This window comes from Tachysurus fulvidraco, chromosome 9, assembly GCF_022655615.1.
Source record: "Tachysurus fulvidraco isolate hzauxx_2018 chromosome 9, HZAU_PFXX_2.0, whole genome shotgun sequence".
NCBI classification, from domain to species: Eukaryota; Metazoa; Chordata; class Actinopteri; order Siluriformes; family Bagridae; genus Tachysurus; species Tachysurus fulvidraco.
In genome coordinates this window covers 28,714,643-28,786,731 of record NC_062526.1, presented here as the reverse complement: position 1 = coordinate 28,786,731, position 72,089 = coordinate 28,714,643, and the positions used below count along the sequence as shown (strand labels likewise).

Below are 72,089 nucleotides of genomic sequence, written 5' to 3'. Positions count from 1 at the left end.
TGAACACATTAGTATTATAGCAGCAGTTACATGAGGTATTGTAAAGTATTGTGCAAAACAGCAATCGATTGAAATGTGAGACAACATGTGAGACAGCATGCGCAAAGGTTTGTTGCAAGGCTTCCCGGTTGTCTTGAGTTACACCAAGGCATCAAGTGTTATTACAAGGCAGAATCCAGCAACGTTCACAAATACAGTGACTTTATTGTTGCAAGTTGGCATTCGCTGTATTAAGAAGTCTAGCGTTCTACGCTTCTTAACCGATCAGTTTTCTTGCTGCAAAAATGAAACATTTAGGATGGACAATGTTTGTATATAAAATTAACAAGACAATATCTTCTTGTATCTTCTATTCCAACATGGTGGCTCTTGGAGCCTGTGGCAGGGACTAAGGAACATTAGGCACTATAGAACACCTGCTTTTAGAATGGGGAATGCGGGAAGCTAAACACCTTTAACACTCGATTCGAGGCTGCAGCTAACCATGCTAGCAGTGCTAGAGGCACAAACAGCATGCACGCTGAGAGAGCTGGTATGGTAAACACGTTCACCATCTCGAAGCATGAGGTGAGGAGGGCATTCAAGAGAGTGAATGCTAGGAAGGCAGCAGGACCAGACGATATCACAGGTCGGGTTTTGAAAGCCTGATGGACCTCTCTCTCCATCTTCACTGTTTTTATGCACACCTTTTTTTGCACTGACACTTGTTTTTCTGGACTGTAACTGTCACTTTAACTCTGGACTTGCACGCCACAGTGGCACTTCATACACTATTTACACACCATACTGCACCTAGACACTTTAAGGGCATTTTATCTCTGGACTTTATCTCTGGACTTGCACATTTATATATTTAGGTGTTTCCAATGGAACTAATGCTTGTTGTCTCTTTGATACTCTTTTTTCAGACACATCCAGCTGATCCAGAACTTCAAATTGCTGACTGAGCCAACACTACACTCCTGGAGAGGACTGCTTCACCTCTGCACTGCCATGCCTCTCCTGCTGCCTAGGTTTGGATCCTGGACTTCTGCCAAAATGCCCCTACAGCCCCTTAAAAGAAGGAAATATTTATTTCCCTTCTTCTCTGACTTTTTTTGCTGCACTTATAATCTAAGAAGAAAATAAATACCACCCCAATGTTTGCTCTAATCTCATCTCTGTTCCTCTTCTTCCATGTCCCATCTCGGAAGCAGCTCCTGAGTCCTCTGTGGGGCAGGTGCTCCAGAATCTTATGTAGGCCAGCCTCCATCAGCATGGGGTGACCCAGGAGCTGGCCAACAGTGTCAAGAGAGCCACAGAAGAATTACTGGAGCTTCGGCGGGGCCCCCCCGCATCAATTCCCCTTCCTGATCCTGGCCACAACGCTCAGCACTGGTTCACTAAGCTCGGCACTGAAGACAACATGGAGGCATTCCTGGACACTTTTGAGCATACCGCAGACTGGGAGAGCTGGCTTAATTGGGACTGGGCTGACGCCCTAGTCCTGCTGCTCAGTGGAGACGCTCACTAGCATATTATGCGCTGGATGCAGAGATCACCTGAGATTATGAGGCAGTAAAAGAGAAAATTCTCGTCCACTTAGGTCGATCTCCCATGACTACATCTGAGATTTTCATAGATGGCAGCATGAGCCAACCAGCAAACCCAGTCGACAGATAGATGAACTGCTGCGTATTGCCAGGCGGTGGATGCAGTACGATCGACTCACCGCCAAGGAGGTCATGGAAAAAGTGACCATGGGCCGGTTCCTACGGGCACACCGGCTGAGGAACGGAAGGCGGTAGGGCTGAAGGGCCCGGAGAACCCCAAAGACTTCCTGGGCACCCTGCAACATGCCAAGGCCACCCTAGAAAATTACCATGGAGGTAAATGGCCACCCAGATTCGGGGAGTACGGTCACCCTGGCCCGGACGGCCATACTCCCCAACCCTGTAAGGTCAGTGCGGACTCTTGCAGTCTCGTGTGTCCATGGCAATGCCCGTTCGGTCCCTCCAGCTCAGGTTAAGATCCGTAGCAAAACAGGAGAGTGGCCTATTCTCATCAGCCTTAACCCAGATCTCCCTGGTCCCCTCTTGCTAGCCAGCCCCCCTTATTCACCTTCCGATTATTGGTGTCTTATTTGAAAGGCTTGGCATGGACGTCATCGGGCCACTACCGAAGTCTGCCAGGGGGCATGAATACATCCTGGTTATAGTGGATTACCACGGTACGCCATTCATGTCAAAATTAATTTAGACAAATTCCCTGAAGTGGATGCTAAGAAAGGTGGTAGACCAGGAAGTACAGAATTTGGACCTCCTCCTTCCTTACGTCCTGTTTGCTGTCCGGGAAACACTCCAGGCGTCCACAGGTTTCACCACATTCAAACTTCTGTTTGGACGGCGCCCTCGGGGCATGCTGGATGTGGCCCAGCAGGAGCAACCCTCCCCATTCCTTCCTTACATCCTGTTTGCTGTCCGGGAAACACCCCAGGCGTCCACAGGTTTCACCACGTTCAAACTCCTGTTTGGACAGCACCCTCCGGGCATGCTGGATGTGACCCGGGAGGAGCAACCCTCCCCATTCCACTCCGTCATCGACTTTGTCCAGGACATGCAGGCTCGATCGAGCGCTTCGGGCCCATCGTGAAGGAACACCTAGAAGAAGCCCAGCATGTGCAGCAAAGAACATACAATGGAACTTCGCCCTGGGGATCAAGCAATGCTACTCATTCCTAACGTGGCCTGTAAGTTTCAGGCGAAGTGGCAGGGCCTGTACATGGTCCTCGAGAAGGTGGGTCCTGTAAACTATCAGTTGCAACAGGCAGGTAAGTGCTCAGACACTAAATTATATCACATCAACATTTTGAAAAAATGGATTACCCTGCCGGCTGTGGAGGATATGCAAAGACCACCTTTATATTTATATTTAGACCACCGTATATTTATGACTGTGTACTTATGTGCCATTTATGACTGTGTACTTATGTGCCGTATATTTATGATGATAACGTGCACGTATATAAACACTTATAACACTTATAAATACGGGGTACTTTACCGCACCCCATGGGGCCCCCACCAACCCTACCCTATCTACGGCCAACGCGTTTTCTCCACCTGCCCGTTCAGTCCCGGCTGTGAGTTATATACACACCGGCGGTACGCCACAGGAATTTTCAATCCTTAATACCACAAATATAAATAAGTAAAAATGTATACACCAGAATTCACTCATGAGTTTTTTTCTGTCACACACACACACACCCCTCACTCTGTCTCTCGCTCGCTCTTTCCGTGTGTGTGTCTCTCACGACAGAATGCACCCATGAGATTTTTGTTCCGTCACACACACACACCTCTCCCTCTTTCTCCGTGTGCGTGCCTCTCACGACAGAACTCACTCATGAGATTATGCCTGTCACACACTCACACCTCTCTCACTGTCTAAGTGTGTGTGTGCCTCTCACAACAGAATCCGCCCATGAGATTTTACCCTGCCACTCACACAGTCACAAATCAAAACAAAAAACAACTTTATCTATTGCCCTTCTCATCCAGTTATTATACTGATTATACTGTATTTCACCCTTAAGAGTTCTTGACTTCAAGGGCAGCTGTCCGCCTCCCAGGGCCACCCCTCCCTTTTCAGGCCACAGATTCACTACACACAGACTTCGAATATAACAGGCGTCTGCTTACCTTATTATTATGGCCGGCCTCTGTGACCCTTCAGAGAGAGTGGTCCTGGTCCCGGACACAAGTCACGCTAGCCCCTTTGAAGTCCCATCTGGGGTGCCATTAGATATGTCCATGCCCCTCTGCTCTGGATGGCCAATGTGAAGGACACTAACGCCAGGGCAATTAGGTGGTTTCTCTTTTTACAACAGTTGTCGCATGTTGCCGCAAACACTGCTGCAAATTCACAGAGGAAAAAAACGCTCTTCAACCACTGCTTCAGTGGGAGAGCCCTACAGCTCTCGATCGCACATCTATAAATTCTACTGAGGATTTGGCTTTGCATGCCAATTTCAGACTCTGACATGATTACCTGACTAGATGTGTAGTGTTATGAGACCAGGTGAGATCCTAATTAGTATGAACACCCAGGAATCTGAAGCTGCTCACTCTCTCCCCCTCTGTCTCACTAATATACAGTGTAGAGGTCTCCTCTGTGGATCAACAATCATATACTTTGTTTTGATCACATTCAGGGAGAGATTTTTACTAGGTCAGCCACTTCCCCACTGTATGCTGGCTCGTCGCATTCTGTTATTAGTTCTCCTGTTATTAGTTGGTATCCTAAGTCTGTAACGTATGTCGCTCTGGATAAAGACATCTGCCAAATGCCGTAAATGTAGTCCAAAGATTGTTATGTCTTCAGCAAATTTAATAATGCTAATACACTTTGTTGATTTGTTGAATGCTGGGCTTTAATCAATAAACATCATTCAGACATGAAACTACAGTCTCACCTTCACAGAAACCTGGCTATTGGACACAGTCCATTCACAACAGGACCATACAGTCAAATCCTGAAAACATAAAGGTGGTGGCACGAGTGTTTTAATAACAATGGGTGCTCAGATGTTTAGACAGTCAGTAAACTCTGTTCAAGTGATTTGGAATTTTTTGGTATAATTTGCACATATTATACTACCCGTGAAGCCTATTTATATTCTGCTTTACTTATATTTTATCATAATATTCTGTCTTCTACTCAAGCAAAAAAAATCTTGTTTGTGTAAATATACAAAGCACTAAATAAAGATTAAAAATTCTGATTCAACCACAGTCAGACTTAGCTCATGTACTATTCTGTTAAAGCCCCTGTGATGTAAATTATCTGCTGATGGATCTTGGTTCGGGTTCAATTCCTGAACCAGTCAGTTATGCAGCCTGACTATTACAAAAATTACCTGACCTACCCTTGATTATGACAAAGGTAGAGGACTTTAAATAATGAGGTATTTTGTGTTTTTGAGGCCATGTGTGAATAAAAACAACATGCTACTGTTATACGAGAGTTAATAATTTCTGATTTTGATGAGCTTGCATAAATATTCAGTCCAATTAGCATTCTCGAAAGCTTTTTGTTCCATATGTCATGCAACTATTGATTAGAAGCAATTTGATACATTTCAGGTCTATGGGTTGCGCTTCTGGAACAAAGACAGGACTGAAAACATATACTGTAGCAAAATGAGAACATAGAATATTGTTAATGCACCTGGGAAGCAGAAACAATCATGAGCGACCTTTTAGGTAGGAAGCAAACCATTTCCATGCTTACCGCCAATTCCAAAATTCCAGAGGGTAGACATGAGAGTCTTGTGGTTCACCATGCAAACGCCACTGGAAGGTCGAGGAAAAGGACAAATTAAGCTTTACTGATCTAGCAGCATCTAGTTTCTTACAGACAGCCAAAAGTGCAGTGTATGTGGAATGTGCTGCTTTAAATACAGACTGTGGGGATCGCAGAGCTCCTGTGCTTGACATCACTTCCTGTGCTTAAATCATTTGCCGTGAATTTTTGTGCATGTCTCAATGTCGCAAAGTCAAAACTAACGCTAAGGCTTACCCACAGGAGAACCACTTCACATCTAACAGGTTTGTTCTTACTCACTGAGAAACCTGAAAGATTCCTTCTTAAGGCATGTGAAATTAGCTAGCCCTTTAGGGGTTCCAGCAGCACAGGTTAGGAGTTAGGGAGCCAGGGTGTTGAACATAGCAGGTAATCTTAGGGTCTTAGGCAAGCATAAGTACTCGAAGGTAGTTTTCCATGTAGGAGCTAACAATATACACCTTCCCCAGTCAGAGATTACTAAGACTAATATTGTATATCTGTGTAAATTAGTGCAGGTGATGTCCAATTCTGTAGTATGCTCTGGCCCCATCCCAATGGTGATTGGTAATGTATCTTACAGCAGGTAATGGTCTCTGAACTGCTGATGCTCCGAAAACAATGTGGGCTTCATAGATAATTGGAGCACTTTTGAGGGTAAGATTGGCCTGTTAGGATGGGACGGTGTCCATTCCACTTAGGAAGGTGGCACATCAGGCCTAGTTAATCAGTGACAATCCAGAGCCAGGGCCAGGGAGCAGACAAGCAGGCTAATCCTACTGTCTGTTAGCTGCACTGAGTCGTCACCCAGGGTTCACATTATAGAGACCGTGTCTGTGTCTATAAACACTCCGAAAATTTGTTTTAGTAACTATATTATCATAAAATTATCATAGTGCATGCAAAGCCAGCACCTTTGAACTGAAGCTAGAAGTGTCAAATATAAGATCTCTTGCATCTAAAGCTCTTATGGCTAATGAAATGATTACTGATCAGACGTGTAGTGTTCTGTGCTTAATAAACCAAGCTAGTTTTTCGTAATAAACAAATTGATTTTTGATTCTATGATTCAGTTTCTTCCCACAAGCCATCAGACTTCTCAACTCAACTGAAGTGAACTGTACTGAGCACAACATACACATGCACATCATCTGTATGGACTGCACAGACCTACACCAAATACACACCCTTCCAATATACATCCATCAACCTGTTTACATGATGTTTACATCCATCAAACTGTGTACATGCTGTTTTTACACTTCTTTTAACTTTTTTGCTCTTTGCACATACTGTCTAATCATTTCTGTCATTTTGCACATACCGTACATTATATCAGTTGTTTGCTGTTTTTGCACAAATTCTATAAATTATCTCAGGGACCTGCTGCTAAGAACCTGTGTTCATTCCAGTATTACTCCACTTAGTATTTACACTGGTCGGTCGGCGCTGTTTCTGTTTACTGTCTTTTGTATATTGTCTTTTTTGTATTGTCTGTATTGTAACTTTTCGTCTGCACTGTCATTTGTCCTGCACTGTTTGCACCAGGTTGCACAGTTGCACTTTATGTGGCTAGGACTACTTACTAAGTCCTTAGCCCTGTCTTTGTTTTATGTGGCACCACAATCCTGGAGAAATGTTATCTCATATCACTATGTACTGCAACAGCTACATATGGTTGAAATGACAATAAATGTTCTTGACTCTTGACTCTGCAGAAAATAAATTCTGATATCATCCACATTCTGAGTGTGTGTGCTGTTAAGTGGGTCAGACCGGGCCAGATTAGACAAAAGGTCACACTCATACCTGCCATTGTTTTGGTTTCATTTGATCTGATTAAGTGAAAAAGGTGCATTTTATAAAGTGGTCAAAATAAAGAAAAAAGAAGAAGAAAAAAATCTGGCTGCACAATAATCTGTGTCTCCTTGTCAAACGATCAAATAAAACCTTGTTAAATAGGCTCAGTGTACAGCAATGTGTGCAAACTAAACTATCATTAATCACTATCAAATTAGCATTAAGGATGAGACAACAATAGAATTCATAAATTTATTTTTAAGCGTTCCTGTACACATAGGGCTAATTACAATGCTGTATTAAGTCCTGAAGGAAATATCAGGAGAACCGTAAGTTTTAAGCTCAGAATGAGGAACTTCCCACACTCTCTGTTGTTACTGTAGGTTTGTTCAGATGATGTTTTTCCCCTACAACATTAACTTAGTGAATATTCAAATGATATATAATACAATATATTTTTGGGAATATCAGCAGAAGAAGTAGGGGAAAACTGTATTTTTATAAAAGAACATTGATTAATGCAGAGTCTGTCTGGAATATTTTTAAAGTTACAATTAACTTAACACACCTCCTGAACCACGGATAAAATAAAGCATAAATAACTGGATTAATGGTGGAATTGAGACAAAGCAGGATCAGAAGTTTCTGAATGGTTTCTCTCTGTAGTTCAATAACATTACCTAATAAACTGTAAATAAAATATGGAAGTAAACACACCAGAAACACAGACACTAAAATACTGAGGACTTTAGCTGCTTTTCTCTCAGATTTCATGGAGTATGAGGTGATTTTCTGTGTTTTAGGCCATGTGTGATTATTAAGCTCTCTGATAGCAGTGACATGTTTCTTAGCAATCACAAAAACTCGAGTATACAATATGATTATGACAGAAAGTGGGAATATAAATGAATATATGAGCTCAATTACAGACCAAACCTCATTTAGAATTAATATATAACACTCTCCAGGACACATTACAGAAATTGTGAAATTGAAATACATGAATGTTAAAATATAGATAAGCATCACACACCAATTAAAAATAATTACAACAGCAGTGATCCTCGCAGAAACTCTGTTCATGTAGAGAAAGGGGTTTGAGAGAGCCAAATATCGATCCACAGCAATTAGAGCAATATTATAAATTGATATGATTGTGAGGAAGCTACTAGATAACAAAAAGAAGGTGCAGAAATCTCTCCCAAAAATCCAGCATGACTCGATTGTCCAGATTAACATTGCTGGCATCACTAGAGCTCCAACAAGGAAATCTGACACAGCCAGAGAGAGCACCAGCATGTTTGTTGGTGTGTGAAGCTGCTTGAAGTGAAGAACAGAGATGATGATGAGCAGATTTCCACACACTGTTAGCAGAACCACAGCAGCTGAACACACATACAGTAAGATATAAACTGCAGGAGATACAGATCTCTCTGGACAGGAGAATTGATCACAGCCATCAGACTGATTAAACTCTGTCAGGTTCATAAATACAGGCATTTTTTAAGAAAGACTGTTACATTATGATCCAATGAATTATAGGTCAGGCAGCTTAGATAATTTTATAGTTTAGAAATTAGGCACGTCCCCACCCCTAATTTGACTGACACCTTAGTGAAAGTGATGTCATGCCTGGGGGAAACAAAAGGCCACAGAAGGCATTAAGCACAGATAAACATATTATTATGTGGTTCTCCAGTTTACAAAAAAGAAAACATGAACAAAATCCAAGGAATCAAAAACAGATGATGGCCACAAACTTAGCAGTGTGGATAAAGAAAAATTGTGATAAATGTTAAAATGCAGGTTTGCTCTAAATGATTTGCTGATGTAATGTCTGATCTAAAACAACATCAAAAACTCTTTGAAATTTAACTCCACATATAATTGAACTCCACAGCTAGACATATATTATTATGGCATCAAGTCTTATACTAAAGCATAAAAGATTACAACAAGAAATACAAGTCAAGTCAAGAAGCTTGTATTATCATTTCAACCATATATAGCTGTCGCAGTACACAGTGAAATGAGACAACATTTCTCCAGGACCATGGTGCTCTATAGAACAGAGACAGAGCTAAAGACTTCTAGGTAGTACTTCTAAGTGCATCTGTGCACCCTGGTGCAAACTGTGCAGGACAAAAGACAAAAAAGACAGTGCAGAACAAAAGACAGTGCAAAAAAAAATACAAGACAATAAATAAAAGACAATACACAAAAACAGCACAGACCAGTGTAAATAGTGTATTTTCAAGCAATATTGCGTGTGCAGAAATGCTGGAATGGACACATTAGTATTATAGCAGCAGTTACATGAGGTATTGTAAAGTATTGTGCAAAACAGCAATCGATTGAGAAGAAATTCAAAGAAGAAAAAACGCACTTCGACCGCTGCTTTGGCAGCCAAGAAGCGGGCGAGTGGGTGAGCCCTACAGCTCTCAATTGCACATCTATAAATGCTACTGAAGATTTGGCTTGGCATGCCAATTTCCTCTACCTTTTCAAGAAGTGCAGATAAGTCAGGTAATCATGTCAGATGTGTAGTGTTAAGGTGAGATCCTGTGGTGGAAATTTCTAATCTTAAGATGTCCATAAGGCTTTGTTCTTCTATGCTTGTACCCTGTGTGCGTCATAACCAGAGACTGACATCGTCATCAGTAGGTTTTGTTAAGATTATGACAAGGGCAGTAGGGACTGGGGACGAGTTGTCCATAAAGAATGTCCTATAGGTCCTCTAGAAGACCTTGGCCTGGTCAGATTATATTGATCAGGAGATGCATGAGGTAATGTTGAGCCAATGATTGATGTTGTTTTGCTTTTACATATCTTCTGTTCTTCTTGGGTTCTGTCTTTAAAACCTTGATGTAATCAATGATCTTGGCCCTTCATCTCTCATGCTACATGTGGAGTGTTGGGTCCTGCTGTGCAGCTGAGCACAATAAATTGTGTAACCTTTTTTACTCTTGCTCGTGTCTACCAGTGTTATAATTTATTCTTTAAATCTCTCGAACCTCAGAACTTCCACAACAATCCTCAGTAATATGAACACCCAGGAATCTGAAGCTGCTCACTCTCTCCCCTTCTGTCTCGTTAATATACAGTGTAGAGGTCTTCTCTGTGGATCAACAATCATATACTGTACTTTGTTTTGATCACATTCAGGGACAAATTTTTGTCCTTACAGCACTTTACTAGGTCAGCCACTTCCCCACTGTATGCTGACTCGTTGCCTCCTGTTATTAGTTCTTCTGTTATTAGTTGGTATCCTGTCTGTAACCTAGTGAATCAGTGTTAATGTATGCATTGCTAGAGACTTAAAAGCACTGTTGTATGTTGAATGCTGAGCTTTAATCAATAAACTGCTTCTCTCCACTTCACATGTTTAACAGGTTTGTTCTCCTCAGTGAAGCACTAGCTGAGAAACCTGAAAGACTCCATCTAAAGGCATGTGAAATTAGCTAGGCCTTTAGGGACCCCAGCAGCACAGCTTAGGCATATTCCGGGACATGTTGGACATAACAGGTAATCTTAGGGTCTTTGGCAAGCATAAGTAGGTAGTTTTCCACATAGAAGCTAACAATATACACCTTCCCCAGTCAGAGATTACTAAGAATAATATTGTAGAGGTGTGTACATTAGCGAAGGCGATGTGCAATGCTGTACCATGCTCTGGCCCCATCCCAATGTGGATTGGCGATGTATATTACAAAAGGTTATGGTCGCTGAACTGCTGGATGTCCATGTGATGCTCCAAAAACAATGTGGGCTTCATAGATAATTGGAGCACTTTTGAGGGTAACGCTGGACTGTTAGGACGGTACAGTGTCCATCCCACTCGGGAATGTGCTGCTCTCATTTCTTGCAGCATAGCACATAGTTTAAGAACAGGCCTAGTTAACAGATTAGCAGACAAGCAGGCTAATCTTACCATGTGCTAGCTGGACTAAGTCATCACCTAGGGTTCACAATATAAAGACTGTGTCTGTGTCTATAAACACTCAAAAAAGTTGGTTTAGTAACCATATTAGCATAAAATTATCATTGTGAATACATAGCCAGCCTGCACCTTTGATCTGAAGTTAGGACTGTTAAATATAAGATCTCTTGCATCTAAAGCTTTTATGGCTAATGAAATGATTACTGATCAGAAGTTTGGTGTTATTTTCTTAACAAACCAAACTAGTTTGTCGTATTAAACAAAGTTTGTCATATTAAACAGATCTTGTCTGCCCGGTTATATCTACATATACATCATCCAAGCCTAACAGGCAGGGGAGGAGATGTCGCAGTTATTCATGATTATAAGCTCGGCATCGAGCAAGAATCTAGACATATGTTTAACTCATTCAAAGTTCTTCACACTGACATAACATATGTAGCCGCAAAAAAAACGTTTACTGAGTCATATCCTCTTATTGTTATTTACAGACCACCCGGACAATATTCTGAATTCCTCTGTGAATTTGCAGATTTCACTTCAAACCTGTTTCTTTAAACAAAGTAGTATTTGTTGGAGACTTTAATATTCATATTGAAAAGTTAGAAGATCCTCTTAGAACAGCAGTTGTTTCCATCTTAACCAGAATGTAATACTACCCACTCATAATGGAGGTCACACTCTTGATCTTGTACTAACCCTCCAATTGAATATAGAAAATATAGTCACAATCTTACCTAACAATTTTTCCCCACAGTGAGTTTAAGAGGGTCTTGTGCCGAATGGCTGTGGGGATGTATTTCTAGGTTGAGTGGGCATGCTCGGTGGTGGGGGTCTTGGGACTCACGGGCCTGTGCTTGTGTAAATTCCTCCATTGGGTCCCACCGAATGAGGGAAATGAGTGGTAGGGAAGATGGGCTCTGAGACTGTGATTCAAAGGGAAGGTTGTGGCAGCAGGAAAGTATGTCTGCTTTGCCATTATTACTCCTTGAGTGGTAGGTGTGATATTAAACTGCATTACGAATAAAGCCAATCAGGCTTGGTGGGGGTTGAGATGTTTTGCATTTTTAATATACTTGAGATTTTTATAGATGGTGAGCCCCCTCAAGCCAGTGTCTCCATTCTTCCAATCCCGTTGTATTGCACTCCATCTGCACTTGTACCTAGTGTACAAAAAGGAAAGAGAGAGCTGAAACACTAGAATTTGCCACTTCACTGTGTATAATTTGCACAGTAAGAAAGATACCTTTTGCTGCAGCAAAATAAAATTATTTCTTAGCACCAAAAAGCACTAAACTAAATATCTCCATGCGTTCTTGTCTGGACTCATGTAGCTTCCTGTTAATTCACTGTTTAAGAATGTAAATCTTTTCTTGCAGTGTTGAAGAAGGTTTTTGATTCTCTGATACACTACACCTGGTCTCCACACTGCAGTAGTCTCCACACTGCACCTTCCCTGCTAAAAAAAACCCAGCATTGCTGGTCCAGCATAAGGTATGTTTTGCATGCTGGGACCAGCTTGGGATGGTGCTATGCTGGTCCAGCATTAGGTGCTGGTTGCTGGTCTACCGGCCGACCAGCCTGGGATGCTGGTGTGCTGGCCGACCAGCTTGGGATTGTGGTATATTATAAATAAATTATATATTTTTTGTTTATAAAAAAATATTTATTGGACAAAGACATTTGCTATCACACTGTAATATACAAACGTGCACAAATAACGTTACACAATATAACCTTTACAACACACATTTTTGTTCTTAGCTTCCGCTCTCTCTTTTAGCGAGTAACAAGTTGCATGTGGTGGCGATGACCATGTTTTTTAAGAGGTGCTACCCGGAGTTGTTTGCCTTTAGACAACTCCTGCTCTATGTCTTTATTCTCTGAAAAATTATATAAACAAAATTATATATCACTCATTTGTTTATATTGTGCAGTGAACGAATTACAATAAAAAAAACAGCTACTGCTAAAGTTACATACCTTTAAGCATTAGTATTTGTGCCCTGAAGAAGTCTTGCTTCCATCGTAGCTACCCAATAAACCTGAGTTTGTTCAAACATGTCATAGTTAAAGTCCTTAATTTCGCTAGTTGAAACAACTGCCATGCAGCCGTCATCTAAGTACCTGTCACGATGTGACATGGTGAGACAAAGGCAAGTGAGGATGCAAATGCAGTTTTACCAATTTAATAAACAAAACAGAAACAGGCAGTCAAAACAGGTCAGAACACTGAACAGGACAGGGAACAGGAACAGAGCAGGTGGCCAGGGCGGTGCCAACAGAGCAGGTGGCCAGGGCGGCGCTAACAGAGCAGGGGGCCAGAGCAGGACCGGAGAACAGGGTGGTGCCGCATGCAGAGTCAGAGATCAGAGCAGGACTGGAGACCAGGGTGGTTCTGCAGGCGGGGCCAGAGACCAGAGCAGGACCGGAGACCAGGGTGGTGCCGCAGGCCGAGCCAGGGACCATAACGGAGTTGGCGGCCAGGGTGGTGCTCTGAGCCTGTAAACCAGGACAGGAGGTAGAAGGGCTGGCAAATCAAGTGAAACGAAACACAGGACAGATAAAACAGGAACATAAATAGGTTCAAGCCAGGCAGAGAGTTCAGGGAGTTTGGGTGTCACGATGTCGACTGCGTTCTCCGACTCAGTCATTTCGGCCGACCCGGCCGGTTCGGCAGGTTCCGTCGACCCGGCCGGTTCCGTCGACCCGGCAGGTTCGGCTGGTTCCGGCGACCCGGTCGGTTCCGCTCTGTAGCACACGGACCCCGATGCTTGCTGCCCCACCCCCAAAAAATAATTACGGCCGGCTTCCGTCTCTACACTGCTCAGGGTTAGCGCGAACCCGCCCAGGAGCAACGCCAAGTTGACGAACTCCGAGAATGTCTTTATCTCTCAGGTAGATGGCATCAAATACCGCAGGATGTCCTTTAGTCCATGCTTAAAAATGTCCTTGAGCGCCTTTTCGTCGAAGTTGACCTGATTGCACGAATACCTCCGTGTACTCCTGGACTGGGGAGTCCTCCTGACATAGGCAACACAGTATTTCTGCTGGATACATGTGGTGAGTCGTTCTGTCATGATGTGACATGGTGAGACAAAGGCAAGTGAGGATCCAAATGCAGTTTTACCAATTTAATAAACAAAACAGAAAAAGGCAGGCAAAACAGGTCAGAACACTGAACAGGACCAGGAACAGGAACAGGAACAGGAACAGACAACAGAATACGCCAAACGCCAACAACGACTCACAACAGGGGAATGAACAAACAGAGTACATATAGGGAACAAGAACCAATCACAAGACGGAGGCAATCACAGACTAAGACAAGACACCTGGGGAAGAGAATGAGTGTAGTTAATGTCCATGGTAACATATAGGTGGGTGGGGTCAACAATTAACAGCAGGGAAATGACAGCAGACTGAAACAAGGGGAAACATAGACAGACTAGTTACAGTACCTTACATATGCAAACATTCTGAGTCCCAGTGATCAGCAGATTTGCCATGTAGAAGCGGAAGCTTTTTATTTACCCCAAAACAAAATCCTAATTATGGTGGCAAAAACCTGATGATCTGGAACACATGCACTTATACTAATTTCGATAAACACTGTAAGGTATATAATGTAGTCGAAAACATTGTGAGATTTAGTTTTGGAAAGTGCAGGAACTACATTTACCTTCGTGAACATAGTTGCTTTAAAGATTGCATAGCAACGCTGATGTAATATCTCTTCACATTACCGCTTTACTAAAAAACTTCTTAATTTAGACAAATGGATTATATATATATATATATATATATATATATATATATATATATATATATATATATATATATATATATATATATCTTTCAAAAACCATCATTCTGTATGCTTTATATGCTGCTTCCCTCATGGAGCCCGGGAAGTCAACATTTGTTGGTATTACTATATTTAATTTGAGGAGACACTTTGATTCCTAACGAACGATTTTTAAATGTTTTTATTCTTTGTTATTTGAAGCTTTTTGAGCTTTGTTATTTCAGTTATTTATTCAAAAGAGGGAGCAAAAGAAACAACACACTTATAATTAAATATATTCCAATATATTGTGTTTTAATCTTATATTAATGTGTTACATAGAAACATACACAAGCAAAAATAAAGGTCGTTCCCATAAAGATCACACAACAATAGCACAATAATCTGTGTCTCCTTGTCAAATGATCAAATAAAACCTTGTTAAAACAGGCTTGGTGTACAGCAATGTGTGTAAACTAAACTATAAGCATTAAGGGTGAGACAAGAATATAATTTATTAATTGGTTTTAAGCATTCCTGTACACATAGGACTAATTATAATACTGTATTAAAAGTCCTGAACAACATATCAGGAGTACCGTGTTTTAAGCTGAGAATGAGGACCTTTCCACGCTCTCTGTTTGTTAGGTTTGTTCAGATGATGTGTTTTTCAAATGATATATAATACAATAGAGATATTTGGGAACATCATCAGAAGAAGACATAGGGGAAAACAGTCTTTTCATAAAAGAACATTGATTAATGCAGAGTCTGTCCGGAATATTTGTAAAGTTACAATTAACTTAACACACCTCCTGAACCACGGATAAAATAAAGCATAAATAACTGGATTAATGGTGGAATTAAAACAAAGCAGGATTAGAAGTTTCTGAAATGTTTCTGTCTGTAGTTCAATAACATCACCTAATAAACTGTAAATAAAATATGGAAGTAAACACACCAGAAACACAGACACTAAAATACCGAGGACTTTAGCTGCTTTTCTCTCAGATTTCATGGAGTATGAGGTGATTTTCTGTGTTTTAGGCCGTGTGTGATTATTAAGCTCTCTGATAGCAGTGGCATGTTTCTTAGCAATCACAAAAACTCGAGTATACAATATGATTATGACAGAAAGTGGAAATATAAAGGAATATATGAGATCAAGTACAGTCCAAACATCATTTAGAGAGAGAACACATTCTTCAGGACACATTACAAAAATCATGTAATAAAATATCACTGAGCTATACACTAGATTAAGACACCAATTAAAATAAACCACAGTAGACATTTTTTTCATAGAGACTGTGTTTGTGTAGAGAAAAGGGTTTGACAGAGCTAAAAATCGATCCACAGCAATCAGAGTGACATTATAGGTGGATATAATCATTAGGAAAAAAGAAATCAACCAAAAACAGACACAGAAATCTCTCCCAAAAATCCAGCATGACTCTATTGTCCAGATGAACATTGGCGGCATTACAAAAGCACCGACGAGGAAATCTGACACAGCCAGTGAGAGCAGCAGCATGTTTGTTGGTGTGTGAAGCTGCTTGAAGTGAAGAACAGAGATGATGACGAGCAGATTTCCACACATTGTTAGCAGAACCACAGCAGCTGAACACACATACAGTAAGATATAAACTGCAGGAGATACAGATCTCTCTGTACAGGAGAAATGATCACAGCCATCAGATTGCTTAAACTGTGTCAGGTTCATCAATACAGCATTTCTCTAATGTCTACAGAATGTAAAGAAAAACAGAAAATGCAAGAAATCATAATCGAATGACTTATGTCTCAGAAGCTCTGGTGATTTTATAGTTTATAGATATTAGTCACACCTCCCAAATTTGAGTGACAGTATGATAAATATGATGTCATGGCTTGTGGGAACAAAAGGCCCAAACTAAATATCTCCATCTCATGTGTTCTTGACTGTAATGGTAATTCATGAAGAATGGAAAATTAATTATATTTATTAGAAATGTCACTACCCTGTGATGGGTTGGCACTCCGTCCAGGGTGTATCCTGCCTTGATGCCCGATGAAGCCTGAGATAGGCACAGGCTCCCCGTGACCTGAGGTAGTTTGGATAAGCGGTAGGAAATGAGTGAGTGAGTGAGAGAAATGTCACTACAAAAACCCACCACATTGGTCACAAACATATTCAGCTCTTAGTGTTTGTCCTGCAGTCAGTAAGGCTGTCCATCTCACATTACAGATTATTTTAAACCACGGTTAAAACAGAGCATAAAGAAACACCTTAATATCTGAATCACAATCGTCAGAAAACGGGAGTGAATTCATGGATAAAATTCAGACCCAAACACGGGAATGGCTAAACACACAAGATGTATTAAGTGAAAACACAACACAACCAAAACCGGGAAACACTTGGGGAAAAGAAAACCTAAGTACAAAAACAAGACACAGACCACAAAGACATTACAAAGATAAAACAAAGATGAGGATTCTATGTATATAATTCATCTTCTTCTACTTTCAACTTTTCCTGTTAGGAGTCACCACAGCGAATCATCTGTAAACAAAAGCACGTGGCAAAAGTCTGGGATAGATCCTGACAACAATAAAGCATGACAAATATCTAAATATTATTTTTCTTTTGTGACGATGAACAATGCTGATTTTGTGTATGTAATTCATCTTCTTCTACTTTCACCTTTTCCTGTTAGGAGTCACCAGAGCGAATCATCTGTTTCCACCTAACTCTATCTTTGTCATCTTCTACTCTCAGGCCAATTACCTTCATGTCCTCATTTAACACACCCACATATCTCCCCTTTCTCCTTCCTCTTGACCTCTTAACCACCAGCTCCATCTCCAACATCTCCAAAATAACCATCTCCCTCCTCTGTACATGTCCACATCTCAATCTAGCCTCTCCTTAGACCTATACTCCTGTCTTTCCTCTTCCCTCTCTGCCTATGAACCCTTCTCCCTCCTCTCCCTCCTCGACCAACAGTAGCCCATATTCCTGTAGGTCAAAAGTGGCGGTGGCAGTCGTTGTTAACCCAGGCCTCAACTGATCCTGTGTTAAATTCACACTGAAGACTGGCATGTTTTATTTTTTCCACGTTTTATGCCGATGCCCTTCCTGACACAACCCTCTCTGTTTATCCGGGCTTGATTCTGGCGCAGTAAACTGTGTGTTTCATAATTAAACAATTGACATTTAAAATAATGCAGCTGATTAGCATTTCTCTAAGGATTTAAGAAATTTATGTAATTTAACGAATTTTAAGGATTAAAGATTTAAATGCTGATTTAAGCATTATTTATTTATTTTTTTGTTATGGAAAGTCATCATGATGGTAATAAAAAAAGGCAGAGGACTTTATCTGCTTTTCTCTCACATTTCAAGTTTGAGGTATTTAATGTGTATTAGACTTTGCGTGAGTAAAAAATTATGTCACTGCAATTAGAGGACTAAAAATTTAATAAAATAACCAGTGATGGTGACACACTGCATTTACTGTTATCCAGTAGATTAATGGCCACATGGTGGCGCCAAATCAATTCAATTCAATTTATTTGTATAGCACTTTTAACATTTCCCGTCGTCTGAAAGCAGCTTTACAGAAGTATGGAAACAGAAAAGAGTGATAAATAAATAAATAAATAAATAAATAAATAAATAAATAAATAAATAAATAAATAAATGAATATATACAATTAAAAGTTAAAATTAATTTAAAAAAGATTCACTTAAAATTTAAAATACTACAGTATATATCTATTCCTATAACTAATGAGCAAGCCAGAGGCGATGGCAGCAAGGAAAAACTCCCTGAGATGATATCAGGAAGAAACCTGATATGAGAGGAACCAGGCTCAGAAGGGAACCTCATCCTCATTTGGGTGACACTCTACATTAAATAGTGTAAATGTAAATAATGTCCTTTCTACACCAGTTTATAATAGTGCAAACGTGCAGACAGGGACTCCGGCAAGACTAGCTATGACAGCATAACTAAAAGGCTAGAAGGCAGACATGTAAAGACATGTATCCTGGGATGTAAAGTGTCCCATCACTCCACAATCTGCAAACCTGAGTGACTTGTGAGGGTGGTAAGCCGACAGCATCCAGACATCCCAGTTCTCCAAAAACTCTATGCCCTTAAACCCACCAGATCTGCTCCTTCACCTAAGAACAGCTAGTCTAGCTTTTTTCATTAAAAAGTGTGTGGGGGTATGAAGGATGAGATAGTTGACACCTCTGAAATTTAGAGGTGACTCTCTGTCTGTGTTGAAGGGGGAGAAGCAGTGGATGGCTGTCATTCACAAGACTGATGGCCTGTGGGTAGAAATTGTTTGAAAGCCTTGAGGTTCTGATCCTTGATCTGTAACACTCCTGTAGTGTTTTGTATAATTTCTTTGATGATGTTGGTGGATCTCCGGATGGCTCTGGCATGTAGAGGTTTCCCAGTGATTAGTCCCAGGCCATTCCAAATATGGTTTGAGCAGCTCTCACCAGCAGCCTTTTGTGGGTTCACTCTGCATAGAGTTGTCCTCACACCAGCTGTGGTTTGTACCTGGTTGTTGGAATAAGGGATGTTTTTCCTTGCCCCTATATTGTTCTATATCGTAACCTGAGCCTAGTAGTCATTCATTGCACCTGGGAGGGAGGCAACACTAGAGGGAATGTGGTAGCCTAGTGATTAAGGTGTCGGACTACCAATCGGAAGCTTGTGAGTTCGATCCCAGGTCCACCAAGCTGCCACTGTTGGGCCCCTGAGCAAGGCCCTTAACCCTTCTTTGCTCAGTTGTATAAAAAATTAGATAATGTAAGTCACTCTAGATACCAGGGCATCTGCAAAAAGCTGGAAATCTAAATGTACATAACTGTCACAGGCAGGTGAAGTCGTCTTGTCGTTTGTGATCGCCTGAATACCCTGTCACTTAAGCCGACTGTGGATTCTCTGTGAGTCAGTGCCTCTCTAATGGCTCGGGACAGTTTGGCCCTTGCTGTTTAAAGATGTCTTGTCCCCTGCTATGAAGGATACGTCTCTAGACTTTAGCAGTGCATGCACCTTTGCAGTCATCCACAGCTGCTGTTTGGAGCGTTGTATTGGAGACCATCAACATCACCAATGCACTTGGCGACTAGTGGTCTGTATGCTAAAATTAGCATAACAATAAATAACAAACAATGACAATAAAAACAGTGGTGAATTCCCGTTTGAAATAAAATGTCATGCATCTAACAGTCACAAACTCCACTAACGATGAACAGTGACTAGAAACAAGTACAGAGTTCTTACACCATTCCGTGTTGATGTAAACAGAGCTGCATTTCTGTCAGCACAAAAAGAGGTGAGCCCATCTAGCTGAATGGCAGTGTCCGGAACTCTGTCGCTGAGCCATATCTCGATGAAAATAAAGACACAGCAGTCTCTAAACTCTCACCATGTAGTCTGTTCAAGTTGGATGTTGTCTAATTTATTGTCTAGGGAGCAAACATTTGAAAGTAGGATGGACGGGAGAGCCGGGCATCTAGGGCAGTGGTCCCCAACCTTTTTTTCGCCACGGACCGGTCAATGTTTGATCATTTTACTGCGGCCCGCTGCGGGTGGGGGGTGGGGGCTATACAATTAAATTAAAACTAATAATTTTAATTTCATTGTATTTAAACATGCTTTTTTAACTCACTACAAAGCTAAATCAATGAGAACCCTGAGCTTGTTTCTTTACAATGAGACGTTTCCATCTGGGGTAATAGGAGACAATGACACCCGAAGTGTGTCGCTTATGTCCAGTTTATTCCGTTGTTTGTTTTGGTTGCCGTCACTGCAGAAAACCTCTCTTCACACATATAGCATGTCGGACATGACAATAGGGATTTAAGTGCTGTGGTGACAATCTCAGGGTATTCCGCCATGACTTTAATCCAGAACACCGGCAAAGTTTCTAACTTTCTAACGACGTCTGTTTCGTGCTCGTTTTTGCTAATTTGTGATTTAAATTTGAGCAAACACAATATACACGTACACCAAGCACTGTTAAACATGACAAAGTACCGGTGAACAGAGAGAAGAGCGATACACACCTTCTCTCCACCAAAGCTACAACACCACTGCCGCTCGCAGCCGCTCAGCTCCAGACGTCACCTAAACCCGGCCGGATATCATGATATTTTGTGCATGCGCGGTATCGGTGCGGCTTTAGGTGACGTCTCTCAGCTCTCGGTTAACCTCTCGTCCATGGAAAGTCGCACAAACCCGAGAGAAATACACCACAGTAAATAAAATGGAAAAAATTTTATGTTCCTTTGCCGGCCCGGTACCATTTGGTCCACGTACCGGTACCGGTCAGCGGCCCGGGGGTTGGGGACCACTGGTCTAGGATTTGTTTTTAACCTAGCACCAGCAAGTACACTCGACTAAAAAAATCCCTGTTTCAGAAGTTATGAACAGACAGGCAGTACTGAACCAAGAGAATTCATCACCACAAAAGCTTCTTCCCAAGTGCAATCAATGTCATCACTCAGGACCAATGATTTTATCTGGGATCTCAACTCATACTTACACAAGTTGTGCAGTTTATAACCTAAATTATTAATAGTACATTTATTATCTACAACATTAATATCTGAACTCCAATATATGTTCTTCTTTTGCACTGGAAAAATCTAATTGGTCTCTGTATCAATAATCATGCGTTCACTCCTCATGTCAGTGAGTCACCTTTAGAGGTTCACTGAAGAGAATACACATTAAAGTCATATTCTAACATTCTGGTCGACATCCCTCATGCAAATGTTCATATTCCTGCAAATATTCAAATGTTAACATTATGTAAATTATTTTTATTGCCCAGTTCATACTTAATCTTTTATTTTTAATGTCACATTCATATTAGACATTTTTATGATTACAAACTTCTTTTAATGCTCTTTTAAGTATTTTCCCAAATGCAAACATTTCATGTCACATGTAGACTTTAAAGAAGTCCTGATCTTTTGGATCAAAATACTATTGTAAAAGATCTCACACTTAAATGGCTCGATAGTATTGGTGGTTTTATACTTTATGAATAACTCACACCTGCTGAGTCTAAGTGATAGTAAATGAATGAATATGGTGTCATGCCTTGTTGGGACAAAAGGCCTAGTACTAACTAGTGAGAGACTTAAACCTGTCAAATTGACCATTACATATTAACCTGTGGATAGAAACATGAAAAAAAAACATGTTAAATGTTTGCTGGAGCAGCATCACTATAAACTGGACACTCAGTCACCCCCTCGGTCTTCCAGCACTTCAGTAGCGATGCCCTGAGAGATATGATGGACAGATACATCATAACCTATATTGATGATATTCTGGTATGCACCCATTTCATAGAAAACCATGAGCTCCAGGTCCAGAAGGTTCTCCAGATTCTTGCACAGCATCACGTTTTTTTTAAAACATGTGCATCTGTTTATGCATCCTGTAATCTGACACCTTTATTATGGAAATTAAAAGTAAATAATATTTAAGTCTAAATCTTTTATTTTCTCACTATAAATTTGTTCATCTTCGTCTCATTGCATGTTAATATGTAGTATTCATGATTTTCCCTGATTATATCTCACTGTAGTTTTAATGATTTAATCAAGGTTTTGTAGCAAATATAATTCCCTCCTTCTACATATAATACAATACAGTATGCATTATATTGGAGTTTAAATTTGATTTGTTATAGAAGATGAAATTATATATACAGAAGGAGTGAAAGAGACTTTTCATGACAGAACATTGATTAATGCAGAATCTGTCTTGAATATTTTAAGGGTTATGATTAATTTAACACACCTCCTGAACCACGGATAAAACAGAGCATAAATAACTGGATTAATGGTGGAATTTAGATAAATCAAGAATACGACCTCCTGAAATGTTTCTGTCTGTAGTTGAATTGCATAAACTAATAAACTATAAATAAAATATGGAAGTAAACACACCAGAAACACAGACACTAAAATACCGAGGACTTTAGCTGCTTTTCTCTCAGATTTCATGGAGTGTGAGGTGATTTTCTGTGTTTTAGGCCGTGTGTGATTATTAAGCTCTCTGATAGCAGTGGCATGTTTCTTAGCAATCACAAAAACTCGAGTATACAATATGATTATGACAGAAAGTGGAAATATAAACAATACCACAAGATCAATTGCAGTCCAAACCTCATTCACAATGAATAAACATTCTCCAGGACACATTACAGAAATTGTGAAGTTTCCATTGAAATACATGAATGTTAAGTTATAGGCCACAACCAGATACCAGTCAAAAACTATTACAGCAGCAGTGATCCTCACAGAGACTCTGTTCATGTAAAGAAAGGGATTTGAGAGAGCCAAATATCGATCCACAGCAATCAGAGCAACATTATAGCCTGATATAATTGTGAGGAAACCATCAATAAACCAAAAACTGATGCAGAAATCTCTCCCAAAAATCCAGCATGATTCAATCGTCCAGATTAACATTAATGGCATTATAAAAGCACCAACAAGGAAATCCGACACAGCCAGAGAGAGCAGCAGCATGTTTGTTGGTGTGTGAAGCTGCTTGAAGTGAAGAACAGAGATGATGACAAGCAGATTTCCACACACTGTTAGCAGAACCACAGCAGCTGAACACATGTACAGTAAGATATAAACTGCAGGAGATACAGATCTCTCTGGACAGGAGAAATGATCACAGCCATCAGACTGATTAAACTCTGTCAGGTTCATCAATACAGCATTTCTCTAATGTCTACAGAGTTTAAAGTAAAACAGAAAATGTAAAAAGTGATAATGAAATGACTCATGGCTCAGAAGCTCTGGTGATTTTATAGTTTATAGAAATTAGTCACGCCTCCCTAATTTGAATGACAGTATGATAGATATTGCTTGTGGGAACAAAAGGACTAACCTAAATACACATCTCATGTGTTCTTGACTGGAATGATGGGACACTGGTTTCTGTAATAGTAATTTATGGAGAATAGAAAATTCAACCAACAACATTCAATATAGTGAACATTAGAGAAGTGTATAATAAATTTCAGTTAATTATATTTATTACAAATGTCACTACAAAAACCAACCACATTGGTCACAAACATATTCAGCTCTTAGTGTTTGTCCTGCAGTCAGTAATGCTGTCCATCTCACATTACATATTATTTTAAACCACGGCTAAAACAGAGCATAAAAAAATATATATATTTTCTTGTGTGAAGATGAACAAGGCTGATTTTGTGTCTATAAGTAATATAATCCTTATAGAGTATCAAATATCCTTTTCTGTTGTGTGTAGTTAAGGCATGTCGTAAACTGTGTTTAGACCTAGATCAAATTGCTGCAATTTCATTTACAAGACCCAAGATTAAGCAACAGATGAAGACTCGCTTAGGAATGGTTGGCTAATGCCACATTTGGATAACTAAATATATGTGGATATTAGAAAATGGATGACCATGATCTACAGTAAGAGTGTTTACTGCAGGTTTGAAAGGTCCAGTCTTACACCCCTCATTCACCCTGACCTTCACCTCACACAGCCATCAAAACCTTCTGCAAAACCCCCCTCCACCTGCTACACAGCCTACTCTTATAATCTGTGAAAAGAATGTGTGTCAGGTCTTCATGAAACAGAAGACAAGAAAAGCTTCGGGTCCAGATGTTATTTCACCTGCCTGTCTGAATGTTTTCACTCGACCCAATCTTTACACAGATCTTTAACAGATCACTTCAACTTCAGTGCACAAGCATAATCCTTCTGTGGGTTAACTCTGCATAGAGTTGTCCTCACACCAGCTGTGGTTTGTACCTGGTTGTTGGAATAAGGAATTTTCTTCCATGCCGCTACATTGTTCTGTACCGTAACCTGAGCGTAGTAGTCATTTAGTGCACCTGGGATGGAGACAACACTAGAGAGCATGTGATAGCCTAGTGGTTAAGGTCGGGCTATTAATCGGAAGCTCGTGAATTCGATAACAGGTCCACGAAGCTGCCACTGTTGGGCCCCTGAGCAAGGCCCTAAACCCTCCATTGCTCAGTTGTATAAAAACAAATTAGATAATGTAAGTCGCTCTGGATATCAGGGTGTCTGCTAAATGCTGGAAATGTAAATGTAAATGTAAATCACTATAACAGGCAGGTGAAGTTGTCTTGTAGTTTGTGATCGCCTGAATGCCCTGCCACTTACGCCGTCTGTGGATTCTCTTTAGCAGTGCAGGCACCTTTGTTGGAACGTGTGGTGATGGTCTTGTAGACAGTCACATCATCAATGCACTTGGCAAAAAATGGTCTGTATGCTAATATTAACATAACAGAGATGTGGTCTGAGCAGTTGAGATGGGGTGGGGCTCCGGACGATACGTGTTGGATATGCTTGTTCAAACAAGATCCACCGTGTTTGCTCCTCTCGTTGCAAAGTCCAAGTACTGATGGAATTTAGGGAGCACTGACTTGAGATTTTCATGATTGAAATCTACAGCAATAATAAACATTCCGTTGGGGTGAGCATTCTGCAGATCACTAATAGCCACATAGAGCTCCAGTAGTCCACTAGAGCCAAAAACGATGAACAGTGACTAGAAACAAACACAGAGTTCTTACACCATTCCGTGTTGATGTAAACACACACCACCACCGCAAGCCTTACTGCACAGAGCTGCATTTCTGTCGGCATGAATAGAGGTGAGCCCATTTATCTGAATGGTGGCGTCTGGAACTCTGTCACTGAGCCATATCTCCGTAAAAACAAAGACGCAGCAGTTTCCAAACTCTCACCATGTAGTCTGTTCGAGTCCGATATTGTCTAATTTATTGTCCAGGGAGCAAACATTTGAAAGTAGGATGGACAGGAGATCCTGTCAGCTAGGGTTTGTTTTTAACCTAGCACGAGCAAGTAGACTGGACTAAAAAAAAATCCCTGTTTGAGAAGTTACGAACAGACAGGCAGTACTGAACCAAGAGAATTCATCACCACAAAAGCTTCTTCCCAAGTGCTATCAATGTCATCACTCAGGACCAATGATTTTATCTGGGTTCTCAACTCATATTTTTTGTTTATCACGTAAAGTATTAATAGTACATTTATTATCTACAACATTAATATCTATATGAATTATCATGCTTTCCCTCCTAATGCCAGTGACTCACCTGACAGGTTCACTGAAGAGAATACAGATTAAAGTCATATTCTAACATTCTGGTCGACATCCCTCATGCAAATGTTCATATTCCTGCAAATATTCAAATGTTAACATTTGAATAATGTTGAATAATTTTTATTGCCCAGTTCATACTTAATCTTTTATTTTTAATGTCACATTCATATTAGACATTTTTATGATTACAAACTTCTTTTAATGCTCTTTTAAGTAGTTTCCCCAAATGCAAACATTTCATGTCACATGTAGACTTTAAAGAAGTCCTGATCTTTTGGATCAAAATACTATTGTAAAAGATCTCACACTTAAATGGCTCGATAGTATTGGTGGTTTTATACTTTATGAATAACTCACACCTGCTGAGTCTAAGTGATAGTAAATGAATGAATATGGTGCCATGCCTTGTTGGAACAAAAGGCCTAGTACTAACTAGTGAGAGACTTAAACCTGTCGAATTGACCATTACATTTAGCATATTAACCTGTGGATAGAAACATAACAAAACATGTTAAATGTTTGCTGGAGCAGCATCACTATAAACTGGACACTCAGCCACCCCCTCAGACTTCCAGCACTTCAATAGTGATGCCCTGAGAGATATGATGGACAAATACAGTACATCATAGCCTATATTGATCGTATTCTGGTATGCACCCATTTCATAGAAAACCATGAGCTCCAGGTCCAGAAGGTTCTCCAGATTCTTGCACAGCATCAAGAGTTTTTTTTTTTTTTTAAAAAACATGTGCATCTGTTTATGCATCCTGTAATCTGACACCTTTATTATGGAAATTAAAAGTAATAATCTTTATAAAAGTCTAAATCTTTTATTTTCTCACTATAAATCTTTTGGTCTTCGTCTCATTGCATGTTAATATGTAATATTCATGATTTTCCTTGATTATATCTCACTGTATTTTTAATGATTTAATCCAAGGTTTTGTAGCAAATATAATTCCCTCCTTCTACTTAAAATACATTACAGTATGCATTATATTGGAGTTTAAATTTGATTTGTTATAGAAGATGAAATTATATATACAGAAGGAGTGAAAGAGACTTTTCATGACAGAACATTGATTAATGCAGAATCTGTCTTGAATATTTTAAGGGTTATGATTAACTTAACAGACCTCCTAAACCACGGATAAAACAGAGCATAAATAACTGGATTAATGGTGGAATTTAGATAAATCAAGAATACGACCTCCTGAATTGTTTCTGTCTGTAGTTCAATAGCATCACCTAAAAAACTATAAATAAAATATGGAAGTAAACACACCAGAAACACAGACACTAAAATACCGAGGACTTTAGCTGCTTTTCTCTCAGATTTCATGGAGTGTGAGGTGATTTTCTGTGTTTTAGGCCGTGTGTGATTATTAAGCTCTCTGATAGCAGTGGCATGTTTCTTAGCAATCACAAAAACTCGAGTATACAATATGATTATGACAGAAAGTGGAAATATAAACAATACCACAAGATCAATTGCAGCCCAAACCTCATTCACAATGAATAAACACTCTCCAGGACACATTACAGAAATTGTGAAGTTTCCATTGAAATACATAAATGTTAAGTTATAGGCCACAACCAGATACCAGTCAAAAACTATTACAGCAGCAGTGATCCTCACAGAGACTCTGTTCATGTAAAGAAAGGGATTTGAGAGAGCCAAATATCGATCCACAGAAATCAGAGCAACATTATAGATTGATATAATTGTGAGGAAACCATCAATAAACCAAAAACTGATGCAGAAATGTCTCCCAAAAATCCAGCATGACTCTATTGTCCAGATTAACATTAATGGCATTACAAAAGCACCAACAAGGAAATCCGACACAGCCAGAGAGAGCAGCAGCATGTTTGTTGGTGTGTGAAGCTGCTTGAAGTGAAGAACAGAGATGATGACAAGCAGATTTCCACACACTGTTAGCAGAACCACAACAGCTGAACACACATACAGTAAGATATAAACTGCAGGAGATACAGATCTCTCTGGACAGGAGAAATGATCACAGCCATCAGACTGATTAAACTGTGTCAGGTTCATCAATACAGCATTTCTCTAATGTCTACAGAGTTTAAAGTAAAACAGAAAATGTAAAAATAGATAATCGAATGACTTATGGCTCAGAAGCTCTGGTGATTTTATAGTTTATAGAAATTAGTCACACCTCCCTAATTTGAGTGACAGTATGATACTGTAGATATGATGTCATGGCTTGTGGGAACAAAAGGCCTAAACTAAATATCTCCATCTCATGTGTTCTTGACTGTAATGGTAATTCAAGAATAATTGAAAATTAATTATATTTATTTGAAATGTTATTTGAAAAACCCACCGCATTGGTCACAAACAGATTCAGCTCTTAGTGTTTGTCCTGCAGTCTGTAAGGCTGTCCATCTCACATTACCTATTATTTTAAACCACGGCTAAAACAGAGCATAAAGAAACAGCTTAATATCTAAATCACTATAATGCATGAAATATATGTAAATATAATTTTTTCTTGTGTGAAGAAACAAATCTGATTTTGTGTCTGTAATTAATAAACATTATTCCTTACAGAATATCAAATATCCTGCTCTATTGGCGGTAAATAAGGGATGTAGATAAACTGTTGTTTCATAATTAAACAATCAACATTTTTTAAAATATTTTAAGGAATTTAAGGATTAAAGATTTAAATACTTATTTAAGCATTTTTAAAGGAATTTCTTTTTAGTTATGGTAAGTCATCAAAATGGTAATAAAGAGGCAGAGGACTTTTCTGCTTTTCTCTTACATTTCAGGTCTGAGGTATTAATGTGTTTTAGACAGTGTGTGAATAAGAAATCATGTCACTGCAATTAGAGGACTAACAATTAAATGAAATAACCATTGATGGAGACTGCATTTAACTGATACCAGCAGATAATGGCCACAAAGGTGGCGCAAATTAAATTGGTACTTAGATTCTCATGTGGTTGAAATACTTTGTCCATATATTTCCTCACTATTAATTTTTACTCATGCAAAATGTAGAGACAAAAAGTATTTCCTAGACAAATGTACGGTGTGTAATGTAACATAAAGACATGTATTTGCAAAGTCCTGTGGAGGAAGATGGGTCCTTGTTGCTTATCTGCACTGAGCAAAATAGAATAGAATAGAATAGAACAAGGCATAGAAGCCTTTATTATCGCCACATATACATTACAGCACAGTGGAATTCTTTTCTTCACATACCCCAACTGAGGAGGTTGGTGTCAGAGTGTATGTATGTATGTATGTGTATGTGTGTGTATGTGCCATGAATGCAGAGATAGTCTGGGCATGGATGCTAGGCAGTGGTGTTCTTAAATGTAATCATTGTTAGGGGACTACAGAGCACCAATAACAGTAACCTGAATCAGAAAGATATGCTAGTGGTTGAACTCTCTGTGATAACCAACAGACCAGTCGAAGATCACCTGAGAAGAATTACCAAAATAGTTACTGAATTCACACACCATCACAGATGACACTGAGAGCAGAACCAGTTGAGTAGGTCCACGCTTTCCACCTACGGTGAAACTAAGCCTCCAAGAATAAGAACTTAAATCTAGAAGCCACTGCCTCTGAATAGTGGAGCTGTTTGTCTCTGCATGTATAGGAAGAAACCTCATCAACGCCTACTTTACCATTCCAGAAGAACTAAGTGGAGAGATTTCTAACATTATCCCTGCGGTGTGTGTGAACTGCACTCACATAACCTGAACTGGTAGTGTTTCCAAGCCCCAATGAAGGAGGATGAATGTGAAAGGGCAGTGCCTGCACTCTGATATCTGGTTCTCCATATTCTTGCACAGCATCAAGAGTTTTTTTAAAGGAGAGAAAAGCAAGATTTACAAGAAAAGAAGCTGGATCTGTTTCTGCCTCCTGTAATCTGACACCTTTTTTGGGGAAATTAAAAGTAATAATCTTTAAAAATGTACAAATGAATCTTTTATTTTCTTGGTGAAAATCTATTGACTTGCTGCATGTTAATTGTAATGACGGAGTACAGGAATCCATGTGTGGAACGATAACCAGCTTTAACATAGAAACAGGCAAAGAGATCCGAATCACAAAACAGAATCCTAGTCAGGGAAAAAAAAGGCAAATAGAGAGTAAGACAATAATTGATAACAATGGTCATAAGCAGAAAATACACAATAAGCACTTTGCAAAACAAAGTCTTGGTAATGATATTTCGTGTGGTGCATTTAGTGCAACGTTGCTTAATTACCCAGAGGAAACTGGAAGTGGTCGGGGGTGTTCTCACATTAATATGCAGTATTCAGATAAATATAATATGAATATTCTCACCTTCTACATATAATACATTACAAGACACATTATATTGGAATTTAAATTTGATTTAGAAGCTGAAATTATAAATAACAGCAATATTTATTGTAAAGAAATGATCAGAAAGAGTGAAAGAGACTTTTCATGAAAGAACATTGATTATTGCAGAATTTGTCTGGAATATTTGCAGAGTTATGATTAATTTAACAGACCTCCTGAACCACAGATAAAACAGAGCATAAATAACTGGATTAATGGTGGAATTAAGACAAATCAGAGAGATACAGATCTCTCTGGACAGGAGAAATGATCACAGCGATCAGACTGATTAAACTCTGTCAGGTTCATCAATACAGCATTTCTCTAATGTCTACAGAATTGAAAGTAAAACAGAAAATGTAAAAAGTCATAATCAAATGACTCATGGATCAGAAGCTCTGGTGATTTTATAGTTTATAGAAATTAGTCACGCCTCCCAAATTTGAGTGACAGTATGATAGATATGATGTCATGGCTTGTGGGAAAAAAAGGCCTAAACTAAATATCTCCATCTCATGTCTTCTTTACTGGACTGATTGGACACTGGTTTCTGTAATGGTAATTCATGGAGGATAGAAAATTAAAACCAACAACATTCAATGTAGTGAACATTAGACAAGTATATAATAAATGTCAGTTAATTATATTTATTAGAAATGTCACTACAAAAACCCACCACATTGGTCACAAACAGATTCAGCTCTTAGTGTTTGTCCTGCAGTCAGTAAGGCTGTCTATTTAACATTACTTCTTCTTCTTCTTCTACCGCTTATCCGGGGCCGGGTCGCGGGGGCAGCAGTCTAAGCAGGGATGCCCAGACTTCTCTCTCCCCAGACACTTCCTCCAGCTCTTCCGGGGGAATACCGAGGCGTTCCCAGGCCAGCCAAGAGACATAGTCCCTCCAGCGTGTCCTAGGTCTTCCCCGGGGCCTCCTCCCGGTTGGACATGCCCGGAACACCTCCCCAGGGAGGCGTCCAGGAGGCATCCGAAACAGATGCCCGAGCCACCTCAGCTGACTCATCTCGATGTGGAGGAGAAGCAGCTCTACTCTGAGCACCTCCTGAGTGACCGAGCTCCTCACCCTATCTCTAAGTGAGCTCCCAGCCACCCTGCGGAGGAAACTCATTTCGGCCGCCTGTATTCGGGGTCTCGTCCTTTCGGTCATGACCCAAAGCTCATGACCATAGGTGAGGGTAGGAACGTAGATCGACCGGTAAATAGAGAGCTTCGCCTTGTGGCTCAGCTCTTTCTTCACCACAACAGATCGGTATATCGACCGCATCACTGCAGAAGATACACCAATCCGCCTGTCGATCTCCCGCTCCATCCTTCCCTCACTCGTAAACGAGACCCCAAGATACTTAAACTCCTCCACTTGAGGCAGGAGCTCTCCACCAACCTGAAGGGGGCAAGCCACCCTTTTCCGACTGAGAACCATGGCCTCGGACTTGGAGGTGCTGATTGTCATCCCCGCCGCTTCACACTCGGCTGCAAACCGTCCCAGTGCACGCTGAAGGTCCTGATTTGAAGAAGCCAACAGGACAACATCATCTGCAAAAAGCAGAGACGAAATCCTGTGGTCCCCATACCGGCCCCCCTCCGGCCCCATACTGCGCCTAGAAATCCTGTCCATATAAGTAATGAACAGGACCGGTGACAAAGAGCAGCCCTGCCGGAGTCCAACATGCACCGGGATCAAGTCTGACTTACTGCCGGCAATGCAAACCAAACTCCCACTCCGGTCATATAGGGACCGGACAGCCCTTAACAGAGGGCCCCGGACCCCATATTCCCAGAGCACCCCCCACAGGTCACCACGAGGGACACAGTCGAAAGCCTTCTCCAAATCCACAAAACACATGTGAACTGGTTGGGCAAACTCCTATGAACCCTCCAGCAACCTGGCGAGGGTATAGAGATGGTCCAGTGTTCCACGACCGGGACGAAACCCGCATTGTTCCTCCTGAATCCGAGTTTCGACTATCGGACGAATTCTCCTCTCCAGTACCCTGGCATAGACTTTTCCGGGGAGGCTGAGGAGTGTGATCCCCCTGTAGTTGGAACACACTCTCTGGTCCCCCTTCTTAATCTGAGGGACCACCACCCCATTCTGCCAGTCCAGAGGCACTGTCCCCAAACTCCATGCGATGTTGCAGAGGCGTGTCAACCAAGACAGCCCCACAACATCCAGAGACTTGAGGTACTCAGGGCGGATCTCATCTACCCCCGGTGCCTTGCCACTGAGGAGCTTCTCAACTACCTCAGGGACCTCAGCTTGGGGAATCAACGAGTCCACAACTGAGCCCCTGCCCTCTGCTTCCTCAGTGGAAGACATGTCGGTGGGGTTGAGGAGAACCTCGAAGTACTCCTTCCACCGTCCGAGGATGTCCCCAGTCGAAGTCAGCAGATTCCCACTCCCACTGTAAACAGTGTGAGGCACTGCTTCCCCCTCCTGAGGCGCCGGACGGTTTGCCAGAATTTCTTCGAGGCCAACCGATAGTCCTTCTCCATGGCCTCACCGAATTCCTCCCAGACCTGAGTTTTTGCCTCCGTAACCACCCGGGCTGAAGCTCGCTTGGCCTTTCGGTACCTATCAGCTGCCTCCGGAGCCCCCCGAGCCAACCAGGCTCGATAGGACTCCTTCTTCAGCTTGACGGCATCCCTTTCTTCCGGGGTCCACCACCGGGTTCGGGGATTGCCACCACGACAGGCACCGGAGACCTTACGGCCACAGATCCGAGCGGCCGCGTCGACAATGGAGGTGGAGAACATGGTCTACTCGGACTCAATGTCTCCAACCTCCCTCGGGATCTGATTGAAGCTCTGCCGGAGGTGGGAGTTGAATATATCTCTGACCGGAGACTCTGTCAAACGTTCCCAGCAGACCCTCACAGTACGTTTGGGTCTGCCAAGTCTGTCCAACTTCCTCCCCCGACATCGGATCCAACTCACCACCAGGTGGTGATCAATTGACAGCTCCGCCCCTCTCTTTACCCGAGTGTCCAAGACATACGGCCGGAGGTCAGATGAAACAACCACAAAGTCGATCATCGACTTCCGACCTAGGGTGTCCTGGTGCCATGTGTACTGATAGACACCCTTATGCTTGAACATGGTGTTCGTTATGGACAAACTGTGACTAGCACAGAAGTCCAATAACAGAACACCACGCGGGTTCAGGTCAGTGGGGCCGTTCCTCCCAATCACGCCCCTCCAGGTGTCACTGTCACTGCCCACGTGAGCGTTGAAGTCCCCCAGTAGAACGACGGAGTCCCCGGTCGGAGCTCTTTCCAGCACCCCTTCCAGACACGCCAAGAAGTTCGGGTACTCTACACTGCCATTTGGCCCATAAGCACAAATGACCATGAGAGACCTATCCCCGACCCGAAGGCGCAGGGAAACAACCCTCTCGTTCACCGGGGTGAACTCCAACACATGGTTGCTGAGCTGGGGGGCTATGAGCAAGCCCACACCAGCCCGCCGCCTCTCACCATGGGCAACTCCAGAGTAGTAGAGAGTCCAGCCTCTCTCAAGGAGTTGGATTCCAGAGCCCAAGCTGTGTGTGGAGGTGAGCCCAACTATATCTAGTCGGTATCTCTCAACCTCCCGCACCAGCTCAGGCTCCTTCCCCCCCAGCGAGGTGACATTCCATGTCCCTAGTGCCAGATTCCGTGTCTGGGGATTGGGTCGCCGAGGCTCCCGCCTTCGACTGCCACCCAATCCACATTGCACCGACCCCTTACGGTTTCTCCTGCAGGTGGTGGGCCCACAGGAGATCGGCCCCACGTCGCTTTTTCGGGCTGAGCTCGGCGGGGCCCTTGGGGCAAGACCCGGCCACCAGGCACTCGCATTCGAGCCCCAACGAGCATACGAGCCCCTGGAGCCTGGCTCCAGGGCGGGGCCCTGGTTGCGCCCTACCGGGCAACGTCACGGACCTTGATTTTAATTCACTCATAAGGGTTTTTTGAACCGCTCTTTGTCTGTCCTGTCACCCAGGACCTGTTTGCCTTGGGAGACCCTACCAGGGGCAAAAAGCCCCAGACAACATAGCTCCTAGGATCATTCAGGCACACAAACCCCTTCACCACAATAAGGTGGCGGTTCAAGGAGGGGCATTTTTTTATTTAACATTACATATTTTTTTAAACCACAGCTAAAACAGAGCATAAAGAAACACTTTAATATCTGAATCACTTGCAGCGTGACTTCCTCTGACTGGGCCGACATGAGTCCTTCCTTGTTTGAGGATTTGCTACCGGCCGACGACCATTTTCCCGAAGGACCGACAGGTTCTGGGGATGAGGTCGAGGTGGGCCTTCTCGATGGCTCGGATGAAGTGGAAGCCATCCCATCTTCCACGGCCCCTCAGGCTCCCTCCACCCCACCTAAATCGGTACTGTTGGAGCTTTGTGAACACGCTGCTGTGCGGCTCAACATCGAATGGCTGGCTCTCCTGAATGCTTCGGATCAGGAGAGGGATGTATATGACGGTAAGCTTCTGGGTTAAGGTGTCTAGCGATGGAAGGCTCGATCACTCATGCCCAGACCCACCATATCCTTCACCTCAAGCCCCGCTGTTTCAGATCAAGCAGGTCTCCCCAGCAATATCTCATGTGTTTCACACATGCAGGGAGGACGGGCAGGAGCTGCAGACTTGGTGCAATTGGATGCTTCTGTAGAGATCAGGAATGGATGCCCTTCCCATAGGTGGATCTCTCCACTCGATATTTCAGAGAACCGGGGTTACGAAAGTAACCTATTGTTATCCAACAGATTAATGGCCACAAGGTGGCACCAAATAAATTGTGCTTAGATTCTCATGTGTTGAAATACTTTGTCCATATTATTTCCCCACTATTAATTTTTACTCGTGCAAAATGCAAGAAACAAAAAGTATTTCCTAGACAAAGTGTATGGTGTGCAATGTAACATAAAGACATGTTTTTGCAAAATCCTGTGGAGGAAGATGGGTCCTTGTTGCTTATCTGCACTAAGCAAAATAGAATAGAATAGAATAGAATAGAATAGAATAGAATGATGCATAGAAGCCTTTATTATCGCCACATATACATTACAGCACAGTGGAATTCTTTTCTTCACATACTCCAACTGAGGAGGTTGGTGTCAGAGTGTATGTATGTATGTATGTATGTATGTATGTATGTATGTGTATGTGTGTATGTGCCATGAATGCAGAGATAGTCTGAGTATGGATGCTAGGCAGCGGTGTTCTTAAATGTAATCATTGTTAGGGGACTACAGAGCACCAATAACAGTAACCTGAATCAGAAAGATATGCTAGTGTTTGAACTCTCTGTGATAACTAACAGACCAGTCGAAGATCACCTGAGAAGAATTACCAAAATAGTTACTGAATTCACACACCATCACAGTTGACACTGAGAGCAGAGCCAGTTGGGTAGGTCCATGCTTTCCACCTACGGTGAAACTAAGCCTTTAAGAATAAGAACTCAAATCTAGAAGCCACTGCCTCTGAATGGTGGAGTTGTTTGTCTCTGCATGTACAGGAAGAAACCTCATCAACGCCTACTTTACCATTCCAGAAGAACTACTGTAAGTGGAGAGATTTCTAACATTATCCCTGCGGTCTGTATGAACTGCACTCACATAACCTGAACTGGTAGTGTTTCCATGCCCCAATGAAGTAGGATGAATGCGAAAGATCAGTGCCTGCACTCTGGTATCTGGTTCTCCTGATACTTGCACAGCATCAAAAGTTTTTTAAAAAGAGAAAAGAGCGAGATTTACAAGAAAAGAAGCTGGATCGGTTTCTGCCTCCTGTAATCTGACACCTTTTTTGGGGAAATTAAAAGTAATAATCTTTAAAAATGTACAAATGAATCTTTTATTTTCTTGGTGAAAATCTGTTGACTCACTACATGTTAATTGTAATGACGGAGTACAGGAATCCATGTGTGGAACTTTAACGAGCTTTAACATAGAAACAGGCAAACAGATCTGAAATCACAAAACAGAATCCAAGTCAGGAAAAAAGGCAGGAAGGTCAATAAACACAGGTAAACAGTCAGCAAAGCAAAAGTACAGACAATGGCAAGGCAAATAGAGAGTAAGCCAATAATTGATAACAATGGTCATAAACAGAAAACACAATAAGCACTTTGAAAAACAAAGGCTTTCTAACGATATTCTTTGTGGTGCATTTAGTGCATGTTGCTTAATTACCCAGAAGGAAACTGGGTCGGTGTGTTCTCACATTAATATGCAGTATTCAGATAAATATAATTCTCTCCTACATATAATACATTACAGGACACATTATATTGGAGTTTAAATTTGATTTGTTATAGAAGCTGAAATTTTATATATAACAGCAATATATACTGTAAAGAAATTATCAGAAAGAGTGAAAGAGACTTTTCATTAAATAACAGTGATTATTGCAGAATTTGTCTGGAATATTTGCAGAGTTATGATTAATTTAACAGACCTCCTGAACCACAGATAAAACAGAGCATAAATAACTGGATTAATGGTGGAATTAAGACAAATCATAATTGTGAGTTTCTGAAATGTTTCTAATTGTATTTCAATAAAATAACCTAATAAACTGTTAATATAAAATGGAAGTAAACACACCAGAAACACAGACACTAAAATACCAAGAACTTTAGCTGCTTTTCTCTCAGATTTCATGGAGTGTGAGGTGATTTTCTGTGTTTTAGTCCATGTGTGATTATTAAGCTCTCTGAATGCAGTGGCATGTTTCTTAGCAATCACAAAAACCCGAGTATACAATATGATTATGGCAGAAAATGGAAATATAAAGGTATATATGAGATCAATTACAGTCCAAACCTAATTTAAAGTGGGAACACATTCTTCAGGACATATTACAAAAATCATGTAATAAAATATCAGCGAGCTATACACTAGATTAAGACACCAGTTAAAATAAACCACAGTACACATTTTTTTCATAGAGACTATGTTTGTGTAGAGAAAAGGGTTTGACAGAGCTAAAAATCGATCCACAGCAATCAGAGTGATATTATAGGTGGATATAATCATTAGGAAAAACGAAGTAAACCAAAACCTGATGCAGAAATCTCTCCCAAAAATCCAGCATGACTTGATAGTCCAGATAAACACAGGCGGCATCACTAAAGCACCAAGAAGAAAATCTGACACAGCCAGAGAGAGCAGCAGCATGTTTGTTGGTGTGTGAAGCTGCTTGAAGTGAAGAATAGAAATGATGATGAGCAGATTTCCACACACTGTTAGCAGAACCACAGCAGCTGAACACATGTACATTAAGATATAAACTGCAGGAGATACAGATCTCTCTGGACAGGATAAATGATCACAGCTGTCAGACTGATTAAATTCTGTCAGGTTCATCAATACAGCATTTCTCTAATGTCTACAGAATTTAAAGTAAAACAGAAAATATAAAAAGTCATAATCAAATGACTTATGGTTCAGAAGCTCTAGTGAATTTATAGTTTATAGAAATTAGTCACGCCTCCCTAATTTGAGTGACAGTATGATAAATATGATGTCATGGCTTGTGGGAACAAAAGGCCTAAACAAAATATCCCCATCTCATGTCTTCTTGACTGGACTGATGGGACACTGGTTTCTGTAATGGTAATTTATGGAGAATAGAAAATTAAAACATTCAATAAAGTGAATATTAGACAAGTATATAGTAAATGTCAGTTAATTATTTTTAATAGAAATGTCACTACAAAAACCCACCACATTGGTCACAAACATATTCAGCTCTTAGTGTTTGTCCTGCAGTCAGTAAGACTGTCCATCTCACATTACATATTATTTTAAACCTAAAACAGAGCATAAAGAAACATATATTGTGCATCACAAATATGTAAATATAAAATACTTTCTTGTGTGAAGATGAACAAGGCAGATTTTGTGTCTATAAGTAATATAATCCTTATAGAGTATCAAATATCCTTTTCTGTTGTGTGTAGTTAAGGGATGTCGTAAACTGTGTTTAGACCTAGTTCAAATTGCTGCAGTAATTTCATTTACAAGACCCAAGATTAAGCAACAGATGAAGACTCGCTTAGGAATGGTTGGCTAATGCCACATTTGGATAACTAAATATATGTGGATATTAGAAAATGGATGACCATGATCTACAGTAAGAGTGTTTACTGCAGGTTTGAAAGGTCCAGTCTTACACCCCTCATTCTCCCTGACCTTCACCTCACACAGCCATCAAAACCTTCCTCAAAACCCCCCCTCCACCTGCTATACAGCCTACTCTTATAATCTGTGAGAAGAATGTGTGTCAGGTCTTCATGAAACAGAAGACAAGAAAAGCTTCGGGTCCAGATGGGGTCTCACCTGTTTGTCTGAATGTTTTCACTGATCAGCTTGACCCAATCTTTACACAGATCTTTAACAGATCACTTCAACTTCAGTGCTCAACCATAATCCTTCTGTGGGTTAACTCTGCATAGTTTTCCTCACACCAGCTGTGGTTTGTACCTGGTTGTTGGAATAAGGGATTTTCTTCCATGCCCTACAATGTTCTGTACCGTAAACCGAGCGTAGCATTCAGTGCACCAGGGAGGGAGGCATCACCAGAGGGCATGTGATACCTCTTATCCGTCCCCCCATTTTCATGATTTTCGCCTAGATGACATACCCACATAAAAAGTGGTACAGCTCCCATATACTTTGACACACAGAGGTGAGCTTGGTCTCATTGGAAAGAAGAGAGTCTCTAGTTTCTACAAGTGTCAGAGTGATTCTAAGCCTTACTGACACAGAGTTACAGAGGATAGAATGGAGGATTTTTATTTCCGTCTGAGTTGTTTACCTGATAAACTGATTACATACATTGCTGTATTTAATGATGGTAGGTAAACAACAACTGAGGGTCATAGCCACATGTCTTGGCTTTCACAAAAAAAAAATGAAGTCAAAAGACTCAAAAATGGATTTTATATGAATATTTTTCTACAAACATGTCCGTCCGTTCAGGTTTTTCTTGTTTATTTGTTTACTGTATGCTTAGTTCAAAAGTCCTATAACAAAGAGAACCCCTCTGCCTAGAAGTCTGCTGTGAAAAAAAGGCCTGTAAACTGACACCCTGAGGTGTGAGAGTGTGAAACGTTTGAGAATTGTGCAATAAAGTTGAAAAAAATTAATATGCGCATTCTCATTTCACAGCCCGAACTCACCAAATGTATCATGTTGCATCTCGTTGGAATCGTCTCCTTATTGGCTAAAGAGCTATGATGCATCAAATCGCTACTGGAGGGAGCAATTGTCAGTCAAAGGGAGGGTGACCCACATAGCATGGAGAGACCTCATTGGCTTCTTAGCTGCCTATCTCTGCAACACAGGCACTGGTTGGCTCATGAGAGGGCTTGTTTGATTCGTTAGACCCTCGACTACAAATCTGACGTGTTTTGAAAGTTTTGTAAGCCTCCAATGAGAAGTAGGAGTCGAACAAAGGACGGAAGTGAACCTCTCCTTACAGCTTCCGGTCAAAGACTTAAGTCTTGTGAGGCGAGCAAAGCGTGTTGGATTAAAAGGCTTACATATTCCAGTTCCTTGGACTCTTGGGGATTTTTACAAGCATTTGTTTTGGAAAATACATTAACATTAGTGACAATGTGAAGAAAGGGAAATTTAAAGACCAGCGTTTAAAGGTGAGTAAACAGATCGACTACGCCACCTACTTTCGGTTGGCTATCAAATGGTTCAATTACTATGACTGCTATAAATCATATGCTTTGTGTGTGCGCTTAATAAAATCCTGAGAGTCTAAGCTTTCAAACAGTATATAATTTAACCATGTATTTAGAGGATTTAATGCTTAAAAGTTACAATGAAGTTACAATGAAGTTGATGCACTCTCGCCTCCTAGCAGTGGTGGCTCGTTCTCGCGACGGCGACCTGATAAGTGGTTAAGGTGTCGGGCTATTAATAGGAAGCTTGTGAATTCGATCACAGGTCCACCAGGCTGCCACTGTTGGGCCCCTGAGCAAGGCCCTAAACCCTCCATTGCTCAGTTGTATAGAAAAAAATTAGATAATGTAAGTCGCTCTGGATATCAGGGTGTCTGCTAAATGCTGGAAATGTAAATGTGAATCGCTATCACAGGCAGGTCAAGTTGTCTTGTAGTTTGTGATCGCCTGAATTCCCTGCCACTTACGCCAACTATGGATTCTCTTTAACAGTGCAGGCACCTTTGGTGGAACGTGTGGTGATGGTCTTGTAGACTGTCACATCATCAATGCACTTGGCAAAAAATGGTCTGTATGCTAATATTAACATAGCAGAGATGTGGTCTGAGTAGCTGAGATGGGGTGGGGCACCGTACGTGTTGGGAATGCTTGTTCAAACAAGCTTCACCATGTGTGCCCCTCTCGTTGCAAAGTCCGAGTATTGATGGAATTTAGGGAGCACTTACTTGAGATTTGCATGATTGAAATCTACGGCATTAATAAACATTTCATTGAGGTGAGCATTCTGCAGATCGCTAATGGCCACATAGAGCTCCACTAGTCCACTAGAGCCACAAACTCCACTAACAATGAACAGTGACTAGAAACAAGCACAGAGTTCTTACACCATTCCATCCATCCATCTTCTACCGCTTATCCGTGGCCGGGTCACAGGGGCAGCAGACTAAGCAGGGATGCCCAGACTTCCCTCTCCCCAGACATTTCCACCAGCTCTTCTGGGGGAATACCAAGGTGTTCCCAGGCCAGCCGAGAGACATAGTCCCTCCAGCGTGTCCTAGGTCTTCCCCTGGGCCTCGTTCCGGTTGGACATGCCCGGAACACCTCCCCAGGGAGGCATACAGGAGGCATCCGAAACAGATGCCCGAGTCACCTCAGCTGACTCCTCTCGATGTGGAGGAGCAGCAGCTCTACTCTGAGCTCCTCCCGAGTGACCGAGCTCCTCACCCTATCTCTAAGGGAGCGCCCAGACACCCTACGGAGGAAACTCATTTCGGCCGCCTGTATCCGGAATCTTGTCCTTTTGGTCATGACCCAAAGCTCATGACCATAGGTGAGGGTAGGAACGTAGATCAACTGGTAAATAGAGAGCTTCGCCTTGTGGCTCAGCTCTTTCTTCACCACAACAGACCGGTATAACAGACCGCCTGTCGATCTTCTGCTCCATCCTTTCCTCACTCGTGAACACGCCCCCAAGATACTTAAACTCCTCCACTTGAGGCAGGAGCTCTTTGCCAACCTGAAGCGGACAAGCGACCCTTTTCCGGCTGAGAACCATGGCCACTTGCTGATTCTCATACCCTCAGATTCTCTCACACTCGGCTGCAAACCATCCCAGTGCACACTGAAGGTCCTGATTTGAGGAAGCCAACAGGACAACATCATCTGCAAAATGCAGAGATGAAATCCTGTGGTCCCCAAAACGGACTTCCTCCGGCTCCTGACTGTGCCTAGAAATCCTGTCCATATAAATAATAAACAGGACCGGTGACAAAGGGCAGCAATGTCGGAGTCCAACATGCACTGGGAACAAGTCTGACTTACTGCCGGCTATGCGAACCAAACTCATGCTCCGGTCATATAGGGACCGGACAGCCCTTAGCAGAGGGCCCCGGACCCCATACTCCCAGAGCACTCCCCCACAGGTCACCACGAGGGACACAGTTGAATGCCTTCTCCAAATCCACAAAGCACATGTGGACAGGTTGGGCAAACTCCCATGCACCCTCCACTAACCTGGCGAGGGTATAGAGATGGTCCAGTGTTCCAGGACCAGGAGGAAACCCACATTGTTCCGCGTGAATCCGAGGTTCAACTATCGGCCAAATTCTCCTCTCCAGTACCCTGGCATAGACTTTTCCGGGGAGGCTGAGGAGTGTGATCCCCTTGTAGTTGGAACACACCCTCCGGTCCCCCTTTTTAAAGAGAGGGACCACCACCCCTCTCTGCCAGTCCAGAGGCACTGTCCCCAGCCGCCACGCGATGTTGCAGAGGCGTGTCAACCAAGACAGCCCCACAACATCCAGAGACTTGAGGTATTCAGGGCGGATCTCTTCCACCCCAGGTGCCTTGCCATTGAGGAGCTTGGGGGATCGACGAGTCCACAACTGAGCCCTCGGCCTCTGCTTCCTCAGTGGAAGACATGTCGGCGGAGTTGAGGAGATCCACGAAGTACTCCTTCCACCGTCCGAGAATGTCCCCAGTCGAAGTCAGCAGATTCCCACTCCCACTGTAAACAGTGTATGCAGGGCACTGCTTCCCCCTCCTGAGGCGCTGGACGGTTTGCCAGAATTTCTTCAAGGCCAACCGATAGTCCGTCTCCATGGCCTCACCGAACTCCTCCCAGACCTGAGTTTTCGCCTCCACAACCATCCGGACTGAAGCTCGCTTGGCCCTCCGGCACATATCAGCTGCCTCCGGAGTCCCCCGAGCCAACCAGGCTCGATAGGACTCCTTCTTCAGCTTGACGACATCCCTTACTTCTGTGGTCCACCACCTGGTACGGTGATTGCCGCCATGACAGGCACTGGAGACCGTACAGCCACAGCTCCGAGCAGCCGCGTCGACAATGGAGGTGGAGAACATGGTCTACTCGGACTCAATATCTCCAACCTCACTTGGGATCTGGTTGAAGTTCTGCCGGAGGTGGGAGTTGAAGATCTTTCTGACCGGAGACTCTGCCAAACGTTCCCAGCAGACCCTCACAGTACGTTTGGGTCTGCCAAGTCTGTCCAACTTCCTCCCCTGCCATCGGATCCAACTCATCACCAGGTGGTGATCAGTTGACAGCTCTGCCCCTCTCTTTACCCGAGTGTCCAAGACATATGGCTGGAGGTCAGTTGAAACATCCACAAAGTCGATCATCGACCTCCGACCTAGGGTGTCCTGGTGCCACGTGTACTGACGGACACCCTTATGCTTGAACATGGTGTTCATTATGGACAAACTGTGACTAGCACAGAAGTCCAAAAACAGAACACCACTTGGGTTCAGGTCGGGGGGGGGGGTTCCTCCCAATCACGCCCCTCCAGGTGTCACTGTCGATGCCCACATGAGCGTTGAAGTCCCCCAGTAGAACAACGGAGTCCCCAGTCGGAGCATTTTCCAGCAGCCCTCCCAGAAGAGGCCAAGAAGTTCGGGTACTCTACACTGCCATTTGGATCATAAGCACAAATTACTGTGAGAGACCTATCCCTGACCCGAAGGCGCAGGAAAACGACCCTCTCGTTCACCAGGGTGAACTCCAACACATGGTGACTGACCTGGGGGGCTATGAGCAAGCCCACACCAGCCCGCCTCCTCTCACCACGGGCAACTCCAGAGTAGTAGAGAGTCCAGCCTCTCTCGAGGAGTTGGGTTCCAGAGCCCAAGCTGTGAGTGGAGGCGAGCCCAACTATCTCTAGTCGGTATCTCTCAGCCTCCGGCACCAACTCAGGCTCCTTCCCCCCAGCGAGGTGACATTCCATGTTCCTAGAGCCAGATTACGTGTCCGGGGATTGGGTTGCCGAGACCCCTGCCTTCGACTGCCACCCAATTCACAATGCACCGACCCTGTACGGTTCCTCCTGCAAGTGGTGGGCCCACGGGAGATCTCGGCCACCAGGCACTCGCATCCTTTGGGGTGAGCCCGGCCGGGCCTCGTGGGGAAAGACTTGGCCACCAGGCTCTCGCATGCGAGCCCCAACCCCGGGCCTGGCTCCAGGGTGGTGCCCCGGTTGCCCCATACCGGGCGACGTCACGGACCTTGATTTTAAATTATTCATAAGGGGCTTTTTGAACCGCTCTTTGTCTGGCCTGTCACCTAGGACCTGTTTGCCTTGGGAGACCTTACCAGGGGCAAAAAGCCCCAGACAACATAGCTCCTAGGATCATTCAGGCACACAAACCCCTCCACCACAATAAGGTGGTGGTTCGAGGAGGGGGCTTACACCATTCTGTGTTGATGTAAACACACACACACACCACCACCGCAAGCCTTACTGCACAGAGCTGCATTTCGGTCTGCATAAATAGAGGTGAGCCCATTTAGCTGAATGGCGGCGTCTGGAACTCTGTCGCTGAGCCATATCTCAAAAGATAAGACGCGGCAGTTTCCAAACTCTCACCATGTAGTCTGTTCGAGTCCGATATTGTCTAATTTATTGTCCAGGGAGCAAACATTTGAAAATAGGATGGACGGGAGAGCCGGTCAGCTAGGGTTTGTTTTTAACCTAGCACGAGCAAGTACATCCGCGGCCCGGGGGTTGGGGACCACTGGTCTAGGATTTGTTTTTAACCTAGCACCAGCAAGTACACTGGACTAAAAAAATCCCTGTTTCAGAAGTTACGAACAGACAGGCACTACTGAACCAAGAGAATTCATCACCACAAAAGCTTCTTCCCAAGTGCTATCAATGTCATCACTCAGGACCAATGATTTTATCTGGGTTCTCAACTCATACTTGCACAAGTTGTGCAGTTTATCACCTAAAGTATTAAAAGTACAATTATTATCTACAACATTAATATCTGTATGAATTATCATGCTTTCCCTCCTCATGCCAATGACTCACCTTACAGGTTCACTGAAGAGAATACAGATTAAAGTCATATTCTAACACACTGGCTGGTCGACATCCCTCATGCAAATGTTCATATTCCTGCAAATATTCCAATGTTAACATTGAGTCAATATTTTATATTGCCCAGATCATACTTAATCTTTTATTTTTAATGTCACATTCATATTAGACATATTTATGATTACATAATTGATTACATATGATTCTTTTAATGCAATGTATTTTCCCAAATGCAAACATTTCATGTCACATGTAGACTTAGACAAGAAGTCCTGATCTTTTGGGTCAAAATACTATTGTAAAAGATCTCACACTTAAATGGCTCGATAGTATTGGTGGTTTTATACTTTATGAATAACTCATACCCACTGAGTCTAAGTGATAGTAAATGAATGAATATGGTGTCATGCCTTGTTGGAACAAAAGGCCTAGTACTAACTAGTGAGAGACTTAAACCTGTCAAATTGACCATTACATTTAGCATATTAAACTGTGGATAGAAACATAACAAAACATGTTAAATGTTTGCTGGAGCACTCAGTCACCCCCTCAGTCATCCGGAGCTTCAATAGTGATGCCCTGAGAGATACGATGGACAAATACAGTACATCATAGCCTATATTGATGATATTCTGGTATGCACCCATTTTATAGAAAACCATGAGCTCCAGAAGGTTCTCCAGATTTTCACACAGCATCAAGAGTTTTTTAAAAGGAGAGAAGAGCGTGGTTTACATATGCACCATCTCTTTTCTGGGCTACATCATTAACCCTGAATGAGTTTTTAAACTTTTTCCATTTTTGAAAAACACACGCTCAAAAGCTGCTGCATCTTTTTTTGCCTCCATTAATCTGACACCTTTTTAGGGAAATTAAAAGTAATAATCTTCATAAAAGCACAAATCTTTTATTTTCTCACTGAAAATCTGTTCGTCTTCGTCTCATTGCATGTTAATATGTAGTATTCATGATTTTCCCTGATCATATCTCACTGTAGTTTTAATGATTTAATCTAAGGTTTTGTAGCAAATATAATTCCCTCCTTATACATATAATACATTATAGTACACATTATATTGGAGTTTAAATTTGATATAGAAGATGGAATTATATATAACAGTCATATTTACTTTAGGGACATTATCAGAAGGAGTGAAAGAGAGTTTTCATGACAGAACATTGATTAATGCAGAATTTGTCTGGAATATTTGCAGAGTTATGATTAATTTAACACACCTCCTGAACCATGGATAAAAAAGAGCATAAATAACTGGATTAATGGTGGAATTAAAATAAAACATTATCACAAGTTTCTGAATTGTTTCTGTCTGAATTTCAATAACATCACCTAATAAACTGTAAATAAAATATGGAAGTAAACACACCAGAAACACAGACACTAAAATACCGAGGACTTTAGCTGCTTTTCTCTCAGATTTCATGGAGTATGAGGTGATTTTCTGTGTTTTACGCCGTGTGTGATTATTAAGCTCTCTGATAGCAGTGACATGTTTCTTAGCAATCACAAAAACTCGAGTATACAATATGATTATGACAGAAAGTGGAAATATAAACAATACCACAAGATCAATTACAGACAAAACCTCATTCACAATTAATAAACATTCTCCAGGACACATTACGGAAACTGTGAAGTTTCCATTGAAATACATGAATGTTAAGTTATAGGCCACAACCAGATACCAGTCAAAAACTATTACAGCAGCAGTGATCCTCACAGAGATTCTGTTCATGTAGAGAAAGGGATTTGAGAGAGCCAAATATCGATCCACAGCAATCAGGGTGACATTATAGATTGATATAATTGTGAGGAAACCATCAATAAACCAAAAGCTGATGCAGAAATCTCTCTCAAAAATCCAGCATGACTCTATTGTCCAGATAAACATTGTCGGTATCACAAAAGCACCAACAAGGAAATCTGACACAGCCAGTGAGAGCAGCAGCATGTTTGTTGGTGTGTGAAGCTGCTTGAAGTGAAGAACAGAGATGATGACGAGCAGATTTCCACACACTGTTAGCAGAACCACAGCAGCTGAACACATGTATAGTAAGATATAAACTGCAGGAGATACAGATCTCTCTGGACAGGAGAAATGATCACACCCATCAGACTGATTAAACTGTGTCAGGTTCATCAATACAGCATTTCTCTAATGTCTACAGAGTTTAAAGTAAAACAGAAAATGTAAAAATAGATAATTGAATGACTCATGGCTCAGAAGCTCTGGTGATTTTATAGTTTATAGAAATTAGTCACACCTCCCTAATTTGAGTGACAGTATGATACTGTAGATATGATGTCATGGCTTGTGGGAACAAAAGGCCTAAACTAAATATCTCCATCTCATGTGTTCTTGACTGTAATGGTAATTCAAGAATAATCGAAAATTAATTATATTTATTTGAAATGTTATTTGAAAAACCCACCGCATTGGTCACAAACAGATTCAGCTCTTAGTGTTTGTCCTGCAGTCTGTAAGGCTGTCCATCTCACATTACCTATTATTTTAAACCACGGCTAAAACAGAGCATAAAGAAACAGCTTAATATCTGAATCACATGGTGACTCGTTATATCTGCGCTCCATTGATAATGGCTTTTTCTAGTGCACACGCTTAACTCAGAGTCAGTCAATTTAGAGTTGATAAAACTAACTCATTTCAGCTGTTCTGTAACCGAAATCTCAGGGTTTGTAAACTCAGAGTTCAAGTTTAAACTCAGAGTTGGTTGAACCACCTTTCTGAAACAGGCCCCAGAAACAAAAACTGCCAAAATGTCCCCCTAGTGTCTAGATAGGGAATAGTCCCAGCCATTCCTGATATATACAAACTTTAAAAATTCTGTTCATGGTCCACAATCATCACCAGACTCCCAGATTTGTGATGTACTTATTTTTTTTAAATGATTAAATCAGAAGTTTAGGTCAATATGAAAGCATGTAGCACATGCAAACTACAGTATTTCAGTGTGTGGGGCAGTTTGTTGATTCATCCCGAAATGATTTGGACAATGTCCAGTGAACAAACATGTATACTGAGATAGGGTTAAGTTTAAACTGAATTTCAAGTATAGCTAAGGTCATTAAACTGTATGATCCTGAAAGTGCATCTACAGTATTTTATTAACCCACATTGATCTGTCTGTATACAGCTGGACAGAGACAAAGAGAGAGAGAGAGAGAAATCTTGGTGTAAACATTTCACTGCAGTTCTGTGTTATTCACCCAGGTATGTCCTTAATGCCTCTTATTAGTGAACAGTTTTCATGTTTATCTGTTTTTATATTTAAAGCTTATCTAAAAAAAGATTAAAATGCTGTTGACAATGTAAACCTACCTTAAATATAAGAACTTTCATTAAACTAGGTCAAAATGTTTATTAGGCATGTATATTGTAAATATTAATATATCTATTAATAATTGTCATATATAGTAAAATATAAATCAATACAACAGCCAAATCTGTTTATTTGTTATGTAATGTAGTTTTGGATATGTAGAAATTTGCAGTTTTTTTCAAACAATCCCTAGAGACTGAACACCTGAAACAAAATTTTGTTCAAGAAATCAGAAAAATAAACAACATGCACAGAAAACTAACAGACGTTTCTATATGTGTCATATAAGCAAACTGCTTTTGATTCTTTTACACAAGCTTGTCCTATAATGTTATTTTTGTTAATGTTAACTTTGTTGTCGTTGTGCAGTGTTCAGCTAACAATGAAATGCAGCTACATTTAATTCTAATATCAGCAACATTCAACTTCTGTCATGGCATCAAACTATGAAAGTTTTTCTGCATTCTACACTGATGTGATGGAACAAAGTGTATGAAAATGACTTTATTATTAATAAACATTTGTTGCACTGTCAATAGTTTGAACCAAAGGAAAATCAGGTAACGTAGAAGAAGTGATCATGGCTGCAGTGTGTGGACACCTGTGGGTGGCACTCTGGCTTTGTCTTATTGGCCATATAGCAACTTTCGGTAAGACTGGACTACAGGCAAATAGCGCACACTAATTACATTTAATTTGTGACATTTTCTTAGACAGAACAAATTTAAAACAATGTGTTGCTTTATACATTTTCAGAAAGTAGAGAATAATATTAATAATAATAATTCACTCCATGTCAACAGAGTTGGAAGAGCAGGACTGGGAGTATCTGGGGTCTGATGTGGTCTCACTGCACAGACTGAAGGGACTAGCTCATCGCTTCCAACACCAAACTGTAAAGGTTCAGCATGATCACAGGTATGTACAGTATGTCTCTAAACCAGTGGGGCAGGTGGATGAAATCAGTATGAGATATTATTTGAGATATATGAGTATATAGTATGAATATAGTATAGTATCAGTATGAGATATATATTATTTATTATTGTATTATTGAATGTTATCATGTCATTGAAAACTGAATCTAAACAAGAAACTGCTTCAAATGTCTGTAAAGCTCAATACAGTTGTGTGGACAGGTTAGATAGGTTACACATGTTAGTATATCACTGCAAGCAGCTCTGTGCAAAATTCTGCATATAGAAACCTAAATTTGTTTATTTAACTCTGAAAGGTTGAGAAAATCAGCTGGGAAACAACTGGACTTCGCAGTTTCCATTAAACACTATTACACAATTACACAACTGTTTTCCCCTAATATGGTTTCATGTTAAGGATCAATGACAGTTCCATATCAGGAAACTATAAATAACTGTCTAAATTAATGAAGTCAAGATATTGGATGGTGGAAGATATTTTCAAATTCTAACTCAGGTGTATTACTGCATTACATATAATGCACATATGAAAGGATCACTAAAAAAGACCAATAACTCAAAGTGAACAAAATCAGTCACAGAAATCAGTCATTAACAAGCATCACAAGATGACTTTGTACTTTATCTGTCAAGAAAAAGGTACCTCACAAAAGGTAGGAGAACATGCACAAAGAACATTGAAAATAATAATAATAATAATAATAATAATAATAATAATAATAATAATAATAATAATAATAGCAGCACTACAATAGGCTTAGTTTTTATTAGTTTGATTAGTTTAGCCTAAGGTTTGCAACTAGTTTTGCTTTAGTGTCAGTGGTGGACCTGGCCTCTTACCTAGGGGTGTCTAAACAATCAAAACTCCTACATGCTGCAAAGTAGGTGTGGGGCACAACCTTATCTGTTCTCAAACCAAATGAGCAAGGGTGAACAGGAGAAGGTAACAAGAATTTTGGGTGCTGTTTATAAACAGTTGGCTTCACCCCTTGTTTGAAAGAGAGAAAGAAAGACATGCAAACACAACTTTGCAGACACAAACATATGTGAAATGAAATACAACCCCAATGCATGATCGATCCACTCCCATGCTTAACAGTCAGTGTTATTTTCATGAAAATCTGTGCCCTTTGTTCTCCAAACATACCTTTGCTCATTGCAGCCAAAGAGTTCCATTTTAATCTCAATATTTAACTTCAGTCAACAGGAATTTTTTCAACCGCATCAGGCTTGTGTAACACAGAGTACACAAGGGTTATACATGCAGAAATATAACAATGCATATATTTATATATATAAATGCTTTGGAGTTTAAATTATAATGTAAATAAGTTAAAACTAGTAATTAGTAAAGTTCATAAACTGTCCCTTGTATGGTGTTCGGGTCTGTGGGACCAATTTTCTTTTTTTTATGAACATAAAAATTATATTATCAATTTTTTTTAGACTCGGACTCATTGGCCTTGGCTCATTTTCTGTGAAGAACATATATCAGAACATATTTTCAATGACCACACACTGTACACCCCACCAACATGGATGTGTCATATTTCAAAACACTCAGCACAATGAGGAGAACTGCCTCACGTGTATCATGGTCACGTCACGTGAAAAATCAAAAATTTTTTTTCATTTACATTTACAGCATTTGGCAGACGCCCTTATCCACGAGCGACCTACATAAGTGCTTAAATCTCTAACACTGAATACATTAATGCTGGTTCACTAGGTTACATACTTAAGATACCATTCGCATTTACTTCAGGAAATGTACATTCTAGTTAATTGTGTTTGCAAAGCAACATTTTTATTATCCTGCATACTTATTATTATTAATGGTGCTTGCAAAGCAACATTCTTACTATTGTGCATACTCTTCCGGACAAAACTTCGGCACGTAACGTCCCAAATCGACCGGGTCATTGAGGACAGGTGTGTTATGACTTTTATAAGCGATCGGAATTCTGGAATTCCCAGTACGGAAGCTCAAAGGGGTTTTTTTTCCTATAGACTTGAATGAGGAATTCTTAAAATTCTTCTTTTTTCTATGTATATGTAAAGGAAACTCTCAATACATGTAACTATCAACTCCACATTATCAATCCAATGATTCCAAAATTATTGGCCCCCAGTCAATACATTTACCACACCTCTATCTATCTATCTATCTATCTATCTATCTATCTATCTATCTATCTATCTATCTATCTATCTATCTATCTATCTATCTATCACATGAATTCACATGAAATGTCCAAACCCTAAGTAGCCACTTTTCGGCAAAAGTATTGGCACCCGACCGGGTATTCTGCTGACGGCACTCAACACCACGTCACGTGTAGCCCCGCCCCCAAAATAAGCGAAATCATAAATTTTGCACAACATGAACGTGTCATACATCAAAACACTCAGCCCAATGAGGGGAAGTGCCTCACGTGTGTTCTGATGACGTCACGTGAAAATAAAAAAATTGCACAACATGGACATGTGACATATTAAAACACTCAGCACAATGAGGGAAACTGCCTCACAATGTCAGGTGAAAATAAAAAGTTTGCACAACATGGTAAAGTGACAAAACACTCAGCCCAATGAGGGGAACTTCCTCAAGAGTATTCAGATGAAGTCACATGGTTGTCTCCACTAGCCTCCTAATGTTTTGGCACCCTAGCTTTCTGTCCACTTGCCTCCAAAAGTGACACCCAAAACACCCTGGCAACCGAGTGCTGAGATTTGCCACATGCAAGCACCATTCACATTTTCTTCAAGAAATGTACATTCTAGTTTATTTCACTCTGAAAGGTTGCGGACTCCAAGGGATTCACCTGGCCATTATGAAAACTTCAAGGCAATCAATGAATGGAATAAAGGGACAATCAAGTATTCTAAAACAACCAACCATTCCAGGTAAACACTACTACATGAGTTTTCCACTAATCTGTTTTCATTTTAAGGATCAATGACAGGTCCAGATCAATAAAATCTAAATATTTCAGAAGAATGTAATGTGACTGAGAGCTAAATCAAGATATTGGATGGTAGAAGAAAACTCAAGCTTGTTACTGCACTATGCATACTGCACATATGAAAAGATCACAATTCACTAAAGCTAACAAAATCAGTCACAAAAAACAGAGTCATTAACAACCATCACAAGAAGACTTTAGCTGTCCTTTATTGTTACACTGATGAAAGCATGTTCTCTGAATCAGGATAAATCATTTATGTGAATCATTTTAAAATCATCACATATTTCTTGTGTAATGGATGAAATTTACTGCTTTTTTTTTTCCCTGTACAGCCTTGAATGGAACAGCATGGCTAAAGCTATATTTGCAGATCTTAAAAATTGCCTGGATATTGCCAAGTGCATATTACAGAAGCAACAGGTAGGGGGAACACATTAATTCCTTTATATATGGTAATCACTACACTCTCCAGGGAGTTTTTCCACACCAGCCTTGCCTCAGGCTTGTACATTAGGGATAGATATAAATGTATAACTGAATATAAATTAGGGATAGATATAAATGTATAACTGAAATTTGTTGCCTTGGAGTGACTCGACATGTCAGACAGTAAATCACTGTAAGTTAGCTTGAAAGTAAATCATCTACATCACATTTTCTCCAGCTCCTTTGTCTTCAGGAAGCGCTGTGTGTATGTTTGTGTTGATTGTCTGTCCTGTCTGTCTAGTGCAGGAAATAAAAACAAACATACATTATATTATAAATATATATAGAGGGAGAAATATGTTGCCATTAAAGCATTTTAAGAGGTATATCATGGGGACGAGACACACTCTCTCTGCGTTGTTGGTTTGGGAGAAGAGCAATGCCTGGTTGGCTCGTGAGGGAGGCATTGCAAATTCCCAGTATTTGTATTTTCAGTTCCGGCTGCACCTCGTGGTCCGTCGAGGCAGCGCGGCAGCTTAGATCATGAGTATTTTCCTTTCTCTTGACCTCTCCCCCGACACTGTTCACTGCAGAACTTGCACTGTGATTTCTCCCAACACAGAAGAGAGCATGCTGCTTTCCGTGTCAGGCTGTGAGGGGCTTCCCCCCTCTGATCTCCCAAAGTAATCAGTGGCGTCTTCGAGGTGGTGACATGCTGTGTCTGAGTTGAGATTTAGATTGGCCTGAAGAGGAAGTTAATGGTGTCCATTCGAAGCTAGATGACTGCTTTTGACTTCAGGCCACTGGCCGACTTCATGCAGGCGGCTGACATTTTTCCCAGACCTCCTTGACAAGGTGTCAAGATTTTGGGGGATCTTGGGGAAATCCCTTTTCAGCGCGTCTTTTTCCCCCTGCCACGTCTGACTTTTCAGCCATTATAGGGCTTGAAATTCATGGGTATGGGGCGATGCCTGGGATTGAAGAAACGCTTGTGAGCTATCTCTCAACTACAACGCCCACATGGAGGAAGCCTGCCCTTCCACCCAAGCCTTGTAGAGCTACATCAACCCTTGTTGGTAAGGCCTATACGGCCGCAGGCCAAGCAGTTTTGCAGGCCTACCAGGCTGACCTGCTGACAGAGCTCGGCGGCGATGAGGGGTTGGACCCTCAGGTGGTAGCTGAGCTCCTCCGAGCAACGGACCTCACGCTCCATAGGCCTTTCAATGGCTGCCCTGCTTGCCATGGAGAGGCATCTCTGGCTCAACTTAACATGTACTAAAGATAAGGATAAGTCCTTTTTCCTGGACACCACGATTTCACCTCAGGGCTTGTTCGGTGATGCAGTGAGTACTGTTGTGAACAGGCACCAGGAGGTGAAACGCCAGTCAGATGGCTTTAGGGCGTTTCTCCTTCGCCTCAGCGAGCAGCCTGGGCCATCTTTCAGCCACACCCAACTCCCTCCTAGCTCACTCAGAACAGTAAAACAGGTAAATGTGGTGGCCTGTGCCCCCCATCTGCCCCCATCTAAAACTATGGAGGCCGGTCAGTGAGCCCAGATCCATCATACGAGAGGAAACCTTAAGTCCGTCATCTCGGAAAGCCTTGCTAAGAAGGAGTCCTGACGCCCAAGTGCTGAGATTCTTAGGAGCCTCTTTTTCAGGAAGGCTCCCTCTACTGCCTGTCCTGCCGCCTCTGACGTTTTGGGGAGCAGTAGTGTCTATGCCTGCTCTTCTTCCTTGCACTGTCATGTTTTCACAAGACATTTTGAGAACACATCATCTAATGTAGTTTTTTTTTTTTGTAATCATGTGAAAATCATCCTGCTTGCTCATTCACATTAAACAATACATTGATTTAAAATGTAAAAGACACTTTCTACTTTGAAAGGCCATATACGAAGAGGCATCGACATGCTGTGACTGACAGCTTTGTAGACAATGGGTCGCATAATGAGTTGTGGATTACAGAATGAGCTGTGGATCACTGAGCCAGGATCTGAGTGAGAAGTACAGTGCTACAAGAAAGACTGTGTTTCCTTTGTGGTTTATTTAAAATACACATTAGCAAGGACAGCATTAAAAAGGGAATTGTGTAACAATAAAACAATACAGTACAGTATGTATAAAAATAAAAAAAAGGAGTACAACAAAAACACAATACACTAGAGTAGGGTTCCTCAAATCCTAGCCTGTAGGGCTACAATACTATGCATTAAATAAATTATCTGTATTATTTATGTTTACATTTACAGCATGTGACAGACGCCCTTATCCAGAGCGATGTACATAAGTGCTTAGAAGGATTCGGCCATTTTTGTCCACACAGACTGCTCAGGTACTTGTTCAATCCCTTGTCATTTCAAGACCGGATTACTGCAATGCACTGCAATACACTGTCATGTGTAAACTGTTAAAAACATTCTGTCAAAGCTCAGATTAATTATTCACAAATATTTATTAAATAAAAGATTGACTGGTATTTTGGTTTTCACTGCGTCCTCCCTTTTTTGTCATGACTTGAGCCAGTTGTGATAACCCACTGCAGTTATCTAACAAGCCTGTGTTGCGTCAGTATGTAGATGACATACCTTTACCTACACCAACTCAAGAACAGTGTGAGAAAGACACCATTAAATTGCTCTGTCACATCGCTAAAGGGTGACACAAAGCGAGCAGTCAAAATTGCAATTTGTTCAACAAGAAGTGAAGTTCCTCAGAAGGTAAAATACTCAAGTCGAGCAAAAGAGAGGCAATTCTGAAAATTCCCAAACTGGAAAAAAACAGTTAATGTCATTCTTATGCATGCTGTAGGATGTGCTATCAGGATTATGCTATCTTAGAGGCACCACTGATGGACTGCTTTTGCTCATGGACAATGCCTGCAGCACAGAGCAAAGTGACATGGATGGAGACTGCAAATTATGCATTTGAACACCCACATTAGGTATCTCTGGCTAGTGAGACCATTTACACAGACTGTGGACATAAAAGGGGGGTGCATGCCATCAGACTTGCTCCAAGATCATGGGAGCAAACTCAGACCAGTAACATATTTTTCAGCTAAATGAATGAATGAATGATGAATGAATGAGTGGATCCAATGTCAGCAGGCCTACCCATGAGTCTCAAAGCAGTGGCTGCAGCAGAAAAAGGTCTGCTTAAAATGCTAAAAAGAAGTAAAATACCTCAAGAGACATTGTAGGCTACAGTGAATTAACTCTGTTGGTACCACATGCAGTCTTGCAACTGCTTTATAGCACACCCTGCATCCGCAAATCCAACAGCATTGTGGATGATCCCACACACCCCTCACACACACACTTCTCCTGCTCTACAAAGGTACCAAAGCATTCGAGCCCTCACAACCAGACTGTGTAATAGCTACCTTCTCCAGCTACAGATGTGACTGTTACCCCACTCCACATCTCTGACCATTACCTGGTATCCTTCACCATCACTCTACCTATCTTACCTAAAACTACCTCTCACCTCCTCGCTCTTACTCGCCGCAACCTTCACTCTGTCTCACCTTCATCTGTAGCTTCTGGCACTCTTTCTTCCCTTCCTGATGCTAAGTCTTTTTCCTCACTACCCTTAGACTCAGCCACAGATACTTTCCTCTCATCTCTTTCCTCAACTATGGACTTCCTCTGCCCTATGTTCACTAAACGCAAGAAAACTTCTTGTTCTGCTCCTTGGCTTTCAGATGTGCTGCGCAACAATCGAAGAGAGCTAAGATCATCAGAGAGAAAGTGGAAGAAATCACAACTTGATGCAGATCTTGATTTTTACAGAACACTTCTTGTCAAGTTCTCCTCAGATGTGACTTCTGCCAAGACTTCCTTCTACAAGGAAAAGCTTGAAGCTTCCTCACATGACCCTCGGAAATTCCACAACATCATCTCTTCTCTGCTCAACCCCTCGGCTCCACCTTCTTCATCCTCCCTGACTGCAGAAGACTTTGCTTCTTTCTACCAGGAGAAGATTGAGGAAATCTGCCGGACCTTCACTTCAGCCCCGACTGCACTTACATCTCAGAGTATGGATTCCCCTACACCTTCGTTGTCACATTTTTCAACTGTGGCAGCAGAAGAGATTTTACAACTCATCCAGTCCTGCAATCCTACCACCTGCCCATTGGATCCACTCCCTACCACTATGCTCCAGACCATCTCACAAGACCTCTTGCCCTTCATTTCCACTATCGTCAATAGATCCATAGCATCTGGTCAGGTACCAACTACTTTCAAGAGAGCAAGGGTTATTCCCATCCTAAAGAAACCTGCTCTGGATCCATCAGACATCAGTAACTACAGACCGGTATCACTTCTCTCATTTCTTTCAAAAATTCTTGAACGCATTGTCTATAACCAACTGTCTGTCTATCTCTCACAGAACAACCTCCAAGATCCCAAACAGTCTGGCTTTAAAGCAGCTCACTCTACAGAGACAGCCCTTTTGGATGTCTCTGAGAAGCTACATACTGCTAGATCAGCCAAACTGTCATCCGTCCTTATCCTCCTTGACCTTTCAGCAGCATTTGATACGGTCAACCACAAGACTCTCTTATCCTCCCTCAAGAGTCTTGGGATTTGCGGATCAGCTTGGGAATGGTTTGCCTCCTACCTGGAAGGACGCTCATATCAAGTAACATGGAGTGGAGTGACATCTGCTCCACGCAGACTCTCCCACAGGGCTCAGTACTTGGTCCTCTTCTTTTCTCCTTGTATACTCACTCTCTTGGTGAAGTTATTTCATCACATGGGTTCTCTTACCACTGCTATGCTGATGATACACAACTTATCTTCTCTTTCCCACCCTCAGATGCCACAGCTTCTGACCGGATCTCAGCATGTCTGGCAGAAATTTCATCATGGATGACTGCTCATCAGTTAAAGCTCAATCCTAGCAAAACTGAACTGCTGTTCATCCCAGGTGATTCATCCCCAGGTCACGATCTTGCTATATCCTTGCACAACGATCTGATCTCCCCTTCAGCCACAGCTCGCAACCTTGGGGTAACCATGGACAATCAACTGTCCTTTTCCTCTCATGTTGCTAATGTGACTCGCTCATGTCGGTTTCTTCTCTACAACATTAGAAGGATTTGGCCATTTTTGTCCACACAGACTGCCCAGGTACTTGTTCAGTCTCTTGTCATTTCTAGACTGGATTACTGCAATGCACTGCTGGCAGGTCTACCTATGAACGCAATCCGTCCTCTGCAAATGATCCAAAATGCAGCTGCCCGGCTTGTCTTCAACCTGCCAAAGTTCTCGCATACCACCCCGCTACTGCGATCCCTCCACTGGCTTCCGGTAGCTGCACGCATCCGGTTCAAAACACTGATGCTGGCCTACAAAGCCAAAAATGGACCAGCTCCCACTTACCTCAAAGCCCTCATCATTCCTCGCACTGCACCCCGTAACCTTCGATCTACCAGCACTGCTTGACTGGTTCCACCATCTCTCAGGGTAAGAGGCAAGTATACTACAAGACTCTTCTCTGTACTGGCACCAAGGTGGTGAAATGAACTTCCCATAGAGGTCCGGACAGCCGAGTCACTGGCTATTTTCAAGCGGCGGTTGAAGACCTACTTATTCAGGAAGCACTTCAACTAGCACTTCTTTCCTTATCCTTTGCATTTAAAAAAAAAAAAAAAAAAAAAACTTTGACACTTTTTCATTGTAACTTTGAACAAATGTTTTAAACTCATGGTATCTTAAGTATGTAACCTAGTGAACCAGCATTAATGTATTCAGTGTTAGAGATTTAAGCACTTATGTACGTCGCTCTGGATAAGGGCGTCTGCCAAATGCTGTAAATGTAAATGTAATAGTTTCTTTCACACTCCTCCAATATACATCCATGTATACAGAACCATCCATATCAAACAATTTACATGCTGTCTTACACATTTCACTGCTGTTCTGCACAATACCTTATATAACTGCCTTATATAACTCTTTTCAGTACGCCACGGTCTGTGAGTCATCCTGTTGCCTCCTGTCTAAAAGTTTGCCAGTGTTCTCGATACTGTCGGCTCCGAGTGTGGTTGCCAGGTTGGTTTTATTTTTCCCCCTTTTGTTTTCTTAAGAGAGTTGCTGCTCTCTGCTGCCTCCCTTTTTCCCAGTTTTTTGTGCACCGGTGTTTTCCTGCCTCAGGAAATTCGGATTACTACAAACTTTTCTCTCTTCTGTTCCAGTGGATTATTTATTTTCTCCCTGTTTTGGATTACTATTATTTCCTGTGAGTGGATTACTTTTGTTCCGCGTCAGGAACTGTTACCCCCAAGGACTAATTCCTGCTCCTGTGCTCATGTGTCACCTCCTTACAGTGTCTATGCGTGAGGTTTATGTGAACTCCTTTACCTGCTATTGTTCCTACTTATTGACTTTACTCATTAAAGCTCTATTTTGAACATTGGCCTGCGTTTGTGTCCCCCGAGTCTCTCTCTCTGAAAGCTGATAGTATCATCTGGCCAACAATGAACCCAGCAGGATCTCAGGACTTACAGTCACAGCTCGACGCCTTGTCGAGATCCTCCGCTGCTCATGAACGTCAACTCAAGGAGATAGCCACGTCCACTAATGAATTCATTCGACGCATGAGCATGCTCACCACGGCACAGGCCTCCTCGCCATTTCTGATGCCACCAGCCCAGCCCCCCTACCCGTGGTAGAGCAAAACCCCATGCGGGAGCCACACCTGCCTCACCCCGAGCACTTCTCTGGAGAGGCGGGACTTTGCCATGCATCCCTGATGCAGTGTTTGGTGATCTTTGAGCTTCCCTTCGGACCGGTATAAGGTAGTGTACGTTATCTCCTTGTTATCTGGGAAGGCCAAGATCTGGGCTTCCGTAGAGTGGGAACGTCAGTCTTTCATCTGTTCTTCATTTGATGCCTTTTCGGTAGAACTGCGCAAGGTTTTTGACTCCACGCTACCCAAGATGGACGCCACTTGAGCCCTGTTCGAATCATCTCAGGGGTCTCACTCTGTGGCGGAGTACGCTGTGGATTTCCGTATGGCAGCTGGGGACAGTGGGTGGAACCCAACAGCTCTCTATGATGCATTCTACCGTGGCCTAGCTCCCCAGGTTAAGGATGTACTCGCGGTCCGAGAACATCCCGACGAGCTTGAAACCACTTCTCAAAGCACGTTTACAGATCGGGAGCCAAGGACACGCGGTTTTCGTTGACTCTGGAGCTGACGCAGGGTTCCTCGATGAGGAGTTAGTGCGTCAACTGGGGATCGAGACTGAACCACTACCCACCATTCTCCAGGTGTGGGCCCTGGATGGCCATATCCTCCACCCGAGTTTGCTACCATACCAAGCCCCTGTTAGTGTACATTGCCGGTGAACACACGGAGTGGATCTCCTTCCTAGTTATCCCCTCGCCTAACGCTCCAGTCATGTTCAGATTGCCTTGGCTTCAGAAGCATAACCCTCATCTGGATTCATCCAGCAGCCAGGTCCTTGGTTGGGGGATCTACTGCCAGGCTCACTGCCTGACCACCTTGACACCCTGCCCATTGTTAGTCAAGGAGGACCTGCCATCCGACATCTCTCTGGTGCCGGCTGAATACCATGATCTGGGACAAGGGTTCAGTAGAGCTCGTGCCACTTCCCTGCCACCTCATAGACCTTATGACTGCGCCATCGACCTCCTGCCAGGCACTGTTCCACCCTGGGGCCGGTTGTACCACCTATCCAAGCCTGAAAGGGAGGCCATGACCCAGTATATACAAAAGTCCGTGGAGTCAGGTATTATCCGCCCATCGTCATCCCCAGCCCGTGCTGGATTTTTCTTTGTGGAAAAGAAGGATGGTACACTACGGCCCTGTATTGACTATCGGGGTCTTAATGCCATCACCGTTAAGAATTGCTACCCGTTGCCACTCATGGCCTCCGCTTTCGAGCTCCTCCAAGGAGCCTCCATTTTCACAAAGCTAGATCTTTGGAACGCCTATCACCTAGTTTGTATTCGGGAGGGTGACGAATGGAAGACCGCATTCAACACCCCCACTGGTCATCTGGTGATGCCATTCAGTCTCACTAATGCTCCAGCGGTGTTCCAAGCGCTGGTAAATGATGTTTTACGGGATAAGTTAAATCTGTTTGTGTTCGTTTACCTGGACGACATCCTCATCTTCTCCTGCACGCCCGAGGAACACACCAGTCATGTCCGCTGTTGTGAAAAATCCTTGAACCCAGGAATGCCTTAAAAGCAGAGTGATATGCCTTAAGGGGATTATGATTGGAGTCATAAGACACATGGGAATAAACCCCAGATGTTGTAATAATCTCAAGGTAATATATAACTAGAGAAATAAAATAACCATATAACAATATGGGACAATAGATTAGGATGCTCAGGAAGTTCAGGAGAACAGAGCTGTTGCAGAAACGTAGTGAGCTCATGGGTGATATGAAGCAGTTGGAAGCGGTGATAGCCTGCCATGACATCAGCAGGCACTGGCCTTGGGTAGGGAGACGGACGAGGAATCCGGATGGTGTGACCAATTTTTTATGATCTCAGCTTGTCTTTTCCCAGGCTGAGCTAAGACAGGCTGAGATCATAAAAAATTCAGGCGGTTAGCAGGCTTGAGGAGTCATCAAAGAACTCAATTTGTACACAAGCAACATTATAGCAGCAATAGCTTAGCAACAGTAACAGTATAAGATAACGAATAGGTAAGAGCTTTTAACATAATAACTTGTGACATAAACCAGACTCATAGAGTGACTTATAATCAGTAAAAATCATATATACAGAAGAAGATAGCAAAAGAGAAACTTCCTCATTGTATTTGAATGAAGGATTAATCCTCAGGACATCAGTCATAAAAGACTGATAGGCAAAAGTGACTTTGACTAGGAAGTAAAGCACTTTTGAACACATTTGTAATAACAAATACAAAATTATTATGTAGAATGAAGAAGACCATGGTTCCCGGACCTTATATCATAAATTATTATGTAGAATGAAGAAGACCATGGTTCCCAGACCTTATCTCATAAATTGTTATGTAGAATGAAGAAGACCATGGTTCCCAGACCTTATCTCATAAATTGTTATGTAGAATGAAGAAGACCATGGTTCCCAGACCTTAGACCTTATCTCATAAATTGTTATGTAGAATAAAGAAGACCTTGGTTCCCAGACCTTAGACTTTAGCTCATAAACTTGTTATGTAGAATGAAGAAGACCTTGGTTCCCAGACCTAGGTCCTGGGAACTAAGGGGAGGAAAATCCATAAATGGGCATATGGGTAAAAGGTGCTGGGAAATAAGGGGAAATTAGTGAACAGGATGTTACTGTATTTAGAAAACATAGGAGGTGATGCCAGTAAATAAGTTGATATGAGGAAGGTCACCAGGTGGAACTTCACCGTGAGACTCTAAGAAATACTGGGAACCAAAGAGGAGGTGCCTAGGAGCACCAGGGTATATATGGAGGACATTTTCTGAGGGTCGGTGGGGTGTAAAAACTTTACTTTGTAAGAACGTCTTGAGAGTTTTGTTTTTGATTGCATGACGATGTTCTTTTTGGGTTTCTCATTTGTTACTTTCAACTTGGCAATTTCTTTTAGAGAATTGTTGGCTGACTGACCACAATAAAGAAGTTTGCTCATTCTCATTCAGGTCTGAGGAGTTTTCTCAGTATTTTGTTTGTAGTAATTATAAAGTTATCAGTTAAGTCTAACTAAAACAGTCTTTATTAACCAAAAGTCTAAGTGTGGAGGTCACCATGCGATGTGTCCACTTGGAGGCGTGCTCTAAGTTCCGACATCGCACAGTGCTCCAGAGACTTTTTCAGAACCAATTATATGTGAAGGCAGAGAAATGTGAGTTCCAGGTCACAAAGACCACCTTCTTGGGGTTCATTCTGGCAGCAGGGAATGTACGGATGGATCCCGACAGAATCAAGGCTGTTAGAGATTGGCCCCGCCCTGAGACACGTAGGCAGCTTCAGCAGTTCTTGGGATTTGCCAATTTTTATCGGTGATTCATCCTAACTTCCCCTGTCAACCCTATTCTTGGGTACCTCAGGCTGAGCAAGCCTTCAAAAAGCTGAAGCAGCTTTTCACCTCGGCCCCCTTCCTCACCTTGCCGGATTCCACTCGACAATTTGTGGTAGAGGTTGATGCGTCTGATACCGGTGTTGGGGCCGTCTTGTCTCAAAGGGACAACCAGGACAATATTATTTTTATTGTGTGAAGATGAACAAGGCTGATTTTGTGTCTGTAATTAATCAACATTAATCCTTATCCTGCTCTATTGGGAGTAATTAAGGGATGCAGTAAACTGTGTGTTTCATAATTAAACATTCAGTATTTAAAATAATGAAGCTGATAAGCATTTTTAAGGATTTATGAATTTTAAGTATTTTAAGGAATTTAAAGGATTAGAGATTTAAGATTAAATGATTTAAGCATTTTTTTAAAAAAAAGTTTCTTTTTTTAGTTAGTATAACTTTTTTTAGTTAGTATAAAAGAGGCAAAGACGGCAAGCAAAAGCAGTGAAATTACCAGAGTTGTCGTATAATATAAAACATCGTTTTAAATTCTCACTGAGGGCTAAGCCCCCCTAAAGATGAAATCCTAAAACCGCCCCTGCCCTACACTCGTAATATATTCATTTATTAAAAAAAAACAAAAACAAAAAAACGGCATCACCCTCATGTCTGCTTCATAACTTAGCCTTGATAGACCACTGACACAACCCCCAATACTAATCCATCTCCTCTCAGTGCTTCAAAAGAAAACCGTTTTTCCCCCTGTTTTCACCATGTTGTGAGGTGATTGCAGTTAATTTGTTTAAAACTAGATTTATTGTGTTTTTTATTTTCTGTTGCAGGTCCCAAGGTGTGATTACCCCCTGTTGAGATTTTCACACTTCTGCAACTCGATTCTCCTCCTGCTTTTGTTGTGCAAACACACCCATCACCCACGAGGCCTGGCACATTTGCATTTGTTCACTCAGAGTAGCTCAGATCCAAGGCAGGGCAGAGGAATTCTGAATGCTGTCGTGGCTTCAGGGGACCAGGTAAGCCCTCTTAGTCATGGAAGTGAGTGGTGTGGCGATCGTGCTGAACCCGCGGATGAAGCAGCGGTAAAATTGGCAAAGCCCAAGAAGCGCTGCAGCTCTTTAAAGCTCTGCGGTCGGGGCCACTGCAGCACTGCGCGCACTTTGGAGTCATCCATCGCGACTCTTTCGGCTGAGATGACGTAGCCTAGGAAAGTCATCGAGGTTCGGTGAAATTCGCACTTCTCCGCCTTGGCGGTGCTGGATGAGGCGTCTGAGTACGGCTCGCACGTGTTGGATGTGCTCGTCCACGGTTTCAGAGTAAATCAAGATGTCGTCTATGTATACAATTACCCATCGGTCTAACATATCGTGGAACATGTCGTTAATTGACTGGAACACGGCTGGACTGTTTGAAAGGCCAAACGGCATGACCAAATATTCCAGCCGTGTTCCAGTCAATTAACGATGAAGCAGCGGTAAAATTGGGTTGAGAAGGTGGTCTTCCATTTGTCCCCCTCTCTGATCCGGATGAGGTTGTACGCGCAGTGCAGGTCCAGCTTCGTGAAATATCGGACCCGACGGAGATGTTCCAAGGCAGACGGCACAAGAGGAAGAGGATACCGGAACTTGACGGTTATATCATTCAGGGCTCGGTAATTGACGCAAGGATGGTGGCCTCCATCCTTTTTCTTTACAAAGAAGAACCCGGATGATGCTGGAGAAACAGAGGGTCGGATGAACCCCTTCTTGAGCTCCTACTCGATGTACTCTTTCATGGCCGTGGTCTCAGGTCGTGATAGGGGGAAGATTCTCCCTCTAGGAGGTGTGGTGCCGGGAAGGAGCTCTATGGCCTATGCATATGAAGGCTATGCGGCTGGCGGCGGCCAGGTACAATGCCAGCTGCTGCGCTACAAAGAGCGATATCGAAGGGCAGGCACAAAATCATAAACGAAAAGGCAGGCAGAAGATCAAGGCAGGCAGCAAACAATCAGAGAATCAGAATACCAAAACAGAGTCAAAACCAGAAAACAGAATAGCAAAAAGGTAACACTCAGAATGACAGCAAACGCAAGTTGAGACTTCGCACTGGGAAAAAGTTCAAGTTCAGTCTTTATAGTGTGGGAAATGGGAAACAGCTGGTGGAGTAATTAGCACGACGTGGGGCTTTGTGGGAATAGCAGTCCGGAAGTGCCTAATATTCCGGCAAGGCTTCTCTGTGTTGCTGGCTGGGAGGCAGTAGCATGTAGCTGTGACAGTAGCATGGTCGGGGTCACGCCCTGTGGGCATCCCTATGCATGATAGGGATTTGCCTGCATCCCGGTGAAAGGACAGGGTGCAGCCTGGGGTGGTTGGGGAGGCAATGCTGGAAGGGGACCTACGGGAACATCTCCAATCTCTCTAAGTCTTCTACATTCATGAATCCAATGCCCATTCCTACTACAATAAAAACAGATGCTGGGGCTTCGGGAGTATGAATTACTTCCTCCTCGGCCTCTCCCTCAGCTACTCCCTCGGACCGAGTCACCATTATGAGACCAAAATGGTTCATCCAGTCACGAGGAGTTTCCTCGTTGTCTGGCTTAGGATATTTTATTCCTGAATTACAAATGTCCAACTATAGGTACAACAAATATTATTACACACAAACAACACAACACAATTAACACAACACAATTGGAGACCAGCGATGGAGACAAAGAGGGCGATCAAATAAATTTATAGCCTTCTGACCTTAGAGACATTGCGTGTGCTATTTCACTGGTTCAATAAGCAGTGACAAATTCCCTTACACATAGTGCATACATTCTATACATGGATATGGATATCAGCACAGTAGTGCCTACACTTTGAACTGTATGACTAGATACCAATCAGCACTTGCCTGCCCTTCCGATATCCCCAATATAAATACCAGTACACGAGGTAAGTGCCTACACTTTAACTGGTATGACAAGATACCAAATCAGCACTTATCAGAATCCCTGACGAGCCCCCAAGTACTGTAAGGAATTCTCATCTGTCGCCTGGACAGGGTAACCCTCTTTTCATCTGCCACCTGGGCAGGATAACCTAAAATTCAGCCTCTTGTTCCTCTGCTCGATTTCTGTTCTCCACAAGGCCTTGGGAAAGTCTCAATGAAACACACATGCGTCAGTCTTTCAAAGAGAAGTTCCAAAGTTTATTAGGAAAAGCAGGAATATATAGTCGTACAAGAAGAGGGAGGGTGTAGTGAGTGTGTGTGTTGGTATGTGTGTGTGCATCTCTGTTTAGGTGACCTCTCAGTTACCCCAAAGAAGTCAGCTCTTATCGGGGAAGTGAACCTACAGTATACTTCCCTTAGTTCCCATGGTTGGTAACATAAAGAATGATTATGGAAGGGCCATCTGTTGTAATTATGGTAGGGACAAGAGTGTGTCTGTGTGTGTGGGGGGTGTGTGTATGTGTGTGTGTGTGTGTGAGAGAGAGAAAGAACAATGTGCTCTATACAGAAAGTCTGCAACATTTCCAGAAAAGATTGTTTTATACAATTATTCTCACAAAGTGTAAACTTGCGTTTGTTCAATGATGCACCTAAAGTATATCATGCCCTAAGGCTGTCTACAATAGAATGCATGCACAATGTGATTCAAGGCGAGCTTTTATACATTCTTACTGTGGCCAGTTGGATTTGGCTGGCTTTGGTTTGGTTGGCTTTGTGCCTTTTAGACGGCTACCATCTTATTTCATACACACATCTCGGTTCCCAAACATATCTCGCCGTCAACTCTGTGTGGTCTACTAATGTCTTTTTTCTCAATCCTCAAGATAACATGTCCATATATAGTCATATGGCTACAGTAAACTTCATGCAACTTGTCAGATTGTGATTATATACTGTGGGACTGCATCTTTCTCTCGCCATGGAATTCAACAGCAAGCTATAAAACACTGCGTGTGCAGGTTACTCCCTGTGAATACACAAAAGGCTTCACTTCAACAGCAGGCCTTGAAACACTTTGCATGCAAATAATCCCAGTAATACACAGTAGGCTTTATAAGCTTTCACTACAAGAAACAGCTTTTCATCTAAGTTTACAGTAAAATAAGCAATATTAATCTAATCAGCTCTACTACATTAGGATACATGATTATAAGAAAAAGAAAATCTTTTCAGAATTTTATTGAACATTCTGAAAATAAACATAATAACAAATAATGCATTATAATCTTCTTTTCTTTTGGAATCTTCTTCCAGCTGTCTAGGTACAGCATCTGATCCCTCAGTGTCTTCTTCTAAACACTCATATTCAAAACTTTCAACCCTTCAACCAATTCTTCAACCTTTTGTATTTTTACATCAATTTTCCTTTGTTTATTCACCTTACATTTCACTTTTCTTTCCCTATTTCTCCTTCTCTTTGCATTATCTATGTCTGTCTTTCTACTGACGGATAAGTTAATAATTGGTTGTGGTGTACCTTTATATTTGTTATTATTTATTTGCTGAGAACCAGTATTAAGAGAACCAGTATCAGGGTGTAGGTAGAGACCTGCAACTCCATTCCGTGCATGCCAGTGTCTGATAACATCCCGTGTATGCCACTGGTTCACAACAACATTTACACCACATGCTGCATCTACTGATCCAACAGCATTGTGGATGCTCCCACACACCCCTCACACACACTTCTCCCTCCTGCTGAACAAAGGTACCAAAGCATTTGGGCCCTCACAACCAGACTGTGTAACAGTTTCTTTCACACTCCTCCAATATACATCAATGTATACAGCACCACCCTTATCAATCTGTTTACATGCTGTCTTACACCTTTCAGTCATTCTGTTGTTCTGCACAATACCTTATATAACTGCTGCGACTATATTAAGTGTTTGTTGCAGTATTTTTGAAGATGTATTATAGAATGTACAGTATGTACTCTGGTTGGTGCAGCTTTTGTGTAATGTCTGGTAGTGTTTTTTAAAAAAAATTTGCGCAGTCTTTTGTCTTGCACTGTTTGCACCAGATTGCACAGATGCACTTTATGTAGCTAGAACTAACTTACTTATGTCCTTAGTTCTTTCTGTGTTCTATGTAGCTCCATGGTTTTGGAGAAACGTCTCATTTGACTATGTACTGCATCATAGGGTTGAAATGACAATAAAAGCTTCTTGACTTGATTTGGTGTCACAGAAGGGTGTGATTATAAATGTACAGTCTGACAATTGTGTATTGATAAGGTGGACCTTCATTGAGACGTCCAAACTCTTTACGATACAGAACACAATTGGAACTGAAACAATTTCTGGATGCCTCAGAATGGGTAGAAAAAGAGAAGCAGTGGAGAGGAATTAACATCACTGCTGTTCATAATATTAGGAAGCACTTGATGATAATGTGCATGTACTAAAGCACACGATTATGGGAAGTATTATGTGTATGACTAACAAAGTTTGGGAGATAAGTACAAAAATGCTATACCACCTTTATTAGATTTTGATATTTTGGGAACTAGCAAAAGTCCTGACATTTGTGATCTCAGAGAGCTATAAGGATTGTAACGTGTTAGAAGACTAGTTAGATAAATGAAAACTAAACCATTTAGAGCCTTGTACATAAGTAGTAGCAGTTTGTAATCAACCTTGTAACAGGTAGCCAGTGTAGAGATGATACAATTGGGGTTATATGATCATATTTTCTTGTCCTGGTAAGAATTCTTTGAACTAACTATTTATTGAAGATGCAGGACAACCACCTAGTAATGCATTACAATAGTCCAGTTTAGTACACAATAGTAAATGCATGAACTAGCTTCTCAGCATCAGATAAGTATAGGATCTTTCTTAGCTTGCCAATATTTCTAAGGTAGAAGAAGGCTTACTCTGTGTTCAAAGTGATGCTCGCAGCTGAAATGCTTTTCTATGTGGTGAACGAGGATGATGCTGAACAATTCCAGGATATGTTTTTTTTCCATTGGTTTTTGTGTTAATCTATATATACCTGGATATCTGTACTGTACAAGTCCCCTGAGCTGTGGATTTGCAAATATGATATGGGACTTTGCATTTGGATGTTGTTCATGTATGGGACATTACCACAATTTTATCATACTATAAACTACTTATAAACTATTTACTTTATCATACTATAAACTACTTATAAACTATTTACTATAAATGTACAAATTATTTTCTTATTATCTTTTATTTTCTTGGTGAAAATCTGTTGGACTTGTTGATGAATGGTAATTTGGAACAAGTGAAAAAACAAGATTAATGCAGAGTTACAGTTATTTAACACACCTCCTGAAAAATGGATATAATAGAGCATAAATAACTGGATTAATGGTGGAATTAAGACCAAGTACGATCAAAACTTTCAGTAATGTTTTATAGTGTGGATGAAAAATCGTCCAATAAATTGTATGTAAACTGTTAATAAAAATATGAAAATAAATACACTAGAAAGTAATTATTTAATCAATATTATACATTTTTGTAGCAAAGATAATTCCTACTAAATACATAATACATTACTTTACAGTTCACATTATTTTGGGGGTTGAAATTTGATTTGTTAAAATTATATATAACAGCAATATTTACTGTAGGGACATTTATCAGAAGGTGTGAAAGAGACTTTTTATGAAAGAACATTGACTAATACAGAGTCTGTCTGAAATATTTGTAGAGTTATAGTCAATTTAAAACACCTCCTGAACCACGGATAAAATAAAGCATAAATAACTGGATTAATGGTGGAATTAAGACAAAGCATGATCAGAAGTTTCTGAAATATTTCTGTCTGTATTTCAATAACTTTCCCTAATAAACTGTAAATAAAATATGGAAGTAAACACACCAGAAACACAGACACTAAAATTCCGAGGACTTTAGCTGCTTTTCTCTCAGATATCATGGAGTGTGAGGTGATTTTCTGTGTTCTAGGCCGTGTGTGATTATTAAGCTCTCTGATAGCAGTGACATGTTTCTTAGCAATCACAAAAACTCGAGTATACAATATGATTATGACAGAAAGTGGAAATATAAATGAATATATGAGATCAATTGCAGACCAAACCTCATGTAGTAAAAAATAACACTCGCCAGGACACATTACAGAACCTGTGAAGTTTCCACTGAAATACATGAATGTTAAGTTATAGGCCACCACCAGACACCAGTCAAAAACTATTACAGCAGCAGTGATCCTCACAGAGACTCTGTTCATGTATAGAAAGGGATTTGAGAGAGCCAAATATCGATCCACGGCAATCAGAGAGATATTATAGATTGATATAATTGTAAGGAAACCATCAATGAACCAAAAACTGATGCAGAAATCTCTCCCAAAAATCCAGCATGATTCAATCGTCCAGATGAACACAGGTGGCATCACTAACGTCCCAACAAGAAAATCTGACACAGCCAGAGAGAGCACCAGCATGTTTGTTGGTGTGTGAAGCTGCTTGAAGTGGAGAACAGAGATGATGATGAGCAGATTTCCACACATTGTTAGCAGACCCACAGCAGCTGAACACACGTACAGTAAGATATAAACTGCAGGAGATACAGATCTCTCTGGACAGAAGAAATGATCACAGTGATCAGACTGATTAAACTCTGTCAGGTTCATCAATACAGCATTTCTCTAATGTCGACAGAGTTTAAAGTAAAACAGAAAATGCAAGAAATCATAATCGAATAACTTATGGCTCAGAAGCTTCGGTGATTTTATAATTTATAGACATTAGTCACGCCTCCCTAATTTGAGTGACAGTATGATAAATATGATGTCATGGCTTGTGGGAACAAAAGGCCTAAACTAAATATCTCTATCTCATGTGTTCTTGACTGGACTGATGGGACACTGGTTTCTGTAATGGTATTTCACGGAGAATAAAAAATTAAAACATTCAATATAGTGAATATTAGACAAGTATATAATAAATGTCAGTTAATTATATTTATTAGAAATGTCACTACAAGAACCCACCACATTAATTCAGCTCTTAGTGTTTGTTCTGCAGTCAGTAAGGCTGTCCTCCTCAGATAACATATTATTTTAACCCTCTGGGGTCTAAGGGTTTTTTTGGGCATGGAGAAGTTTTGTCATACCCTGACGTTTGTGCTTTTTTCAGTTGCTTATGAAGATATAAATGGCTAAAGTCTAATATCACTGTAATCAGCACAAACTGGACTACAATAATATGTGAGCAGCTTGTATGTACATGATTGTGTTTTTGAGAAAACAATGTTTATGCATGGTTAGTGAAAAATGAAACATTATAAATCACTTGAATAAGGCCATAAAACACATACAGAACATTGGTTCACAGGACTTTTGAGAACTGGATCTTAGAGTTTTTGCTTCAAAATTCTGTGAAAATCATCTTGTTTACTTGCTCACAGAAAACAATATATTGATTTAAATTTTCTAAGACACTTTTTGTTTGTAAAGGGCATATGCAAGTAGGCGTCAACTATCATGAATATTAGTGTAATTCACACCTGAGAAGACAAAGGCCCGCATAATGAGCTGCATAATGTGCCTTACAGGTAAGTGTGTGACTAAGAGAGGAGTTACAAGAAAGAATGTGAAGACAAAATAAATGTGTATATTTTTTGTTTGTAGTTTATTTAGAATATTTAACTAGTGCAAACTGTGCCAGACAAGAGACCGAGCAAACAGACACTATACTACAAGACAGATGCTTAAAATAAATAATAAAGTAACAATATGTATACAAGTAACAGTATTGTAAATGACCAACACAATATGGCTCTGTTAAAATCTTTAATGGAATCTTTAATGGAATCTTTTTTAATCTCTAATGGAATCTGTATGTCACGTCACTTGAAAATTTGGTGCTTCTTATACCATCCCAGTCAGCAAATTTCCTTTGGCCCAGATTTGGGCCAGATAAACAGCTGAGCTGTGGCCCAGATTAGTTTGTGTTTGTCGGCCCAGATATGGCCCACATCTCCTTTGAAAGAACTGAACCAAAGGAGTGCCATAACTCCACCAAACATGAGACAAATAATACAATTTAATGTGGCCCAAATATGAGCCTTATATGCAATTTTAGTATGGTTGAGTTCTGTTAAAATCTATTGGCCCATATGTGCCACACATGCAGCTGACAGTATGTAAAAGTCTTATTAACTTAAAGGTAAATGAAACACTCAACAACAAATGTACTCAAAACAATTTACTTCAAAACAAGTGTTTAAATAATTACAGCTTTAAGAGTAAACATAAGAATACATTTAAGAATGCATTCAACTCAGAGTAATAAAAATCACAGAAAAAAAACCCCAAAAAATCAGATTAACTTGTAGAGAGAACTTAAATTGCGAAATTGAGTTTTGATGTGCCTAATGAGGGTCGGCAGTGTTTTGTTGGGCCTCGTGTTTCTTCATTCGCTCCCTCCTACCCCCCTCTCGGTCTCTGCA

General features: G+C 41.5%; 6 protein-coding genes across 6 annotated transcripts; all 6 read right to left on the bottom strand.

Moving 5' to 3' along the window:
• Positions 1–7,623: 7,623 nt before the first annotated feature.
• LOC113651715 (trace amine-associated receptor 13c-like) lies at positions 7,624–8,625 on the bottom strand. The gene has a single exon (XM_027160561.2). The coding sequence runs from the start codon at positions 8,623–8,625 to the stop codon at positions 7,624–7,626; it is 1,002 nt and encodes a 333-aa protein (XP_027016362.2).
• Positions 8,626–22,605: 13,980 nt separating this feature from the next.
• LOC113651756 (trace amine-associated receptor 13c-like) lies at positions 22,606–23,598 on the bottom strand. Its single transcript, XM_027160603.2, has one exon. The coding sequence runs from the start codon at positions 23,596–23,598 to the stop codon at positions 22,606–22,608; it is 993 nt and encodes a 330-aa protein (XP_027016404.1).
• A 3,492-nt stretch (positions 23,599–27,090) lies between these two features.
• Positions 27,091–28,083, bottom strand: LOC113651753 (trace amine-associated receptor 13c-like). Its single transcript, XM_027160601.2, has one exon. The coding sequence runs from the start codon at positions 28,081–28,083 to the stop codon at positions 27,091–27,093; it is 993 nt and encodes a 330-aa protein (XP_027016402.2).
• Positions 28,084–30,487: 2,404 nt separating this feature from the next.
• On the bottom strand, positions 30,488–37,764 carry LOC113651714 (trace amine-associated receptor 1-like). The gene is made up of 6 exons (XM_047817976.1): positions 37,460–37,764; positions 36,976–37,054; positions 36,854–36,856; positions 34,948–35,057; positions 34,641–34,844; positions 30,488–30,638 (listed from the first exon to the last, which is right to left on the bottom strand). The coding sequence occupies exons 1-6, from the start codon at positions 37,762–37,764 to the stop codon at positions 30,488–30,490; spliced, it is 852 nt and encodes a 283-aa protein (XP_047673932.1).
• An 8,334-nt stretch (positions 37,765–46,098) lies between these two features.
• On the bottom strand, positions 46,099–47,091 carry LOC125145557 (trace amine-associated receptor 13c-like). Its single transcript, XM_047818914.1, has one exon. The coding sequence runs from the start codon at positions 47,089–47,091 to the stop codon at positions 46,099–46,101; it is 993 nt and encodes a 330-aa protein (XP_047674870.1).
• A 22,185-nt stretch (positions 47,092–69,276) lies between these two features.
• On the bottom strand, positions 69,277–70,269 carry LOC125145574 (trace amine-associated receptor 13c-like). Its single transcript, XM_047818984.1, has one exon. The coding sequence runs from the start codon at positions 70,267–70,269 to the stop codon at positions 69,277–69,279; it is 993 nt and encodes a 330-aa protein (XP_047674940.1).
• Positions 70,270–72,089: the final 1,820 nt, after the last annotated feature.

What these genes read in the sequence shown, in the direction of transcription:
- LOC113651714 (XM_047817976.1), bottom strand. Translation starts at nt 37,764, where the DNA reads ATGAACCTGACAGAATTTAATCAGTCTGACAGCTGTGATCATTTATCC. An exon ending in GGGAGAGATTTCTGCATCAG is followed by an intron (nt 37,055 to 37,459) that starts GTTTTGGTTTAC and finishes ACACTCCATGAA; the next exon opens with ATCTGAGAGAAAAGCAGCTA. An exon ending in CTGAAACAGCGGGGCTTGAG is followed by an intron (nt 34,845 to 34,947) that starts GTGAAGGATATG and finishes CCTGATCCGAAG; the next exon opens with CATTCAGGAGAGCCAGCCAT.
- LOC113651715 (XM_027160561.2), bottom strand. Translation starts at nt 8,625, where the DNA reads ATGCCTGTATTTATGAACCTGACAGAGTTTAATCAGTCTGATGGCTGT.
- LOC113651753 (XM_027160601.2), bottom strand. Translation starts at nt 28,083, where the DNA reads ATGAACCTGACACAGTTTAATCAGTCTGATGGCTGTGATCATTTCTCC.
- LOC113651756 (XM_027160603.2), bottom strand. Translation starts at nt 23,598, where the DNA reads ATGAACCTGACAGAGTTTAATCAGTCTGATGGCTGTGATCATTTCTCC.
- LOC125145574 (XM_047818984.1), bottom strand. Translation starts at nt 70,269, where the DNA reads ATGAACCTGACAGAGTTTAATCAGTCTGATCACTGTGATCATTTCTTC.
- LOC125145557 (XM_047818914.1), bottom strand. Translation starts at nt 47,091, where the DNA reads ATGAACCTGACACAGTTTAATCAGTCTGATGGGTGTGATCATTTCTCC.